At 44.5% G+C, this 72,089-nt stretch overlaps 2 protein-coding genes across 2 annotated transcripts in view; both read right to left on the bottom strand.

Annotated features, from left to right (window-relative positions):
• Nucleotides 1-30,491: 30,491 nt before the first annotated feature.
• LOC143964001 (olfactory receptor 5G26-like) lies at nt 30,492-46,154 on the bottom strand. Its single transcript, XM_077473723.1, has 2 exons — nt 46,022-46,154; nt 30,492-31,778 (listed from the first exon to the last, which is right to left on the bottom strand). Exon 2 carries the CDS (start codon nt 31,696-31,698, stop codon nt 30,784-30,786), a length of 915 nt encoding a protein of 304 aa, XP_077329849.1. The 5' UTR covers nt 31,699-31,778; nt 46,022-46,154; the 3' UTR covers nt 30,492-30,783.
• Nucleotides 46,155-60,924: 14,770 nt separating this feature from the next.
• The window catches only part of LOC143964003 (olfactory receptor 5P52-like), a 21,994-nt gene continuing 10,829 nt past the window's right edge, over nt 60,925-72,089 (bottom strand). Inside the window, exon 2 of the mRNA XM_077473725.1 lies at nt 60,925-61,862. Within this exon, the coding sequence (XP_077329851.1) occupies nt 60,951-61,862 (912 nt within the window). The 3' untranslated portion in view covers nt 60,925-60,950. The remainder of the gene's footprint in view (nt 61,863-72,089) is intronic.

Genomic DNA, 72,089 nt, shown 5'->3' on the forward strand with positions numbered 1-72,089 from the left:
TTTTCTTAATGCTAACATGACCTGGTGCAAATAGCCTTAAAAAAAAAACATAGAAGTAAACCAGCGCAAAAAAAAAGTCGAATTGAGAGGTGCGCCTGTTCCACTTATGCAAATTAACCTATGCAGCTTGACATTTACTAAGATTTTGCCGACGCAGTGAACCAGAGCACTTGAACGGGCGCAAATGCCGCTTGCACATGCGCAGTGCATAAATTGACCTAGCGCAGTTACGAGTGTATTTGCAGGAGCGGCAAGCTTGCTCAGAGAAAGTTACTTTTCAGTTTTATTTTGGGCATATTTGTTACTTGGACAGTTATATCTATACTTCCTCATATCACCCCTATAATATTGGCACTTTCAGCTTCTTTTAATTCTGAATTGAACGTGCCGTGCACCAGGTCTATAGCTGTGCACCGATCGCAGCCACCCGTGGGCCGGCATGTTTATAGTAAATGGGGAATTGCTCTGTGTTACAGGCGCAAATGCTTTGTGAATATGAAAACGGCCATTGCGCGTAGGCATGCGCCGCAACTCATGGCGCAAAACTTTTGTAAATCTGATTGTAAATCCATTGTGTCTGAAGAGGGAGTAGCAACAGATCCTAAGTAATTGGAAGCCGTTACTTCTTGGCCCAGGCCTACAAATGTGACTGAACTCACGTCATTCCTAGGGTTCTGCTCATACTACAGGAGGTTCGTGGAAGGGTTTGCCAAAATAGCCCACCCATTCACTGAGCTTCTGAAGAACCAGGAAGAAGCTGGTGCAGACTCAGATCAGTCTGGGAAGCCAAAGGAAGGGCCCAGGAAGATGAAAGAATCCATACAGGGCCAGTGGACTCCAGAGTGTGAGGAAGCCTTCAGGCAGTTGAAGTGGAGCCTTACCACTGCTCCGGTCCTAGCCTATGCAGACCCGGCCAAACCGTATGAGTTACATGTGGATGCCAGCCGAGACGGGCTAGGAGGCGTGCTCTATCAGGAATATGATGGACATCTGTGGTCCATTGCCTATGTGAGCCAAAGTCTTCTTCCTGAAAGAAACTACTCTACTCACAAACATACTTGCTCACCCCCGCGAAGCTGGACGCCACTGGCCACAGGTGGCTGGCTGCTCTCTCTGCGTTTACCTTCAGTTTGAAGTACAGACCAGGAGTTGGTAACCGAGATGCAGATGCACTGTCAAGAAGGCTCCATGACTCCCAAAATCCCTCAGAAGACTGGACTCAACTTACCCCCGAAGGAGTAAGAGCTCTCTGTGAAGGGACAAGCCAGCAAGGGAAAGGTGGGGCCAGAGCTGAAGAAGTGGGAGTGACCTCAGTGGGGGTACCCATGTGTTATTTTAATGTCTCCCAGAATATGCAAGAGGGTCCTCCCAAGCTACCAAAAAAGGATCTCAGGAGAGACCAGGAGGAAGATTCACTCTGTGGGTTAGTGCTGAAGGCAATAGAGAACAAACAGCCTGATCTGCTGCAGAAGAGCCCCCAGGAAATAAGCCCGGCTACTACCGAAAGAGCGGGATCGGTTGCAGTTACAACAAAGGGTGGTCTACCGAAGGGGCCCCACTGAAGATCCCAAAGAGAAGTGGCAATTGCTTCTGCCGGAAAAGCACAGAGAGAGGGTGCTGATCGCTCTGCACGACCACCATGGTCATTTAGGAGCCGAGAGGACTCTTCAACTCATAAGGGACAGATTTTACTGGCCTCACATGAGGACCGAAGTGGAGAGCTATTGTCATTCCTGCCTCAGGTGCATACAACGGAAGACTTTGCCTCAGAGGGCTGCCCCAATGGGCCACTTAGAGAGCCAATGGATCTAGTCTGCATAGATTTTCTGTGCCTGGAACCCGACCTGAGTGGGCAAGGGTACATCTTAGTGGTTACAGATCATTTCACCCGCTATGCCCAGGCATTCCCTACTAGAGACCAGCAAGCAGCAACAGTAGCAAAGACTGTCGTGGAAAAGTTCTTTGTCCATTATTGTCTACCTCAACGGATACATTCGGACGAAGGAAGAGACTTCAGGAGCAGGCTGATAAAAAGACTGTTGGATCTATTAGACATACAAAAGTCCAGGACTACTCCCTACCACCCACAAGGGGACCCTCAACTGGAAAGGTTCAACAGAACCTTTTTGAACATGTTGGGGACTTTGACTGCAGAGCAAAAGCCCCATTGGAGTAGGCACATCACTGCATTGGTGCATGCCTATAACAGTACCAGGAATGACGCTACTGGATACTCACCTTATAGACTAATTTTCGAACGTGAAGCCAGGCTGCCAGTGGACTTAGCTTTTGGAACCTCCTTGGACCACACATCAGAGACCTCTCATCGAGGGTATGTGGACAGACTGCAGAGGAACCTGAAAATAGCTTATGAGCAACTTCAAATATCAGAGAAAATAGGAATAAGAGGAATTTTGATCTAAAAGTAAGAGTTCATGATCTCCAACCAGGTGAGCGCATCCTACTAAGGAATCTGGGCATCCCAGGCAAACATAAGTTGGCTGATCACTGGAGATCACAACCATATGTTGTGTGTAGGAAGCTCCCAGGGCTCCCAGTGTATGAAATCAAGCCAGAAGGAAACTCTGGGCCAGTGAAAACCTGGCTTCAAAATCATCTCTTACCCCTCACAGAAGCAGTCAGGATAAGTCCAGAAGAGGATCTCCCCTTCATGTCCACTGCTGTGTGCAAACCAGTAACTAGATCTCAGCCTGCCCCCTCTGGAGATGAGGATGAAGGAAAGGAGATGAGTTGGTTGTGGCCACCTGAGACAACAGACTAAAGTTGATGTTTCCCCAAAGACAGGAGAAGACATTAATAGGACTCTTAGAGCAGAGGCCCCAGAATTTGTGCCAATGACACAGCAAGTAGAAGATCAAAATACTCCTGCTTACTTCCCACCACCAGCATCTGAAGTGAGGAATGAGGATATTTGTTCAGGAATGGTGGATACACCAAAAAGGCAAAGAGAAAAGAGAGACATTCACCCCCCAAAGAGACTGACTTACGATACACTGGGTGAATGTTCTGAAGCAACTCAACATACTAGCAAAAGAAGCTCTGAAATGCCTGGTCCCTCTACTTCTGATTCGGTGAGGGACAACCCCAACTCACCCCTTGACACATCTGTACCGAACACTATGGTGTCAGCTGAGAGTGCACAGGACAGCTCCTCATTACAAGTGAACTGGTGGGAAGCTCCTCTGTCTGTACTGTGTAACCGTATAGAGACAAGAATACAGGATAGCGTTTAGAGTTTGAACTTCTTTGGGGACCAAAGAGACAAAGTAGGGGGAGTGTGTAGCGCTGATATCCTTGTCTTCTGATGTGTATTAGCATTATAATGAAAGTCTATGGACGGTTCAATAGCTTAGTATGTGGCGCCATCTAGCGGCCAAATACTGAAAGTGAACTTAAATTATATTTGTCTTTAAAGCATCAGTCTCTGCAGTTCTTGGGTCATCTACCTCTGGAAACTCCTAGAAGCGCATACGGTAAAGAAGGTAATGGTAAGCCCAATAAAATCAGCTGCTCCTTCGGGGGTCAGTGCTACAAATGTAATGTCTGATTTCGGCTCTATGGATGAAAATCATTGAGAAAAATGGCATGGGTAGCCCCCCTGCCCATTAACAGCCCCTTTGGGTCTTGTATGGATATTAAGGGGAACCCTTACCCAAATTAAAAAAAGGAAAGGTGTAGGGTCCCCAGGCCCTATATACTCAGAACAGCTGTATACAGGTGGTGCAAACAAGACAGGGACTGTGTAGGTTTGTCATTAAGTAGAATCTGTTTTTAATTTTGAACTGGTACATTTTTAACCACTTCCCGACCAGCGCACGACGATGTACGTCGGCAGAATGGCACGGGCAGGCATATTGGCGTACAGGTATGTCCAATATTCAATGCCGCCCTGCCATCGGGAGCACGCCACCGCCGGCGCGCTCCCGCGCTGGTCGGGACCCTCATGACCCGTGGACTCGATCGCTGCGATTGTCTCACGGAGCGGCCGAATGGAGGAAATGCAGTGTAAACAGCATTTTTCCATTCTGCCTAGCAACTAGTGACGCTGATCTCTGCTCCATGTGATTGGAGCAGAGATCAGTGTTCACTAAATGAAAGCCCAACCCCCCCACAGTTAGTAACACACCCCTAGGAACACTTAACCCCTACACTGCCACCCACTGGTTAACCCCTTCACTGCCAGTGTCATTTACACAGGAATCACTGCATTTATATAGCAGTGATTACTGTATAAATGACAATGGTCCCAAAAATGTGTCAAAAATGTCCGATGGGTCCCCCACAATGTCGCAGTCACAATAAAAATCGCTGATCGCCGCCATTACTAGTAAAAAAAATAATAAAAAACTATTAATAAAAATGCTATAAAACTATCCCTATTTTGTAAACGCTCTAACTTTTGCGCAAACCAATCAATAATCGCTCATTGCGATTTTTTTACCAAAAATATGTAGAAGAATACGTATCGGCCTAAACTGAGGGAAAAAAATGTTTTTTTTATATATTTTTGGGGGATATTTATTGTAACAAAAAGTAAAAAATAATGCGCTTTTTTCAAAATTGTCGCTCTATTTTTGTTTATAGCGCAAAAAATAAAAACCGCAGGGGTGATCAAATGCTACCAAAAGAAAGCTCTATTTGTGGGAAAAAAAGGACGTCAATTTTGTTTGGGAGCCACGTCGCAGGACCGCGCAATTGTCAGTTAACCACTTTCAGACCGGACCATTTTGCTGGTAAATGACCAGAGGTCTTTTTACAATTTGGCACTGCGCTGCTTTAACTGGTAATTGCGCGGTCATGCAATGTTGTACCCAAACAAAATTTGCGTCCTTTTCTTCCCACAAATAGAGCTTTCTTTTGATTGTATTTGATTGCCTCTGCGATTTTTATTTTTTGCGATATAAACGTAAAAAGACCGCAAATCTTGAAAAAAATGATATTTTCTACTTTTTGTTATTAGAAAAATCCAATAAACTCAATTTTAGTCATACATTTAGGCCAAAATGTATTCAGCCACATGTCTTTGGTAAAAAAAAAGTCAATAATTGTATATTTTTGGTTTGCGCAAAAGTTGTCACATCTACAAACTAAGGTACGTTTTCTGGAATTTACGCAGCTTTTAGTTTACGACTGCCTATCTCATTTCTTGAGGTGCTAAAATGGCAGGGCAGTACAAACCCCCCCCAAATGACCCCATTTTGGAAAGTAGACCCCCTAAGGAAATTGATAAGTGGCATGTTGAGCCCATTGAATATTTTATTTTTTTGCCTCAAGCGATTGAATAATGACAAAAAATTTTTTTTTTTTTTTTTTTTTTTACACAAAGTTGTCACTAAATGATATATTGCTCACACATGCTATGGGCATATGTGAAATGACACCCCAAAATAAATTCTGCTGCTTCTCTTGAGTACGGGGATACCACATATGTGGGACTTTTTGGGAGCCTAGCCGCGTACGGGGCCCCGAAAACCAAGCACCGCCTTCAGGCTTTCTAAGGGCGTAAATTTTTGATTTCACTTCCCACTACCTATTACAGTTTTGAAGGCCATAAAATGCCAAGATGGCACAAAACCCCCACAAATGACCCCATTTTAGAAAGTAGACACCCCAAGCTATTTGCTGAGAGGCATTTTGAGTCCATGGAATATTTTATATTTTGCCACAAGTTGCGGGAAAATTACAAACTTTAATTTTTTTTTATTTTTTTTTCACAAAGTTGTCACTAAATGATATATTGCTCACACATGCTATGGGCATATGTGAAATGACACCCCAAAATAAATTCTGCTGCTTCTCCTGAGTACGGGGATACCACATATGTGGGACTTTTTGGGAGCCTAGCCGCGTACGGGGCCCCGAAAATCAAGAACCGCCTTCAGGTTTTCTAAGGGCGTAAATATTTGACTTCACTCCTCACTACCTATTACAGTTTTGAAGGCCATAAAATGCCAAGATGGCACAAAACCCCCACAAATGACCCCATTTTAGAAAGTAGACACCCCAAGCTATTTGCTGAGAGGCATGTTGAGTCCATGGAATATTTTATATTTTGCCACAAGTTTCGGGAAAATTACAAACTTTTTTTTTTTTTTCACAAAGTTGTCACTAAATGATATATTGCTCACGCATGCCATGGGCATATGTGAAATGACACCCCAAAATAAATTCTGCTGCTTCTCCTGAGTACGGGGATACCACATATGTGGGACTTTTTGGGAGCCTAGCCGCGTACGGGGCCCCGAAAACCAAGCACCGCCTTCAGGCTTTCTAAGGGCGTTACAGTTTTGAAGGCCATAAAATGCCAAGATGGCACAAACCCCCCCCCAAATGACCCCATTTTGGAAAGTAGACACCCCTAAATTTAGGGGTACACTAGTGAGACTAGGTAATAAATGGCGGGTGCCCTGAAACTATAAAAAAATAACTAACCAACCAGCGTCACCTGTAACAGTTATATGGTGATCACTGGTGAAAGGGTTAACTAGGGGGCAATCAGGGGGCTTTATGCGGTAGTATATGGGGGTCCCTGGCGCTATAAAAAGCTGCGGCGAACCTAAATACCTACCTGCCTAACTAGCGTCACCTGTGACACTAATACAGCGATCAGAAAAACGATCGCTTATTAGGCTGGGTTCACACTGGAGCGATGCAGGAACGCCACGAATCCGCGGCGGGTTCCCGCATCACATGCCTCCCGGCGGCAGTTCACACTGCCCTATGCGAACTGCTGGGAGTGTCAGTGAAATGTTAATGACACCCCCAGATCAGTTCGCATATCGCAGTGCGATCTGAAAACTCGGATTGCATGGTGTGAACACCCATGCGATCTGATTCTGCTGCGGACCAAAAAAAGGGTCCCGTGCGAGTTTGCGGCGGGTGCGACACGAATTCAGCCATACTATCTGTATGGCTGAACTCTAATCGCACACAGAGATCGGATGTGATTTGCACTGCAGTGCGGTGCGAATCACATCCGTTCTCATAAACCGCTGCAATGTGAACCCAGCCTTAGTGACACTGGCGACGGGGGGTGATCACAGGGTTAAACCTTTATTGGGGGGGTTAGGGGGGTACATTAGAACTAAAGGGGGCTAACCCTAACTGCCCTAACAGTTATTACAGTCACAAATGACACCCGCCGGGTGATCAGGGGGTTAAACCTTTATTAGGTAATAAATGGCGGGTGCCCTGAAACTATAAAAAAATAACTAACCAACCAGCGTCACCTGTAACAGTTGTATGGTGATCACTGGTGAAAGGGTTAACTAGGGGGCAATCAGGGGGCTTTATGCGGTAGTATATGGGGGTCCCTGGTGCTATAAAAAGCTGCGGCGAACCTAAATACCTACCTGCCTAACTAGCGTCACCTGTGACACTAATACAGCGATCAGAAAAACGATCGCTTATTAGGCTGGGTTCACACTGGAGCGATGCGGGAACGCCACGAATTCGCGGCGGGTTCCCGCATCACATGCCTCCCGGCGGCAGTTCACACTGCCCTATGCGAACTGCTGGGAGTGTCAGTGAAATGTTAATGACACCCCCAGATCAGTTCGCATATCGCAGTGCGATCTGCAAACTCGGATCGCATGGTGTGAACACCCATGCGATCCGATTCTGCTGCGGGCCAAAAAAGGGTCCCGTGCGAATTTGCGGCGGGTGCGGCTGGTGCGATGCGAATTCAGCCATACTATCTGTATGGCTGAACTCGAATCGCACAGAGATCGGATGTGATTTGCACTGCAGTGCGGTGCGAATCACATTCGTTCTCATAAACCGCTGCAATGTGAACCCAGCCTTAGTGACACTGGCGACGGGGGGTGATCACGGGGTTAAACCTTTAGTGGGGGGGTTAGGGGGGTACATTAGAACTAAAGGGGCTAACCCTAACTGCCCTAACAGTTATTACAGTCACAAATGACACCAATGCAAAAAAAATAAAAAATAAAAATGACATTGGTGTCACTGTGACTGGGGGGCAGGGGTAATTGGGGGGGTGATCGGGGGGGTGTGAGTGTGCCTGGCATGTTCTACTGTGTAGTGTCGTGTTGGTGCAAATCACCGATCCTCTCTCCTCAGTGTCGGAACGAAAAATACCGACACGGAGGAGAGATTACATCACTTCCTCTCCTGTGTTTACATTACAGGAGAGGAAGTGATGTCACGGAGGATTTTCATTCGTCGGGAGCGATCGCGAGGGGTGGCCATGAATGAATGGCCGTCCCCTCATCCGGGATCGCTCCCGAACGAATACCGACCGCCGCAGGCACCGGGCGGGGGCTCGATCGGGCCCCCGACCCGCGGGAAGGCAAGGACGTACATGTAAGCCCTTATGCCTGCCCGTGCCATTCTGTCGACGTACATCGTCGTGCGGCGGTCGGGAAGTGGTTAAAGCGACGCAGTGCCGAATCACAAAAAGTGGTCTGGTCTTTGACCAGCAAAATGGTCCAGTCTGCAAGTGGTTAAAGTGTAGCTCCAGTCAAAAAATCTATTTTTTAGCTTTTTGGAAAAAAATATTTTTTGCCGTCTGTGCACCTCTTCAGAAGATTTCACCTCACTTTCTGTCCCAATGACAAATGTTTTTTTGAAAATTTGTGGTTTTTAGTAAAACAAGAATTGGGATAAAGCATCAGTGGAGAGGAGACACATTTTTCCCATATCAACTCTTACAGGAGAGAATTTTCGTTCATAGGGGTAGATTTCATCGCACTTCCTGTTGTCTCCTTCCATTTTCAAGTAGGAGACGTTTGCAAGTTGGATGTTTGAAAGTAAGGGCCTGCCCTATATGCTCTGCAGAAATTTGGGCCTAAGGTGTTGGTGTTGCCACAACACTGTAAGCCCTCAAAGTGACTCTTGGTGGGTGCTGGAACGCCCTGCTATGAACTATTATATCAATAATTGTAATTACATGCCATTGTTGAACAGTGGTAGAAAAATTTGGCCTTTGGTGGTGGTGGTGCCATAACACTGTAAGTCCTCACAGTTACTCTTGGTGGGTGCTGGAAAGGCCCTGCTGTGAAATATTATGTCAAGAATTGTAATTAACCACTTCAATACCAGGCACTTAAACACCTTCCTGCCCAGACCAATTTTCAGCTTTCAGCGCTGTCGCACTTTGAATGACAATTGCACGTTCATGCTACACTGTACCCAAATGAAAATTTCATCATTTTTTTCCCCACAAATAGAGCTTTCTTTTGGTGGTATTTGATCAACTCTACGGTTTTTATTTTTTGCTAAACAAATAAAAAAAGACCAGAATTTTTTAAAAAAACATTTTTTTTTTTGTTTCAGTTTCAAAACTTTGTAAATAAGTAAGTTTTCTCCTTCACTGATGGGCACTGATGGGGCTGCACTGACGGGCACTGATAGGGCAGCACTGATGGGCACCGATGAAGTGGCACCAATGAAGTGGCACTGATGAGGTGGCATTGATGGGCACTGATATGTGGCACTGATAGGCGGCACTAATGGGCACGATGGGTGGCACTGATGGGTGACACGGATGGACACTGATAGATGGTACAAATTGGCACTGATAGCTGGCATGGATGGGCATGGATAGGCGGCATGGATGGGCACTGATAGGCGGCACGGATGGGCACTGATAGGAGGCATGTATGGGCACTGATAGGCGGCATGGATTGGCACTGATAGGCGCATTGTATTGTATTATATTGTACTGATGGATGCCAACCAGTGCCAAATAATAATGCATGCCATTCAGTGATGCCCATTGTGGGCACTGATTGGCATCCATTGTGGGCACTGACTGGCATCCATTGTGGTCTAGGATGGCATACCTGGTGCTGGGCATCCCTGGTGGTCTGGTGGCATCCCTGGTGGTCCAGTGTGGGTATCCTCGGTGGGACTGCACTGATAATCAATCAGCACAGGCCCCCTCTGTCAGAGGAGCAGCCGATCGGCTCTCCTCTACTCGCGTCTGACAGACGAGAGTAAGGAAAAGCCGATCACCGCTCTTCCTATTTACACTGTGATCAGCCATGATTGGACATGGCTGATCACATGGTAAAGAGTCTCTGCGGACACTCTTTACTGAGATCGTAGTTGCGGTGTGTCAGACTGACACCCCGCAACAACGATCGCTGGGATGCGTGCCCCCGGGGGCGCGTAGCAGCTCAAAATCCTGATCACGTCATATGACGTCCGATCAGGATTTTGAAACCACTTTGCCGTCGTCATTTTGCTATAGGGCGGGCAGCAAGTGGTTAAATGCACCTGTTAAACAGGGGCAACATTTTTTTGCCTTAGGCACTGGTGCCACAACACTGCAACACCTCACAGAAACTCTAGTTGGAGAGCAGGTATGAGCCCTGCTGCAAAGTATTGCATCAAAAATTGTAATTACACGCCCCTGTTAAACAGGGGCTGAAAAATTGGGCCTTAGGCACTGGTGCAGGTGCCATGACATTGCAACCCCTCACAGATACTTTAGTTGGAGCGCAGGAATGAGCCCTGCTGCAAAGTATTGCATCAAAAATTGTAATTACAGGCCCCTGTTAAACATTGGGCCTTAGCCACTGGTGGCGGCGCTCAGAACAAAAAATGTTCTTCCAAGCTATCAGCAGGATCATTGAGGAGGAAGAGGATAGTCCGTCAGCATAACAGGTTAGTCAGTCAGCATCAGCATAGGCAGTCTTGAAGGGATCTGACATTTCAAAAAAAATTATTTGGTTACATCAGCTTTAGGTGCTTGGTAACTGGTGGTGATCCAAGACTGATTCATCTTTATGAAGGTCAGTCGATCAACCAAATCGGTGGACAATCACATCCTATGATCGGTTACAAAGCCTCCAGCAGCACTGAATGTGCATTCCGAAAAAGAACGCTGGAAGCAGGACAGGCCAGTAGCTCAATTGCATACTGTGCAAGCTCTGGCCAGTGATCCATACTCAAGACCCAGTAACCCAGAGGATTTTCGGTGGGAGAGGTGTCCAAGTCTGATCTTGCCCCTAGGTCTTCCTGCACCATGTAAATCAGACGCTGGCGATGGTTGCTGGAACCGATCATACCTTGGGGCTGCGGACTAAAAAATTGTCTGAAAGCATCGGTCAGAGGGACACCTTCTCCACCGCTCCTTCTGTGACTGACCTAAGCCTCAGCAACACATTGTCCAGGACTAGGAATTTGTAACCTCCTAGTCTCTTGGAAAGCCTTGCACAGACCTTTCTGCAAGGCCTCCCGAAGATGTCTCATCCTCTTCTCCCTCTGCGACGGCAAGATAAGGTCCGCAACCTTACCCTTGTCCCATGGATCAAGGAGAGTTGCCAACCAGTAATGATCCCTCTCCTTTATCCGCTGAATATGAGGATCCTTTCGTAGGCTTTGAAGGATCCTCTGGGTCACTAAGTACGACATGATCTGCAGCCACCTCGTCCCAGCCAAGTACAAGTCCAAGGGTTTCTTGGGACTGTAAATGATCCCTAAAAGACTGCTTCTCATGCTGAATGCCAGGCTCCACCTCCATGCTGACACAATCCTCCTCCTCTTACTGTGTGAGCGGCGGGACAGCAGGAACACTGTCTGGATAAAGGGGGCCTTGAGAGGCAAGGAAGTCCTCCTCTTCCTGACTCTGTTCCGCCTCAAGTGCCCTGTCCATTATTCCATGCAGCGTGTGCTCCAACAGGTGGACAAGAGGTACAGTGTCACTGATGCATGCACTGTCAATGCTCACCATCCTCGTGGCCTCCTCAAATGGTGACAGGACAGTGCATGCATCCCTGATCATGGCCCACTGGTGTGGGGAAAAAAAACGGAGCTCCTCTGACCCTGGGGCCATAGTCGCACAGGTACTCATTGATGGCCCTCTGCTGCGTGTGCAGCCACTACAGCCACTGCAGCATGGCCAAAGTTGAGTTCCACCTGGTGGATTAGGCGGTTCTTGGGCAGGTTCAATTCCTTTTGGAGGTCAGCCAGCTGAGCACTGGCATTATATGACCAGCGGAAATGCACTCATACTTTCCTGACCTGCCCAAGAAACAATGCACCACCAAGTTAAGGACGTGAGCCACACAGGGCACATTTGTCAGTTATCCCTGGGGAGAGGAGGTTTGTGCCATTGTCGCAAACCACCATTCCTGGCTTAAGCTGGCATGGCATCAACCACCTCTCAGCCTGCCCCTGCAGAGATGACAGGATCTCTGCCCCAGTGTGCCTCCTGTCCCCCAAGCACACCAGCGCAAGCACGGCATGGCATCTTTTTGCCTGCATACTTGTGTAGCCCCTTGAATGCCTACGGAGCACCGCTGGTTCCAAAGACAAAGCACAAGAAGAGGCCAAGGAGGCAGAAGAAGAGGAGGGGGTGGAGGAGAGAGGTGTGTCAAAATCACCAGTAGTAGCATTTTGGAGGAGTGGTGGTGGAACAACCTCCAACACTACTGCACCTTGTCCTGCATCCTTCCCAGCTGCCAGAAGAGTGACCCAATGCGCCGTGAAAGATAGGTAACATCCCTGACCGTGCCTGCTGGACCATTAGTCAGTGGTAATATGCACCTTACCACTGGCTGCCCTGTCCAATAAGGCATGGACATCGCCTTCCACATGCCGGTAGAAAGCTGGAATCGCTTCCGTGAGAAAAAGTGGCCTTTGGGAACCTGTCACTGAGGAACCGCACATTCCACAAATTCACGGAATGGGCAGAGTCTACCAACTGAAAAGGCAGCAGTTGAAGTGCTAGCAATTTAGCCAAGCTAGCATTAAACCGCTAGGCATGTGGATGGCTGGGAGTGAACTTCTTTCAATGGTCCAGCAGCTGGGGCAGGGAAATTTGCCTGATACAGTCAGACGTTATTGTACCACTAGCAGATTGCCCACAAGTACTTGGCTGTGACACACCTAATTCTACACCTTCATTCCTCTCAGTGCAGGTTTCAGAGAGGACTGAAGGTCTAGTGGGGTTGGAGATCCCAGCTGATGAGGAGCAAGGAGAGGTCCGCTTTGTTCTTTGGTGTGGGTCTTTTAGGTACACATGCCAACGAACTGCATGGCAAGTTGACATATGTCTGGTCAAGCATGTGGTGCCCAAGCGGCTGATGTTTTGGTCATGTGAGAAACGCTTGAGACATATGTTGCAAATAGCAATGGTGCGATCTGATGCACTCGTCCCACACCAACAAACTTTTGGAATAACACACAGAGGCAGTGCCCTGCACAGGCGGAGCTCTGCAGTGCGATTCAGTCGATATGCTGCCCTTAAGCTGGCAACTGGAGGGCATCAAGCCTCGTTGGAGATGTGCCTCCTCCTCCTCTCTCCTATCAGGCACCCACGTGGAGTCAGTGACCTCATCATCCCCTCCCTCCTCATCACTGGAGAAAACCTGGCAGTATGCTGCAGCTGGTGGAACATGACTGCCAGATTGCTGCCCTTCTTGGGCATCCCCTCTCTCTGGGCTCATGTTACTGCCTTCCCCTAGCTGGGTATCATCATCAGAGCCTTCAAAAAGCTGGGCATCCTCCTGGAGCATGTAACCAACACTGTGCTCAAACAATTCGGGGGACTCCTCAGGAGGACATGGTGGGGCTAGGGAAGGAGTGACTGATGCCATTGAGACGAGGGAAGAGGCTGTGTTGGCAGCTGCTTTGCCAGTACCCTGAGCCTGGGTGAGAGAGGATGAGGAGGATGAGGAGGGCTTGGTCATCCACTCTACCAAGTCTTTGGCATGTTGCAGCTCAACACGTCCAGCTGCTGAAAACAAGGACAAGCGTGTCCCATGGCCACGTGCTGATGAGGATACACTGCGTCCACGACCAGCACTGTTTCCTCTAGACACAGAGCCTGCTTGCCCTCTTATTGGCTCGTGAATGTCTGCCCCTCCTTGTTGGCCTTCCAGACATACTAATGGTCTGCAGGGAGATGTAGCTGCACAAAGCTGGAACTTATATACTGATTATACTGCAGCTAGCAAATGCAAATGACACAATACACTGACTGTAATTGCTGCAGCTGCCTGCCTGCGGTATAGGATCAGCAGAACACCAGCACTTGGGTTAGCTTTAGTTGCACACTGTGCAGATGGCACAATACACCGACTGTAATTACTGATGCGGCCTATATAGTGTGGGGCGTGTACTAACCCCCCTGAGCCATAATTGGACAAAGCCACCCAGGCTTTTGCCAATTACGGCTCTCCGTTTTTTCCGCGCTGTGATTGGCCAAAGCATGCGGATCATAGGGCATGCTTGGCCAATCATCAGCCAGCAATGCACTGCGATGCCGCAGTGAATTATGAGCTGTGACGTGCCACTCAAATTTGGCACGTATGGCCCATAATGTTCAGGAATTCCCAGAACGGTCAAACAGCCGATGTTCGAGTTGAACATGGGTTCGACTCGAACATGAAGCTCATCCCTACTGGTCCAAACTAGGTTATGTTATTGTGATCGACCATCTGATAAGAGAATATGAAAATACATAATTTAGATTGAGAAGAAAAACCATACACCATGTTCAGCTTCTCACAATTCTGATAGGGGGGGGAGCAAAACAAAAACAATAACATATAATCTGCCACTTTTTAGCACTCAATTTGGTATCCCAATCCTCTCATACTTCCCTCCAACAATAATAGATTCAGTGAAATTATAGCAGAAACCAGTAAGGCCGCGTACACACGCGGGGACTGTTCGCTCAACTTTGTCCGCTGAACAGTGTTTCGGCGGACAGTCCGCTCGTGTGTGGGCTTTCAGCGGACAGTTTCAGCGAACAGTCTGCTGAACAAAGTTTTTCGGAATTTCCGAAAAACTGTCCGCTGAAACTTTGTTTCAGCGAACAGTCCCCTCGTGTGTAGGCTTGTTCGTCAAACTAAGTTCCGCGCATGCTCAGAAAGGATTTACACGCCGAAGTTTGCATTGCAGTGTATAGGACGTCGTTTTCTAGTCCCGTCGTACATGCCGTTCACGTCATCGCGCACGGTTTCAGCGGACTGTTCGTTCGTCGTGTGTGGGCAAGTCCGTCCATGCTAATTTTGAGCGGACTGTCCGCTGAAACTGTTTGACGGACAAAGTTGAGCGAACAGTCCCCGCGTGTGTACGCGGCCTGACAGTTTGTGATAAATATTTTGTGGGGGGGGGGGCAGAAAGCTAATAACAAAGAGATGGCCCCTGCACCCACCTATAACTGGTCTTCACAGCAAGGAGCACATGGAAGGGTAAACGCATGAAAGACAAAACCAGAGGAATGTCGCAGCTCAACTCACCAACCAGTCTGCTTACCAACCAAATTAACCCGTTCAACAGTCTGCGTTAAAAACAGGGGTTTAGCTAGAACACATTTGCAAATGCATGTGTAAGCTCCAAGGCCTTTTCATGGCACCCTGTGTATTGCTTGCAGCCTTAACACTATTAAATTTATGAGCTTCTCCACAGTGGGAGTGTATTCTAATGGATAGATAAGGGGTAGGTGGGCCTGGAGGTAGCCCAGTCCTCCTTAAAGGCACAGAGGCACATTGGACACCCAGCACATAGCACAATGGCAGCAAAGGTGTCCAGTGTGGCCCCCGGACCAAATTTACACCAGTAACAAAGAGATGGCTCCTGCCCCCACCTATAACTGGCCTTCACACAAGGAGCACATGGAAGGGAAAACACATGAAAGATGGGGGCGGAGCCGGCAGCCGGAGTGCATGGTGGTGTGAGAGGAGAGCTCCGTCACAGCGGGAAGCATTAAGCGGCTCACAGCGAACCTGACAGCCTAAAATCAGTATCCTCGGGTAGGGGAACCTGCCAGGCACACACCGGTAGCCATGAGCAAACGGAAGGAACGAGAGGGGCCACGTAGGCTGACCGATTTCTTCCCTCCAGCGACGAACAGAGAGGCCCAAGATGGCCCCCGCGATGCACACAGTGCAGCGGCCTCCTCGGGACGCGCAGCCCACACAGAACAGCCGGACCTGGGTGAGTCATACCCCTCACTTCCCCCAATGCTCCCCTCCCCATCTGTGAGCCCGGTCAAACAAAAACGAAGGCTAGGGGAGGATGGGGACACCCAGGCTGATACAGAGTCAGAAGGGGATGGCATGGAGGAATCCTCCATATCTGCACAGTAGGGATGAGCCGAACACCCCCCGGTTCGGTTCGCACCAGAACTTTCGAACGGACCCCAAATTCGACGAACTTTAGAACCCCATTGAAGTCTATGGGACTCGAACGTTTGAAATTAAAAGTGCTAATTTTAACGGCTAATATGCAAGATACTGTCCTAAAAAGGGTTTGGGGACCTGGCTCCTGCCCCAGGGGACATGGGTCAATGCCTAAAATGTTGTTAAAAATGGCCGTTTTGGCAGGAGCACTGATTTTAATGACGATTAAAGTGAAAAAAAAAAGTGAAATATTCCTTTAAACATGGTGCCTGGGGGTGTCTGTAGTATGCCTGTGAAGTGCCACATGTTTCCCGTGTTTAGAACAGTCCCTGCACAAAATGACATTAAACGGAAATAACACTATTTAAAACTGCTTGCGGTTTTAATGTTATATCTGGTTCCTGCAATATGGTTGAAAATCATTGAGAAAAATGGCATGGGTAGCCCTCCCTGCCCATTACCAGCCTATTTGGGTCTTGTACGCATATTAAGGGGAACCCTGTACCCATATTAAAAAAAGGAAATGCGTGTGGCCCCCAGGCCCTATATACTCAGAACAGCAGTATACAGGCGGTGCAAACAAGACAGGGACTGTGTAGGTTTGTTGTGTTAAGTTGAATCTGTTTGTAATTTTCAACTGGTACATTTTTAAAGTGTAGCTCCAGTCAAAAAAACTATTTTTAAGCTTTTTGGAAAACATAGGGAAGGGTTATCACCCCTGTATAATTTGTTTTGTCGTCCATCTTTTTTCATCTCACTTGCTGTTGTCTCCTTCTGTTTGCAAGTAGGAGATGTTTGTAAATTGGATGTTTGAAAGTAGGGGCCTGCCCTATATGCTCTGCAGAAATGGCGGAACAAGGTGTTGGTTTTGCCACAACATTGTAAGCCCTCAAAGTGACTCTTGGTGGGCGCTGGAGCGCCCTGCTGTGAACGATTATATCAAGAATTGTAATTACATGCCATTGTTGAACAGTGGTAGAAAAATTGACCTTTGGTGGTTGTGGTGCTGGTGCCACAACACTATAAGTCCTCACCGTTACTCTGGGTGGGCACAGGAAGGGGCCCTCCTGTGAAATATTATATCAAGAATTGTAATTACATGTCCCTGTTAAACAGGGGCAGAAAAAAACCTCTCCCATATACTCTAGTTTTATTGCAGGAATTAGCCCTGCTGCAAAGCATTGCATCAAAAATTGTACTTAAACGCCCCTGTTAAACAGGGGCAGAAAAATTGGGCCTTAGGCACTGGTGCTGGTGCCACCACACTGCAACCTCTCCCATATACTCTACTTTTATTGCAGGAATTAGCCCTGCTGCAAAGCATTGCATCAAAAATTGTACTTAAACGCCCCTGTTAAACAGGGGCATAAAAATTGGGCCTTAGGCACTGGTGCTGGTGCCACCACACTGCAACCTCTTCCATATACTCTGCTTTTATTGCAGGAATTAGCCCTGCTGCAAAGCATTGCATCAAAAATTGTAATTAAACGCCCCTGTTAAACAGGGGCAGAAAAATTGGGCCTTAGGCACTGGTGATGGTGCCACCACACTGCAACCTCTCCCATATACTCTTGTTTGATTGCAGGAATTAGCCCTGCTGCAAAGCATTGCATCAAAAATTGTACTTAAACGCCCCTGTTAAACAGGGGCAGAAAAATTGGGCTGATGGCATCAACCAGAACCAGAAATGTTCTTCCAACATATCAGCGGAGGAGGAAGAGGATAGACAATCAACATAACAGGACAGTCACTCAGCATCAGCATAGGCAGTCTTGAAGGGATGTGATATTTAAAAAAAAATTATTCTGTTACATCAGCTTCAGGTGCTTGGTAGCTGTGGGTGATCCAAGACTGATTCATCTTGATGAAGGTCAGTCGATCAACTGATTCGGTGGACAGGCGCACCCTGTGATCGGTAACAAAGCCACCAGCAGCACTGAAGGTGCGTTCTGAAAGAACGCTGGATGCAGGACAGGCCAGTAGCTCAATTGCATACTGTGCAAGCTCTGGCCAGTGATCCATCCTCAAGACCCAGTAAGCCAGAGGATTTTCGGTGGGAAAGGTGTCCAAGTCTGACCTTGCCCCTAGGTATTCCTGCACCATGTAAATCAGACGCTGGCGATGGGTGCTGGAACCGATCATACCTTGGGGCTGCGGACTGAAAAATTGTCTGAAAGCATCAGTCAGACGGCCACCTTCTCCACCGCTCCTTCTGACCGATGCCTCAGCAACACGTTGTCCAGGACCAGGAGTTTGTAACCTCCCAGTCTCTGGGAACGCGTTGCACAGACCTTTCTGCAAGGCCTCCCGGAGATGTCTCATCCTCTGCTCCCTCTGCAATGGCAAGATAAAGTCGGCAACCTTACCCTTGTACCGTGGATCAAGGAGAGTGGCCAGCCAGTAATGGTCCCTCTCCTTGATCCGAAGAATACGAGGATCCTTCCGCAGGCTTTGCAGGATCAGGGAGGCCATGCAGCGTAGGTTAGCTGAGGCATTCGGTCCGGAGTCCTCTGGGTCACTAAGGACAACATGATCCACAGCTACCTCCTCCCAGCCACGTACAAGTCCACATGTTTCTTGGGACTGTAAATCATCCCTACAAGACTACTGCTGCTGCTGCTGATGCTGAGTGCCAGCCTCCACCTCCATGCTGACACAATCATCCTCCTCCTCCTCTTTCTCCTCCTCATCCTCTTCCTGTGTGATGGGTGGCACAGCAGGAACACTGTCTGGATAAAGGGGGCCTTGAGAGGCAAGGAAGTCCTCCTCTTCCTGCCTCTGTTCTGCCTCAAGTGCCCTGTCCATTATTCCACGCAGCGTATGCTCCAAGAGGCGGACAAGAGGTACAGTGTCACTGATGCATGCACTGTCACTGCTCACCATCCTTGTGGCCTCCTCAAACGGTGACAGGACAGTGCATGCATCCCTGATCATGCCCCACTGGCGTGGTGAGAAAAAACCGAGCTCCCCTGACCCTGTCCTGGTGCCGTAGTTGCACAGGTACTTATTGATGGCCCTCTGCTGCGTGTGCAGCCGCTGCAGCATGGCCAACGTTGAGTTCCATCTGGTGGGCATGTCACATATAAGGCAGTTCTTGGGCAGGTTCAACTCCTTTTGGAGCTCAGCCAGCCGAGCACAGGCATTAAATGATCGGCGGAAATGCACACAGACTTTCCTGGCCTGCTTCAGGACATCCTGTAAGCCGGGGTACCTGCCCAAGAACCGCTGCACCACCAGGTTAAGGACGTGAGCTACACAGGGCACATGGGTCAGTTGTCCCTGTCGGAGGGCGGAGAGGAGGTTGGTGCCATTGTCACAAACCACCATTCCTGGCTTAAGCTGGCGTGGCGTCAACCACCTCTCGGCCTGCCCCTGCAGAGCTGACAAAACATCGGCCCCAGTGTGGCTCCTGTCCCCCAAACAAACCAGCGCAAGCACGGCATGGCATCGTTTTGCCTGCGTACTTGCGTAGCCCCTGGAACGCCTACGAAGCACCGCTGGTTCTGAGGACAGAGCACTGGAAGAGGCCATGGAGGAAGAAGAAGAGGAGGGGGTGGAGGAGAGAGGTGTGTCACAACCAATAGTAGCATTTTGGAGGCGTGGTGGCGGAACAACCTCCAACACTACTGCACCTTGTCCTGCATCCTTGCCAGCTGCCAGAAGAGTGACCCAATGGGCCGTGAAAGACAGGTAACGTCCCTGTCCATGCCTGCTGGACCATGAGTCAGCGGTAATATGCACCTTACCACTGACCGCCCTGTCCAGCGAGGCAAGGACATTGCCTTCCACATGCCGGTAGAGAGCCGGAATCGCCTTCCGTGAGAAAAAGTGGCTTTTGGGGACCTGCCACTGAGGAACCGCACATTGTACAAACTCACGGAAGGGGGCCGAGTCTACCAACTGAAAAGGCAGCAGTTGAAGTGCTAGCAATTTAGCCAAGCTAGCATTCAACCGCTGGGCATGTAGATGGCTGGGAGTGAACTTCTTTCGCCGGTCCAGCAGCTGGGGCAGAGACATTTGCCTGCTATAATCGGACGTGGGTGTACCGCTAGCAGAGTTCCCGGAAGCACTTGGCTGTGACACACCTAATTCTACACCTTCATTCCTCTCAGAGCAGGTTTCAGAGAGGACTGAAGGTCTAGTGGGGTTGGAGATGCCAGCTGATGAGGAGCAAGGAGAGGTCCGCTTTGTTCTTTGGTGTGGGTCTTTGAGGTACGCTTGCCAACGAGCTGCATGGCAGGTCAACATATGTCTGGTCAAGCATGTGGTGCCCAAGCGGCTGATGTTTTGGCCACGCGAGATACGCTTGAGACATATGTTGCAAATAGCAGCGGTGCGATCTGATACACTCGTCTCAAAAAAGGCCCACACCAAAGAACTTTTAGAATAACGCGCAGAGGCAGCGCCCTGCACAGGCGGAGCTCTGCGGTGTGATTCAGTCGGTGTGCTGCCCCTAAGCTGGCCCCCGGAGGGCATCCTGCCTGGTTGGACATGTGCCTCCTCCTCCTCCTCCTCTCTCCTTCCAGGCACCCACGTGGAGTCAGTGCCCTCATCATCCCCTCCCTCTTCATCGCTGTAGCAAACCTGGCAGTATGCTGCAGCTTGTGGAACATGACTGTCAGATTGCTGTCCTTCTTGAGCATCCCCTCTCTCTGCGCTCACGCTACTGCCTTCCTCTAGCTGAGTGTCATCATCAGAGCCCACAAAACACTGGGCATCCTCCTGGAGCATGTACCCAACACTGTGCTCAAAGAGTTCAGGAGACTCCTCAGGAGGACGTGGTGGGTCTAGGGAAGGAGTCACTGATGATGACATTGAGAGGAGGGAAGACGATGCGTTGGCAGCTGCTTTGCTAGTACCCTGAGACTGGGTGAGAGAGGATGAGGAGGATGAAGAGGGCTTGGTCATCCACTCTACCAAGTCGTTGGCATGTTGCGGCTCAACATGTCCAGCTGCCGAAAAGAAGGACAAGCGTGTCCCATGGCCACGTGCTGATGACAATGCACCGCGTCCACGACCAGCACTGTTGTCTCTAGACACAGAGCCTGCTTGCCCTCTTTTATCGGCTCGCGCCTGGGAGCACACTGGGAGCCTTCTCCATATTTTCTGGAGCTGCGAACTTATAACCCTATACTGGAAAAACGTAGAATCCTTACTTAGGGAAATTACACAATCTAGATGTACCCTTGAACCTGGATTAGCACTACTCAGCCTTTCCATTGAACAATTCCCCCCATTATTGAGGAAAATTGTGGTTAATATTCTATATGCGGCCCGCATCTCATTGGCGAAACAATGGCGATCTCCCACACCACCTCCCTTAGAGGTGGTCATAGCCAGGGTGAACAATCAATTCCTTATGGAAAAGCTGCTAGCTTATAAAGAAGGAAGGGCTCCAGGCTTCCACAAACATTGGGAGGCCTGGGATTCTTCCAAATATGCCTCTCCGCATTTGTGACCTAGGTTTGTTATCTCGTTGCTGAACATATATATCTGACGAAAGTTGCCTTAAATTGTAAACCAATCTTTATATGGAGTCAGTACTTACCTATCGGGAGGTGACTGCGATACCAGAGCACTCTCTAGGGGGTGTGGTAGGCACAGTCTCCCCCACTCTGATCCAGGGGTAGTGCCAGGAGCTGCATACATAGCTCTGTTCTTTTTGGACTTACTTGTTTACTGTTTTCCCTATGCTTTGTGAACAGTTTTGCTATAATTGACTAAAATTTATTTAGATGTACGGGTGACTGTGGGAACGCCAGCACCTCTGAACTACCACCCTAGACCCTCATTAAGGTCAAGGGGAGCTACTTTTTCAATTTTTACTACAGATCGGAGCCTGATCACAGTGTGAACCCAATTGGGGTGGCGGGCTCTACCTCCCAGGAGGCCAAGTAACTATGTAATCTTAAGTAGCTCTAATGTGCAGTATTAGTTCCATGTCTAAACATATGCAGTTTGATGTAATACTTGTGTACTACAATGCTACACATTCTTGTTTATGATACTTGTAATATGTAAAACTTAATAAAAATCTTTTGGTTAAAAAAAAAAGAAAACACATGAAAGACAAAACCAGAGGAAATTCCTAGCTCAACCAGTCTGCTTATCAACCAAATTAACCTGCCCAACTAGAAGCAAAAAATGGGGTGAGTGGTAGACATGTACACACTCAAATATTTTGTTTCGGAATTTTGTTTTCGTCTGAAATACAAATTTATTTACTCCCGAAATTCGTTTTTGTTTATTTTGTTTCGTTAAAAAATGCATTCGTCTTAAGATCCGAAATAATTAAGGTCAAATCTGTCATTGAAGACGTATGGTATCTGTCGAATGTTCTAAGAAGAATCGATGAAGGAGCAGCTAAACTGTACGACCCCACAATCTTACATTTCTGGCTGAATGTCCCGCCTACAAGCTATAGTAGAATTCTAATGTTGTATGACACTAGTAATAATTATATTTATTAATTATTATTACTAGTCAATCAACATTAGAATTCTCCTATAGCCTATGGGTGGAGCATTTTTCCATAAATGTCCGCTCGCTGTGACTGTTTCATTGAATCTTCATGTCAAATCTTTTCTCTCTATGTTGAATAATCTTGTAATAATAGAGTTAGGTTAGGCACATTCAACATTTTTTTCTATTGTCTATTGTTTTTCTATTGTCTCTATAGTGTTGAATATTTTCACTCTATATAGTATATGGTTATCCATATATGCCATATATATCCATATATGCCATATATGCCATTTACCCCTGCAGGGGTAGTAGGAAATGGTGAGTGGGGACCCTTAAGGGGGAGCACAAGAGCCACCTGATCTGCTGAGCACCTTGGTCACTTTGAAAACTTCTGGCAATTTTTACAGCAATTTTGCACATCACCTGTGAGGGACTATTACATTATTATTATTATTTTTTTTTTTGCCAACACATCTATTCATTCATTTATTTTTTGTTTTATTATATAGATTTTTTTGATGTATTATTGGTTTCTATAATATATATATATATATATATATATATATATATATATATATATATATATATATATATATATATACATATTGGGATTTATCACCTATATCTACAGGTGTATCTGTATAATCATATTGAGTTATTACATATAGTGTTGCATCTCACAGATGGGACTCAGTTATTCTTTGGACATTTTGGATTAATTATTTAATCAATGTTTTGGTGTCTTTTATATTGCACTTTATCTATTAAGGTATCATATTCACTGCGGTATATGTGATTTTGAATCATTATTATTATCATGAATAGAGCACACTTAGTTTTTGGGTGGCACACTATTGTTAATTATAGAGATTGGGTATCCCTCTTAACTTTTGGGTAGCGCCACTCACCCCATTTTTTGCTTCTTTTTACTATTAGCTCCCTACGGGAGTGTATTAGGGAGGCTGCACACCCTTGTTTGATCCTAAGCATGGAGCCTGTCTAATTTTTTGCAACCTGACCAACTGTCTCCTCCATTAGGTCTGGAACGCGCCCGGCGCGCGTGCACGCGTGCGCGCGCGTGCACGAGGACCGCGGGATCCAGGGGGGGAAGGAGAACCCCAACGGAGCTGCGTTGGACCCCCAAACTACGTGGGACCCCTGTTTACCTTGATGTGGCAGGGACTGTAATGGAGACGTGAGTCAGCTGGAGAACCAGGCTTCACTGAGTGTGTGTACTGAAAGGCATGTAAGTATGCATCAGGCTGCTCTTACTCCCTCTAGTGGTGGAAACCAGGTAAGACATACAACTACTCAAAATGAAGAAATCCATTCATATAATTATATATATACAGGATTAACTTCCCTTACCTGTCCTCGCCGCAGGAATTGCTGAACCAGACAAATTCCAGCCTTCACCCATCACGGCGGGTATTGTTAACCAACCTTCAGGTTTATCTGGGGCTCTTTCTCGGAAGAACCTCCTACCTGGGCCATGTAGAAAGCTCTGCCAGAAACTTTCGTGCGCTCTGTATAAACAGTACACCAAGTCTGGTTTTCCCAGAGCCCAGTCTTCCAATGGAGAGGACTTACAGGCAAAACCTCGCTTCTTCGGCTGACGAGGCCCGGGTACCATACCATCTTGGGAGTCAAAATATCGGCCCGAGGTATGGATCCGGTTTGTTGTAGCCCTTAGGCCCTCGCAGGGACCTGCATAGAGCTAATGTTTTACGTGACCAACCACCATAGACACTGGCGAAAAAACTGAGGTGCCTCCCAGATGGGAGGGGTTATATAGGGGAGGAATTCTCCTTAATTAGGGTCAACCAGTGTCCAATCACCAGAGGTGCCTATATAACCCACTATGTAATGAAGCTCCTGTGTCCCGTGATGTATGATCAAGAAATAGGGGTTTTTAAATAAGGACAGCCCCCCGACAGACGATCATCGCAAGCATACCCCACCCCCCCCACCCCCTCACATAGGAGATGAACTGCTGGCGAGAAGGAGGCGATCGCCGCAAAAACACCCCAACGTCAGACGGGGGGAATGCAGAGATTGCTGTAAGCACTGGATGGGGCAGCAGCAGAAACTAACCTTTTCCGACAACTTTGTTCCGACCGTGTATATGCAACAGTTTCGGACAAAATCCGTTGGACAAAATCCAACGGATTTGGTTGTCAGAATGTCTGACCGTGTGCACAAGGGCTTAGATGGTACTTAACCCTGGATAGGCTATCAAAATTGAAAGACCACCAGTCCAACCTCTGTTGGAGGCAATGCAGGGAAAAGGGAAAACTTATACATACACTATGGGGCTGTACAAGACTTTAAGTCTATCTCATCATGTTAGACCTCTGAAGAGAGATCACTGCTTCCCAAGGGCCACAAGTGCCCCTAGAAGGCTATGAATAGGGCCCAAAACAAATATTCATATGTAATATCTCACATTTACTTGACTGAAACTTGAACACACATTTTTGTAATCTTATTTTATTTTATTTTTAAATATTACAAAAACAAGGAAAATTACATTCTCACGCACTGTATCCAAAAACAAATAGGTAAATCATATATTGTCCAGAAACAAAGAGAAATGTGAGTATAAGAAATTTGATATTTACTTACTATGCCATTTTCTTTTAAATTATGATTTAAACTAAATTTAAAAATAACATTACCCACTTCCTGACCAAGCCTTTTCTGGCACTTTTTGTCTACATGTTTGCATCAATATTTTTTGCTAGAAAATGACTTAGAACCCCCTAACATATACATATATATATGTATATATATATATATATATATATATATATATATATATATATATATATATATATATATATATATATATATATTTATATATATTATATATATTTTAAAGCTCTAGAGAATACATTGATGGTTGTTGCAATTTATTTTAAGTCACATGGTATTTGTGCAGCAGTTTTTTAAATGCATTTTTTGGGGGAAATAATACACAATACTACATAATGAAATTTTTGTAAAATATAAAAGATGAGGTTACTTTGAGTAAATAGATTTCAGATATGTCACGCTTCAAAATTGCGCATGTCCGTCCAGTGGCGACAAACGGCGTAAATTTTACTATCCGTAGGCGACACTTTGAGAGCCTTTACAGGTTACCACTTTAGAATTACATAGCAGGTCTAGGGCTGGAATTACTGCCCATGACCTAATTGCCACAAAACATCACATGTATTGGCCGATCGCTGTTAGCGAGCGAGCCCAGGGGAGTGGGGGCACTTTCATTTTTGTTTTTAATTATTAATTTATTTGATTTTATTTATTTTTACACTATTGCGTTCATTTATTTTTTATTTTTTTATATATACTTTTTATTGCTGTCACAAGGAATGTACACTACTTTGTGACAGCTATAGACATGTGGCAGGTACTCTTTATGGGGGCATCCCTCCTCTGCCCTTAAAAGCATTCAAACCACAAAGATCTGTGTTTTTCTAACGCTTTTGATTTTTTAAAAATTAGCCCCTCAAATCCGGGTATACCGGAAGTTATGTCAGGTCACTGTATCTGGTTATCATAGTTGAGAGCTGATCAAATCCGATCTGGGCTTTGTTTGGCTCTCTGACCAGCCAGCGTGGACTGGTGGGATGGGAGAGCACAAAAAAGCTGTGGAGGGTGGCATGCTTGTAAAAGCAATCCAACGACTAGTCAGATATGTCGCTGGTATAGAACTGGCTAAACTTGACAGGAAAAATATATCCATTCATTAAAATAAAAAAAAACAATCTCATGTACCATCAAGATTTAGCATTCACATTTCAATACATTTGCACTGTATCATAATAATACATACATACATGATAAAGAATAATTATTATTATTAACGTCCCCGGAGCCACTGGCCACATGCATCGGCTCCGGTGACATGTGAGCCTGCTATAGCTGTTAAAGGGACCGATGTACAGCTATGTGCATCCCGGAGTATGTGCAGTCATCCTTTGGGATGCAAAGTCATATTGGAATAAGAAGGGACCATCCCCAAACTGTCCGACAAAATTGGGAGAATGAAATTGTCCAAAACGTCTTGTCAAAAATATCTTGGTATGCTGACTTCACAAATGCGCTTCTGGAAGAATGGTCAAACATTCCCATAGACACACTCCTAAACCTTGTGGACAGCCTTCCCAGAAGAGGTGAAGCTGTTATAGCTGCAAAGGGTGGGCCAACTCAATATTGAACCCTACGGACTAAGACTGGGATGCCAATAAAGTTCATGTGCGTGTAAAGGCAGGTGTCCCAATATGTTTGGAAGTATAGTGCATCGGTGCCGGCAACTTGAGTCATCTCCTTGCCTTTCAGCGGCAGCTGTACAGACTTCACATGAGATGTATCACACAGCCTCTGAGGATCGAGTTTTCCTACATTGTGAACATAATACTTACTGTGTGCTATCCTAGTAAAGATGTTACTGCACTATGTGGCTCTTATGTCTTTCTATATAACAAAACACTAAAGCAGGAAAACTCTAAAATCTAAATGTAAATGTTTAATGTCTCATTCCTTTGGCATTTGTTGAGCGGAGTTGCAAATTGCAGTACAATGAGGAAATTCACCTGGGTAGATTGGGTGGTGAAGGAGGTTGTGAAGCATATAGAATTCTACATTTCTTATACTTCTACAGTCCTTCATCATTATGGAAACATATGTTTTAATTTATATCCAAACAATTGTTACATACTCCATCTCGATTCCGTGCACATTTTTAGAGATGATGTCTGGATGTAATAGTCTACCTTTGAAATCCCCGGCAAACAATGCCAGATCAGCCATCATATTTTTTTGGGGGAAATAATATGCCACTTACAGTGAATTATTAGTCTCTGTTATTTGCTGAGTTGATCTAAAAAACCTTTTTATACATTTACTTCTCCTCTGTGTGATTTATGTTTTGCATTGCTAATTAAAGTGGTTGTAAACCCTTTAAAAAAAACTTTGACCTACAGGTAAGCCTAGATTAAGGCTTACCTGTAGGTCCAAGAAATGTCTCCTAAACCTATATGGTTTAGGGGATATTTACCCAAAGACAGGAACCGCTGTCTATGGCGCATGCGCCGTATACATCGGTGCGCAGGCGCACTGGGCAGGCCGCAGATCGCAGCGATATGCCGCGAGTGTCAGCTCCCGTGCGCATAAGTGGGAGTGACGTCATCGCTGCTCCGGCGAATCACAGCACAGGAGAAGCGAGATCCACCAAGAAGATGGACACTCGGAACTACAGGGGACATCGGTGACTTCGCTGGCTCCTGTGTCAGGTAAGTGACACATAATGGACTACTATGCGATGCATAGTAGTCCATTATGCTTTACCTTTGCAGGGAATCAAAGAGGAAGTAAACCCATGAGGGTTTACTTCCTCTTTAATCTCATAGCTAAGAATCTTTTAGGAATATTTTCTTTTTAGGCTGCATTTCTCATGACACACACCCTTTATTAATCATAAAGTAGTTCTAAAGGCAGAAGTTTTTTGTTTTGTTTTTTACCTTAATGCATTCTAGGAAACCTTCTATGTGCAGCCCTCCCCTTATACTTACCTGAGCCTGATGTTGATCCAGCATTGCTGGTCTTTCTGTCTCCTCCCTGTCACAGGCAGCAACAGGAACCATTGGCTCCCTCTGCTGTCAATCACAGCCAGTGAGGAGGGGGCAGGGCCAAACAGCACTGTGTTTATCAATGAACAACCAGAGTGCAGCTTGGGAGCAAGCCTGCATGAGTGCCGCCCCCCCCCCCCCCCATAGCAAGCAGATTACTATGGGGCACTAAGCAGGGAAAAAGAGCCAGGAGCGCTGATGGTGGAGGGAGGGGGGAGAGAAGAGGAGGATAGGGGCAGCTCTCTGCAAAACTATTGTACAGAGCAGGTAAATAGAACATGTTTGTTATTTTAAAAAAACATGTTTACCTTTATAATCACTTTAAATTGAATGCATTAGATAATTCCATGTTCATTGTTACAGCTTTTATCCACTCACCTATTTTCCTCAATTGCCTCAATTGCCTATTTATATTTCTTCAATAGATATTGGTTGAAGGATTTTTTTGCTATTGGTTATGAGTTTGTTAGTACCATCAAAACCGTCTCTGAAGGTTCTCATTTATGCAGGCCATGGTAAAACTAGTAGTAGTTGGTCATAATCAACTGGACTTGTTCTGTGATGTTTGAAGGTTTCCAAGCCACTAGTGTTTCCAAGCGACTTTGTCAGCTCTCATAAGTTCTAGAAACATACCCCACTGGAGGGAGATACACCTCATCCAATCATCATGGAATGTGTGAAGGCAGAGGTTGATTGTCTAAAATGATGAGTTGTGAAAATTGTGGAACCACCCTGTCTAGTCACATAATACCATCCTATAATCTCATAATGTGGTTTTAACTACCCCATTGATTTCACCACACAAGACTATTGCTGAAGAAAGAGCATGTTGAAGCTCATTTAAAGTTTGCTGTACAACATTAAGACAAGCCTGTGAAAAAATGGGAGAATATAGTCTGGTCAGATGAGATCAAAATTGAACTCTTTGGATGTCATAATATACACCATGTTTGGAGGTCAAATGGCACATCACCCTAATAACACCCCCCATACCAACAGTGAGGTTTAGAGTTGGGAACATCATGGTGGAGATGTTTTTCAGGATATGGTACTGGCAAACTTCATATCATTGAAGGAAGGATGAATGGAAAAATGTACCAAGATGCTCCTGATAAAAATCTGCTGCCATCTACCAGGATGATGAGGATGAAAAGAGGGAGGACATTTCAGCAACACAATGATCCCAAACACAAAGCCAAGGAAACTCTCAATTGTTTTAAAAGAAAAAAAATAAAGCTGCTAGAATGGCCCAGCCAATCACCTGACTTGAGTCCAATAGACAATCTATGGAAAAAACTAAAGATCATAGTTCATAGAAGAGGCCCACAGAACCTTGTCAGATAGAGCTTAGATTTTTGGACCACAAACTGTAAAATCACTGCACAGGGTGTGTCTGAGACTGCAATACATCACATTGGCGACCTGTGATTCACTGCTATTGGCTATATATTGAGGTACCTTTCTACAACCCTGAAGGGTACAATGCTCATTTTGCCAAACATGAGAATGTGTGGCAAATGTTTCTGGTGAGTCTGAACCCAACGGGGAAGCGATGGCACATTTATCACATGGTGAGGTGTGGAGATATTTAAGCTTTAGTTGATCATCATGGACCAATTACTGGAAGATATCTTATTCATTTATGAGACACATGGACTTTATTTATTAATTTGGACTCTATTTTACACTTTCTCACATGGTAATAATTTACTTTACTCTGTTTGATTGATTTTTTTTATACCGTTTATGCATAGGTTATGATAAGTAGACTTGGAAAATTTTGTTTAGTTTCAGTTTGTTGTCATTCGTAAAATACATAATTTTGTTCTGTTATATTCGTTATGTTACGTTAATAAGTTTTCAGATAATTCGTTATTATTCGAAGAGTGTCTAATTCATTCGTTCGTATTCGTTGAAATTCGCTATTTATGTATGTATAGACATTCGTGATAATGATTCGTAGTTTGGAAAGTCGTTTGTTTATTGAATCTTTTAACACACACAATGGCAACGTCTCTTCTCCTCGGATCAAATACAATACAACACCCTTCTAACTCAGTTCTCAGGAATGCACTTTGCCTGTAATCCATCCTCTGGCACAAAATTTATTAACTAATTGGACTATAAGATTTACTTTGAGCTGACCTTTTGTTTCATTAGATCTTTAAAGAATTACCGAATCATGTCAAATTCATTAGAATTCATTCGTTATATTTCTTTCGTATTTGTTATTTTTTTTCCGAATGTCCGAAAGATGCAAAATTCGGCCGAATTTCGATTCGTTAAGAAACGAATTGCACAAGCCTAATGATAAGCTTAGATTGCTCTCTTCTCTAGTGCCACTGTTTATCATATATATTTTGGTGAACTTTTCTTATATATTTATAATCTATGGAAATAACTAAAGATCAGCGTTCATAGAAGAGGTCCACAGAACCGTCAAGATTTGAAGACTGTGTGAAAGAATGTGCCAAAATCACACCTGAGCAAAGCATGCGACTAGTTTCTCCATACAGGAGGCTTTTTAATATTTACTTTTCTATCAGATTTACTTTTTTTTTACATTATGATTTTATTTTCTTAATAGCCTTTTTAAAGTCCTTGTTCCTGAAGGTGTATATGATCGGATTAAGCAGTGGAGTTATTACAGTGTAAAAGAGAGAGAGGACCTTGTTCAGAATATCTAGTTGACCTTTTGTTGGAATCAAATACACAGCAATTAGCGTCCCGTAAAAAATGCACACTGCGGTCAAGTGAGAGCTGCAGGTGGTGAAGGCTTTTTTTCTTCCTGTAATTGATTTTATTTTGAGTATGGTTATAACAATATAGATATATGAAACAACAATTAATATAAAAGGTGTTACAACACAGATGAAACCTACTACATATGTCTGATTATGGATCCATGAAGTATCGGAGCAGGAAAGCTCAAGTATGGGTTCATAGTCACAGAAGAAGTGATGAATGATGTTTGGTCCACAGTAGTATAGATTGCACAAAGAAATGGAGTCAACCAATGTCATTGTAAAACCCAGCAACCAAATGATAATCACTGATTTAATGCAAATTGATTGGTTCATTATAGAGTTGTAATGTAGGGGCTTACAGATGGCCAAATACCGGTCATAGGACATCACAGTCAGTAGAAAACACTCTGAGGCCTCAGCATGGGCAAAGAAGAAGAACTGGATGATACAACCAGCAAGAGACATGGTACATCCATCATGTAAGATGATATAAAGAAGGTTGGGAAGAATATCTGTAGACAGACTGATATCAAGCAATGATAGTTGGGTGATGAAGAGGTACATGGGAGACTGAAGTGTTTTACTCAGATGAAATAAAACCACAATAAAAAGATTTCCAGAAATAGTAATACAATATATGAAAAACAGCACCAAGAAAAATAGAATTGTTATGCTTTCTATTTTTGGAAAACCTGTTAGTACAATATAGGTTACATTATTGTGATAGCCCATCTGGTAAGAGAATATAAAAATACACAATAATTTTGGTTCTAACCAGGTAAAAAATTCTCCACGTTCAACTCCTCACAATTCTGGTGGATGGCAAAACAAAAACAACATTTAATCTGACATCTATTCATTCAATTTTGTTAAGATACTTTTTCAATATGTTACTATCCAGCTTTTAACCTTTCTACATAATTTTGTGTTATCAGCAAAACATAGTCACATTGCTCTGTATTAGATTTTTCAGGTAATTAACACACACAAAAAAACAACAACTAGGCTTAATATTTTTTGATGTACACCTCTCAACCATATTGTCCAGCATTCTGAAAGGCCACCTGATAAGTGAATATAAAGTTATTAATAATTTAGCTTGGAACAAGATATTCATCCATGATAGTCAGCCTCACACAACTAAAGTGGTTTTGGTCCAGTGTAACCCAACCAAAAAAAAAAAAAAAAAAAGAAAAAGAAAATGTTCACCTGCCACTTGATTATCCAAATTCCATTTTTATAACGTTTTATGAAGTTTTAAGCATTATTCCTTATGGTGGCCATACACTAAGGCCGCGTACACACGGGCGGACTGTTCGCCCAACCTTGTCCGCTGAACAGTGTTTGGGCGGACAGTCCGCTCGTGTGTGGGCTTTCAGCGGACAGTTTCAGCGGACAGTTTGACGGACAAAGTCTTTCGGAAATTCCGAAAAACTGTCCGCTGAAACTGTGTTTGAGCGAACAGTCCGCCCGTGTGTAGGCTACTTTCGAAATGAGCAAACTGTTCCCGCTCGGAGGAAAGTCTGCTCCTTTCGAGCGCGTGTGAAGGTAGGCGGGGCCCGCGACGGAGACGTCACGGGCTCCGCCGCCTGGAATGGGCTTAAAGGGGAACCCTAACGCCGAAAAAAATCGGCGTGGGGGTTCCCCCAAAGTCCACAACAGACCCTTGTCCGAGCACGCTACCCGGCCGGCCAGGAAAGGGGGGCGAGCGAGCGCGCCCCCCCTCCTGAGCCGTACCAGGCCGCGTGCCCTCAACATGGGGGGGTGCCTTGGGGAAGGGGGGGCCGCGCGGCCCCCCCACCCCAAAGCACCTTGTCCCCATGTTGATGAGGACAAGGGCCTCTTCCCGACAACCCTGGCCGTTGGTTGTCGGGGTCTGCGGGCGGGGGGCTTATCGGAATCCGGGAGCCCCCTTTAAGAAGGGGGCCCCCGGATACCGGCCCCCCACCCTATGTGAATGAGTATGGGGTACAATGTACCCCTACCCATTCACCTGTGAAATAAAGTACAAAAAAAAACACAACACAGGGAAAAAATATTTTATTGCACAGCTCCGGGGGTCTTCCGTCTTCGGGGGTCTTCTCGCCGGACTCCTCCGCTATCTTCGTGTAGCTCTCTTGCTAGCGGAGGAGTCCGGCTTTCTTCCTCCCCGCCGCCGGCCTCTTCTCCCGACTTCGGGGGTCTTGTCCCCCTCTTCGGTTCTTCTGCCGGGCCACCGCGCCTTCTTGTAGCTCTTTTGCAGGCGGTGGCCCGGTCTTCTGTCGCCGCTGCCTTCCGTTCTTCTGTCGCCGCCTTCGGTTCTTCTGCCGGGCCACCGCGCCTTCTTGTAGCTCTTTTACAGGCGGTGGCCCGGTCTTCTGTCGCCGCTGTCGCTGTCGCCGTCGCCGCCTTCCGTTCTTCTTCTTCTTCTTGTTCTTCTTCTTCTTCTCCAGGAGATGTTGACACGTCGCTCTCTCCGGCCGGAATGCCAGAGCCGCGCTGTGCGGTCACTTATATAGTGACAATGGGGCGGGGTCACATGGTATATGTCACATGGGTTGGTCACATGGTGACCCCGCCCCCTTACGATGTCATAGTCCCCATGTGACATCAACCCATGTGACCAACCCATGTGACATAGAAGAACCGAAGAGGGGGACAAGACCCCCGAAGTTGGGAGAAGAGGCCGGCGGCGGGGAGGAAGAAAGCCGGACTCCTCCGCTAGCAAAAGAGCTACACGAAGATAGCGGAGGAGTCCGGCGAGAAGACCCCCGAAGACGGAAGACCCCCGGAGCTGTGCAATAAAATATTTTTTCCCTGTGTTGTGTTTTTTTTTGTACTTTATTTCACAGGTGAATGGGTAGGGGTACATTGTACCCCATACTCATTCACATAGGGTGGGGGGCCGGTATCCGGGGGCCCCCTTCTTAAAGGGGGCTCCCGGATTCCGATAAGCCCCCCGCCCGCAGACCCCGACAACCAACGGCCAGGGTTGTCGGGAAGAGGCCCTTGTCCTCATCAACATGGGGACAAGGTGCTTTGGGGTGGGGGGGCCGCGCGGCCCCCCCTTCCCCAAGGCACCCCCCCATGTTGAGGGCACGCGGCCTGGTACGGCTCAGGAGGGGGGGCGCGCTCGCTCGCCCCCCTTTCCTGGCCGGCCGGGTAGCGTGCTCGGACAAGGGTCTGTTGTGGACTTTGGGGGGACCCCACGCCGATTTTTTTCGGCGTTGGGGTTCCCCTTTAAGTCCATTCCAGGCGGCGGAGCCCGCGACGTCTCCTTCGCGGGCCCCGCCTACCTGTACACGCGCTCGAAATGGGCGGATTTGCCTCCGCCTTACGTGGGCGAGTCCGTTCATTTCAAAAGTTGAGCGAACTGTTTGGCAAACAGTTCGCTGAAACAGTCCGCTCAAAAAGTGCCGTGTGTGGCCATGTCCGTCCATGCTAATTTTGAGCGGACTGTTTGCCGAAACTGTTTGACGAACAAAGTTGGGCGAACAGTCCGCCCGTGTGTACGCGGCCTGACAGAAAAATAATTTGAAATTTGCTCATTTCAAAAGTTTGATTGTTTTTTGTACAATTAATGGGTGTTAATTGAAGATAGTTTCAGACTGTCAAGACCCAAAAAAGTCTGAAATGAAAAGTTTGAATTTTTTTTTTTTACCAATGAACAAGAAATCTAAAAATGCATGTGTTTCTCGGGCCAGCAAAAATCAATGTGTGTGAAATGCACATGGCCAGAGAGAACTAACCTGAAGTTCAAAGTTTGTGTGAACAAACCTTCATCCAGAGACAGCAACAATCCACAAACATCAACACTACAGTACGACTGAAGGCATGTACTGTGATTTTTTGGTTTACATAATACAATATTTTAATAAACATTATTAGAAAGAGCAAACACCAATGTAAACAAATACAGATTTTATCATAATGTAATGTAATTTTTGTGTATATATATATATATATATATATATATATATATATATATATATATATATAAAAGCAAGCACCACATTATAACATTTCATATAAATTGCACAAATAGTGTAGCTCCTAAATTACTAATATATGCTTAGATTTTTTTTTTTGTAAATGCAATCTTTAAAAATACCTGAATTTCAATTAATATTAACCTATTTCATTCTCCGTATGGCAGAGCTCTAATAGTCAAAGAAGAAACAGCACTAGGAACCAGTCAGGCATATTGCAGTCTAAGGCCGCGTACACACGGGCGGACTGTCTGACGGACTTGGTCCGCTGAAACGTGTTTCAGCGGACAGTCCGCTCGTGTGTGGGCTTCAGCGGACTTTTTCAGCGGACAGTCTGGCGGACTAAGTCTTTCGGAATTTCCGTAATACAGTCCGTCCAACTTTGGTTTCAGCGGACAGTCCGCTCGTGAGTAGGCAAGTTGGACGGACTAAGTATGGCGCATGCTCAGAAAGGATTTACCGTATATACTCGAGTATAAGCCGAGATTTTCAGCCTCTTTTTTGAGGCTGAAAGTGCCCCCCTCGGCTTATACTCGAGTCATCGCTGTCTGCCCGCTCGATCAGCGTGTCGAGCAGACAGACAGCGGCCATTCTATAATTCAAAAGCCGCGCCTCCGGCTCCGCCTTCGCCTGTGATAGGCGGAACACTGAATTTCCCAGCAGCCTGTGTTCCGCCTATCACGGACATCGTATCATCCTCGTACTACGGACGAGGATGATACGATGTACGTGATAGGCGGAACACAGGCTGCTGGGAAATTCAGTGTTCCGCCTATCACAGGCGAAGGCGGCGGCGCAGCTTTTGAATTTTACAATGGCCGCCGAGGCGCCGACGAAGAGGGCACGGGACGGAGGCAAGGCAAGGCACGGCACGGGACGGGACGGGACGGAGGCAAGGCACGGCGGCAAGGCACGGAGGCAAGGAGGCAAGGCACGGGACGGAGGCTCGGGACAAAGGCTCGGGACACAGGTAGGCTGGACACACACACACACACACACACACACACACACACACACACACACACGGATGGATACACACACACACAGGGATGGATGGATGGATGGAGACACACACACACAGGGATGGATGGATGGATGGATGGAGACACACACACACAGGGATGGATGGATGGATGGACACACACACACACAGGGATGGATGGACGGACACACAGGGATGGACGGACACACAGGGATGGACGGACACACAGGGATGGACGGACACACACACAGGGATGGACAGGCATGTCTCACCCTCGGCTTATACACGAGTCAATAAGTTTGCCAGTTTTTTTGGGGGTAAATTGGGGGCCTCGGCTTATATTCGGGTCGGCCTATACTCGAGTATATACGGTACACGGCCGAAGGTTGCATTGCAGTGTATTGGACGTCGTATTTCTAGTCCCGTCGTACGTGCTGTACACGTCATCGTGCAAGCTTTCAGCGAACTGTCTGTTCGTCGTGTGTGGTCAAGTCTGTTCATTCAAAAGTAGGACGGACTGTCTGTCGGATTGTCTGACGGACTTAGTTGGACGGACAGTCCTCTCGTGTGTACGCGGCCTAAGGAGCATGCTGATGGTAGGATAGAAGAGTGACATAAAATAAATGCTTCAGTCTGCTGCTTTTACTTTCACTGTCCAGTCACCAAGTAGATGAGGAGAGAAGACTTAAAAAAAGATTATACTGCAGCAGAAAATAATCAGGTCCTCTTCTATACCTGGTAGAACTCTGCTGTGTGGCAGAGTTGTTTAAATCCCAGCACTAGGGGCACACAATAAAAAATATTTGGCCGGTAAAATAACTCCCATATATGTATTTCATCTGTGTATTTAGCTGTTTGCTTGGAGTTTACCTTTACTTTAATAAGATCAGCAAACTTTCCTTGTAATTCCTTAATGCTGTTTTGGTGTCATCTGACATTTGTTGCCCTACTTTTTGCCCTATTTAAACAAAAACATAGCATAGCATTAAAACCTGGTTTCACATTCGTGTTGGTCCCCAAGCCTTACTCAATAGAAGCAATTGTTTGCATACACTGGACTGATGGTTGCCAACAAGTCTGAAACAGCTTGGAAAAAATGGCTCTATAACATTGGGCTGTGTCTCTGCTGTACACTAATGGGTCTGGATGGCCAGAAGAGCAGAAATAAATGAATGACATGGATCCACCTTTTCTGTTGAAGTAAGATATAATAACTTTTTTTGTTTGTTTAATATGTGTTTATATCATACATGTGAATATTTTCTGTTCTATGATGGATTTACTGTGAATTATAGAACCAACAAATTGGAGGGATACAATATAAAAGAATATTGACATGTTTTTTATCTAGTTGACATTTATTGGTTGCCTAAGCTTTCCTACTGTAGTGATGACCTCCTAATGAGTAGTTGAGTTTAATAGGCCCTCCCTGCCTTTCTCCTAGTGCACTGGCTGTCTACTGCTCCAAATCCCTCACCGACCCACCAGCGGTAACCAAATGGCTGAAATCTACTCTATCAATCATTACTTAAATCAACTGGCTCAAAGTCAAAGAGAGAGAAGGTGTGGTTTACAGTATACCTAAAACATAGCAACGATGAATTCCCTCTGCTTGGAAATGGCTCTAGAACAGATTCCTTCACAGTCAACAGGCCTGGGAGGTAAAGGGCTTTTGTACTCCTCATCAACCCAAGGCAGTAGACCTTGGAAACTATGGCAATATCACGTATACTAGCATCCTCTCCAGAACAAGCCTGGAGAAAAAGACCCTTCTAGAAGGGCTCTTCATATATTTCTTTCCTATACCTATCTGTCTCGTGATTGGCAATACACCTCCTAGGTCAGGGTGAAATAAATATTCATAACCCCTAATATTGCATCTTTTGCTCTATCTGCTGGAGAACACCCCATAACAGCACACAAAAGCAAACAATGCCCTACGCTTAGAGGAAATACAAAGAATGAAGAAACTAATAACGATCAATTATTAGTTTTGTCTTTCTCTGAATCAACTGTGGTTGAAGGATTGTGTATATGGGATTGTATGATCCTTCTTTTTAATTGATTGAACCAGATGGACTTGTGTCTTTTTTCAACCTCACTATGTAACTATATTCCAGTGCAAAATGTGGTGGATTAGGTATCTTAATGCCACAACCCCCCCCCCCCCCCCCCGGTTTAAGTGAAGCAGAAAGCTACAAAGGGTTGTGGGGATGAGAAGGGCCCCACAACCCTTTGGTGGACATCCTAGCTGTCCACCAAACATACATTTGATGTAAATCAGCTAAATACAGTCCCATGTGCATTAAAAGAAATGTTTTTGGGGGCATGGCCAACACTTGAGCTGCATGGATGGTCTCCTCTGAGCTCTGCACACTGATCTTGGAACAGCAACTCCTCACAGCTCATCGGGACCTTATTTCCAGCTGAAATTGCTATCGACAGCTCCCCACACCCTTTACTAACATGGCAATAAAAAAAAAGAAAGAGGACAAGTACCACCTGAAAAAGATCATGCCCTTCCTCTTCCAGTTGGCCTCGGGAACCGGCCAAGATGACGCTACGGCTGCAGCACCTGACTCTCCCCACACAGCTCCCGGAAGCACTCTTCTCAGCAGATGAGACACAGGAGCAGGGGACATGGAGCTCTCTGGAGCTTCCCTGAATCTACCCTCATCGCCCCCCAGCGCAAAACACACAACGGCAGCCCAGCCAAGGCTAGAATGTGACTGGATACAGCCTCAGTGAGGCATACTACTTCAACCATTAGTCCTGGCAGTAGTGTTCCTGATCCCTTTGCCACATTCCCTACAAATGGGCACCCTATATTGGATACCACTTTTAAAGAGATGTTAACCATATCAAGAAATTCATTACAAGGCAACATGTTATCTATTCTGCAGCAATTCCTTTCTGACATCCTCTCTCACTAACAGAGTTTCTCCTATTGAAAATCAAATTTTACTGCAACTATATGTGACTTGGTAGATGCACATGAGGATAATCTAGAGAAGCAGGCATAGATCAAATGGATATTGGCAGACCTGTCAGAAAGGTCACACCGTATTAACATAAAAATCAGGGCTTTTGTGGAAACAGTGCAAAACCATGAACTGTTCGGCTATGCTACAGGACTAATCAAAACATTGCTACCTCAAAATTGTAATATATCTAGTAATAGATCGCATCCACCACCTGTCATTGCCATCTTTTCTACCTGATACTATCCCAAGAGACGTGATCCTGCACATACACTTTTACCACACTAAAGAACAACTAATTTAGAAATCTAGACATCCTTCAATCATGCAGGGAGATCAATTCAGTCACCAAAGCATTCAGAAACCATACCAATGTCTATCAATGGATTAACCCAGCAAAACTGCTGATCACCTACAAAAATGTAAAGTACATAGTGTCTACCTTGGCAGACAGCATCCAACGTCTTCATTCTTGGGGTACAATCCCTGAAGCTCCAGACCCGCCTCAGAAAAATCGCAGATCTCATATTTCGCCTCCGAATAACCAACTTCCTCAGTGCACTCTATCAACACAAATGCTAAATGAGGTTCTTGGCCCATAACTGTCTTTATATCATGGATGATATTTTGGTATTTTCTCGGTTTTTGTATAACACTTTTGCATAGCACTCAATTGTAGAATCAGTATTCCAACTGCTTGGTTCATTGTTTGTTCTATTTGAGTTTTTCTGGTCACACAGTGTTTCTTTTGGTTGACTTGATTGTTTTCTTAGTCCTTTGCACGCTCATACACATCTATGGCTTACCTTCATACTGAATACCTAATTGTTGTTAATCCCATTCTACGCATATTCAACTTCAAGTTCTTTCTGACGTATCGGAAGTAGCCCATCCAATCTGACTAACATGCATACCATTCTTTTATCACTTATCTCTTCAACTACAACTGCACCAGTATCCTACCCCTAAATATGGCTATTAAATTCCTCAGCATAAATGCTAACAGCCTCAATCACCCAGAAAAGTGGACCTCCCTTTGAAAATTAGCTATTGAGTTCCAGTGTGATGTCCTATGTGTGCAGGAGACACAATTTAAAGCCCTCTGTATGCCACTCTGCTCTCCTCTCATAGCCAGTTACCATAAATCTTTACAGCTATTGCTGCCCCCAAAGAGGGGGGGGGTACTAGTAGTGATGAAATCTACTCTCTCATTTCAATTGCATCACAGTACTCTAAATCCAGCTGGACGTTTTATCATCCTTGTGTGCTCTCTCAACAACTATGTATTTACACTAGTCAACGTACTGTATATGCACCCAGTTTCGACCTACTCTGTTTATTGCACAGAGAAAAAGAGAAAAATAGATGCTGTTCAAAAATAGGCTCTTCTTTGATGCAGAGATTTTAAATAAACTCGATCAACAATGTGGACACTTCTGTTCATCCAGATGTCCTAATCTCTCCCTAAACTCTTTCATGAAGGAGAACCAACTACAAGATGTTTGGAGATGTCAACACGCTACAGAGCAAGATTATACCTTCTTTCCCCCCTGTCAAAACTCATATTCTAGAATCGACTTGTTAACTGACCAATAGGCCCTCCAAAAAATATCCACTTCCCACATTCATTCGATCACATGGTCGGTCCACTCTCCTGTGAGCAGGACTTTCATAGACTCTCCTCATTACTCACCTACCTTCCCATGGCGTATGAACACCCACGTTCTACAAGCCTCCCCTTAATGTACCGTTTTAATTAATCATCTGGAAGTATTCTCTTTCTCACTAGCAAAGACTCTGTTTCCAAACTTACTAAGGTATGGGCAGCACACAAGGCCTATATGTGTGGCATCCTTATTCAACACGATTCCAGGGCCAAGAGAAAGAGATTACAGATCATTGACAGTCTTTGAAAAGAAATCCAGGATCTTGATTTAAAGAATAAAAAGCAAGCAACAGAACATCTGAAAACAGACTAGACGACCTCCGTTTAGAATGTCAGTCTCCATTGTTAGACAAATGTGAGTACAATCATAAGCGTTTTAAACCTTGTATGCCGACAGCAACAAAGCAGGCAATTTTTTATCCAAACATATTAAAGGCCTATGTACTATAACGGCCATCCCTTACCTGTACCATGCATTTATTAAGGAAAAGCTGATCAACCCCCAGGATATAGCAAAAGCGTTTAGCGAATACTATAACTCCATACACAATCTGAAAGATGATCCCCAATACCAAGTAACCCACTCCCTCTATCATAGTGTCTTTTCTGCAATCCATTCAACTACCTAATCTAACTGATTCACGATAAACAGATCCTACAGTCCCCATTCACAACCCAAGAGATAGATAAAGCTATTAAATCTCTCTCCAATAACAAAGCACCTAGTGATGGCTTTGTTGCTGAATACTACAAACAATTTGCACCCATTCTAGTGGAACGTCTTGCTTCACTGTTCAATCCTGCAGCTTTAATAATTACCTTACCAAAGCCTGGAAAAAAAAACAATTACCCCCCAGAACTTTTGTCCTATATTAAATCACAACCTAAAACTCTATGCAAAGGTTATAGCAAATAGGATAATAAATATACTACCCTCTCTTATTCACCCAGATCATCGGGATTCACTAAGGGGAGGCAAACAGCGGACACCACAAGATGCTTAAGCAATATTGTCCATCTTGCCAATTGCCAGAAAATGCCTTCTATGCTCCTGTGCTTGGACGCAGAGAAGGCATTTGATAGGGTTTACTGGTCCTATTTAGAGCAAACACTGTGGAAATTAAAATTTTAAGACCATATCCAATCCAGAATCATGAGACTTTATACTAAACCATTATCCCAAATCGACTGTTCTGTGATGCTTTCTACACCCTTACCCACATCAAATGGTATATGTCAGGAGTGTCCCTTATATCCTCTTATTATTAACCTTCTTATGAAACTTTGGCTCAAACATCTCTGGGTTCACAATTTGTTGCCGAGAACACAAAATTAATATGTTAATTAATGCCGATTATGATGTAATTTTTATGTTAACCACACTAAACCTCTTCCCTAAATAAGGTACAATCAATATAAGGGAGTTTAGTTTGATTTTATACTATAAGGTGAACATTTCCTAATCTTACATACCAGGCCTCAATATACCTTCAGATATCCAATCCAGCCTCACTGATTACCTTCCCTATGCTTGGGCACAACACTTCATACTTAAGAGTGAATATTACAGCTAATTCCAAATTCCTACTTTAGAAAAAATGTCTTTCTTTCTTACAGTCCTTACAATCAGATTTATCACATAGCTCAAAATTTACTTTCTCCTGGCTGGGCAGACTAGCTGCCTTCAGGATGCTTAAACTCACACAATTATTGTACCTTTACAGTTCCCTACCTATCCCAATGCCTGCATCTTATTTCAGGAAATTTGAGGCATCATTAGGCCAATTTATCTGGCAAAGTAAACATACAAGTTGTCCCCACATCAAGCTTATCAAACACAATTCATTAGGAGGGTTGGGTTATGCTGACCTCAGGGATTACTATTATGCCTCATTACTGGTACAACTCAAACCATGGCTTCTGCCCCACTCACTTAATATATGGTGGGATTTAGAAGCCCTCCAACTCCTTGATCGAAATCTTTACAACTGGCTTATTAGCACCCTCCGGATAAACAATAAAGACAAACTTCCATCACCCACTATACTCTCTTTCAGCATTGCCCCATCTGGTTTTCAAAACACCATGGGTACCTCTCCATTCCAATTACTGCTCCCTTTATCCATCATCAATATAATACCTCCCACACTGGAAAAAAGACCTGTCCCCTAACCCATCGGAAATGATTACCACCACCCACCAACATTTTCTATGGGAGAAACCTCTCACCCTACAGCACAAAACACTCCATTCCTTTGACCTTATATGGAAACCTTGGTCCCTTCGGTACCCCTCTTAGGTTCTCAGTACTTCAAACCTAACTAATGTAACCAAATGACTCCAATGTATGCCTAAACCTGACAAATACACCCTTCTCTGATAAATAACCGCTAGTGCCTTGTACCCCTCTTTATATTCTTATTGGTATTCCCTTTTTTTTGTATTTCCTTTACTTGGAACATTTTATAGTATTAGTAAAAATGTACTTGTTGTCATTATGTTTATATTTACACAATTTCCTATCTTGGGATTACTATTAAAGCAGCTATGGCCGCATGCTATTGATGTAGTACTTGTTTCCTTTTAAAAATCAAATAAATATATATATATATATATATATATATATATATATATATATATATATATATATATATATATATATATATATATATATATATATATATATTTTAAATATATTTATTTAATTTTTAAAAGGAAACAAGTACTACATCAATAGCATGCGGCCATAGCTGCTTTAATATATATATATATATATATATATATATATATATATATATATATATATATATGTATAAAACATAACTCCAAACATCAATACTCAATCTTGGGAAGGAAAAGGCATTACACAAGTGTCAGACTTATACGACTCTGGGGTCTTTAAGCACTTTCCAACACCTCAAAAGGAATTCGATCAACCTTCTAATTACTATTTCCAGTACATCAGCACCACTCATTGCCTTATACATTCCCCTAATATATTCTGACACATACCCAAGCTAGCATGGAAATTCTGGACAGATGAACACTCTCACATGAAAGGCATATCTCTCTTTTATCAGTTTTTACAAGACAAACTAACTTTCACCAAATTCAACTCCCAGATTAAATGGGGACGTCAACTAGGAAACTCATATGCAGAAGCTCAAGGGTTGGATGCACTCAAGGGTTCTAAATCTGCTAATCTTTGGGAACTGTCTTACAAAATTACCTTCCACTGGTACAGAACACCCTTCATACTACATGCGGTAGACTCTTCTTTATCACCTCTTTGCTGGAGAGGCTGCAAATCCCATGGCATTCTCATGCACATATTTGGTCCTGCAAAATCTGATAATTGGTCTGCCATCATTCGATTAATCCAGAAAGTTATGCACATTCAAATGAATCCCTTGCCTGAACTAGCCATCTTGAAACTTCACTCACTCAGATGTATAGTTATTAATATACTTTTATCATCTAGACTAGTCATCACTCACAACTAACTCTCTTATACCTGTCCTTCATACTCTGAAATAGTTGCCCTCACTCAGTCGTATAGCACATATGAATGCATGTTTGCTTAAAGCAAAGGCCACCTATGTGCAGCCCAAGAGAAATGGTTCTCTTGGTCTACTTGATATGCTAAGGAGTACGCTACCAAAAACGAGTACGCCATACATAAGAGAAGTTAATTCTTTCTTGATCTTGATGAAAACCCTTCCAATACCATTGTTCTGTTTTCCTAATGAAATTGTTTCTCATGGATATGCTGCTTGAACTTATATTTGAAGTGTAAGAGCATTGATGGCAACAGTCTATGTTTTCTTTTCTTTTCATTTGTTATTTGACACCTACCATCCTGTATTGAATTAATATTCATGCAAATTTCAATAAAAAAATATTTTGAAATGGAAAAAAAATAAAGTGTATGCAAATCTTACTGATCATTTTCTTAAGAAAGCCCAAAGAAGCAAAGCCTGCCCCCTGCCAGCATACTGTAGACAAGGAACCTTGCTCTCTACTTCAAATCTATGCTCTCCCTGTAGAGGTCTGATACAACCCCTGTCAGTCAGAACTAGTATGTTTTAGCCAGCAAGAATCATGAGTTTTGTTGAATGAGGCACTATAGGTCATGTTAGATCTCTGCAGAGAGTCTACTGTATCTACACAGAGACCTGGTGTCCTCTTCAGCATGCTAGCAGGAGGCTTTTCTATATAGTCTGTGGCTTCTTTATAAAGGAAGCCAACCAACACTTGAAACAGCCATTTTTTTATACGCCTGGGAAGCATTTAGCTGATTTAAAAAGAAATTGCAGTTGGAAAATAATAAATGTAAAATATTCATGTGCAATATTTCATATCCTAGAACCTCTGGGGGAATCTAGGATGGACAAGGACATGGGGGTTCTAGTAGATGACAGGCTCAGCAATGGCATGCAATGTCAGGCTGCCTCTAACAAAGCAAAAAGAATATTGACATGCATTAAAAAGGGGATTCATTCCAGAGATAAAATGATAATTCTCCCGCTCTACAAGACTCTGGTCCAGCCGTACCTGGAGTATGCTGTCCAGTTCTGTGCACCAGTCCTCAGGAAGAATGTACTAAGTACAAAGAAGGGCAACAAAGCTAATAAAGGGTCTGGAGGATATTAGTTATGAGGAAAGGTTGCGAGCACTGAACTTATTCTGTCTGGAGAAGAGACGCTTAAAAGGGGATATGATTTCAATATACAAATATCATACTTGTGACCCCACAATAGGGATAAAACTTTTCCGCAGAAGGGAGTTTAACAAGATTCGTGGCCACTCATTAAAATTAGAAGAAAAAAGGTTTAACTTTAAACTACGCAGAGGGTTCTTTACTGTAAGAGCAGCAAGGACGTGGAATTCCCTTCCACAGGTGGTGGACTCAGCAGGGGACATCGATAGTTTCAAGAAACTATTATATAAGCACCTGAACAACTGCAACATACAGGGATATTCAATGTAATACTGACATATAATCACACACATAGGTTATACTTGATGGACTTGTGTCTTTTTTCGACCTCACCTACTATGTAACTATATTTACTTCGCTAAAACTTGATACACACATAAATACAAAACACATGAAATTTCCCTCAAAGGGACGACAAAAAAACAGCAGATAGTCATGAAGTTAGATGATTAGACAATGGCAAGTAAATTGCAGGTACAAAATGTAAAGAATATTATAACAATACACGGAACCAGGAAAACTCAAATTCCAAATGTATAATATAATCTGTTTTTTTGTTTTTTTTTAATAATTGGAAAAGATATGGTTAAATTTGGTGGTGGAGAGAAACTCTAAAACATATAGAATGTTATACATCTTATACTTCTACAGTTGTTCATCTGTAAGAAAACACAAAACAATAAGTCAATGCTTTGTCTATGTTTTCATTATTATTCAAACAGTTATTACATACTGTACCTCATTTCCATGCGCATTTTTAGAGATGACATCTGGATGTAATAGTTTACTTCGAAAATCTCATAGCAAACAATGTCAGATCAGCCATCTTATAGTTTAATGAAAATAATATACCACTTAGAGTAAATTATTAGTATCTGTTATTTACTGAGTTGATCTGAAACTCTTTTATACATTTACTCCTCCTTGGTTGGCTGTTTTTTGCATGGCTAATTAATCTGCTAGTTAATAACCTTTTAGGAATACTTTTTTAGACTGTATTTCTCCTGACAGAAACCCTTTAGTAATTTAGGAACTCCATGTTTATTGTTACAGCTTCTATCCATTCACCTATTTTACACATTTTCCTCTGCACATTTTAAATAAAAGTTATTTATAAACTACAAAGACCCTATTATTTGTTTATTGTATCATATTTTTATTTTTATATTTATTATATACTGTAGATATGGAATGTAGGATTTTTGCTATGGATTATAAGATTGTTAGTACCATCAACATTGTCTGAGAAGGTTCTTATCAATCCAAGCCATAGCACAGCTATTAGTATTTTGTTACTTTCAAGTGGACTTGTTTCTCTAATGTTGTAGATTTTTTTGTAGATTACCCAAGACTAGAAGACTAGGGATGAGCCAAACACCCCCCCCCCCCAGGTTCAGTTCGCACCAGAACTTTCGAATGGACCGAAAATTTGTGCAAACTTTAAAACCCCATTGAAGTCTATGGGACTCGAACGTTCAAAATAAAAAGTGCTACTTTTAATGGTTAATATGCACGATATTGTCCTAAAAAGGGTTTGGGGACCTGTCTCCTTCCCCAGGGGACATGTATCAATGCCTAAAACGTTTTTAAAAACGGCCTTTTTTTCGGGAGCACTGATTTTAATGACAATTAAAGTGATATATTCCTTTAAATATCGTGCCTGGGGGGTGTCTATAATATGCCTGTGAAGTGGCACGTGTTTCCCATGTTTATAACAGTCCCTGCACAAAATTACATTTAACGGAAAAAAAGTAATTTAAAACTGCTTGCAGTTTTAATGTAATATCTGGTTCCGGCAATATGGATGAAAATCATTGAGAAAAATGACATGGGTAGCCCCTTCTGCCCATTATCAGCTTCTTTGGGTCATGTACAGATATTAAGGGGAACCCCGTACCCAAATTAAAAAAAAGAAAGGTGTGGGGCCCCCAGGCCCTATATACTCAGAACAGCAGTATGCAGGCGGTGCAAACAAGACAGGGACTCTGAAGGTTTGTTGTGTTAAGTAGAATCTGTTTGTAATTTTGAACTGGTACATTTTGAAAGTGTAGCTCCAGTCAAAAATTCTATTTTTAAGCTTTTTCGAAAACATGGGAAGGGTTATCAACCCTGTATAATTTTTTTGCCGTCCGTCTTTTTTCATCTCACTTCCTGTTGTCTCCTTCCGTTTGCAAGTAGGAGTCATTTGTAAGTTGGATGTTTGAAGTAGGGGCCTGCCTTATATGCTCTGCAGAAATGGGGGCCTAAGTTGTTGGTGTTGCCACAACACTGTAGACAAATGGTCCCCACAGGCAGGAGTGCAGATGCAGCAGAAGGGATGGCGGCACCCTCAAGGCTGAAGAGAAAGCAGGTACAGGCAGGCTGGGTCATACACAACGGGCACGTCAGGTACAGGGGGTGAAGCAGAAGCGGAATAGGATTACAGGCCGGGTCATCAACAGGCTGGCAGTGGAGTGGCAGAAGGAGCAGGCAGGTGTGGAGTGGGGTTGGATGCAGGCAGGAAACAGGAACGCCAGGAAGCAAGCCAGGTCACAACAGAAACAGAAGGCAGGTAAGTAATTGCAGGTTACACAGGGAACACTGTAGAACAGACAGCAATGAGTCTGGAAACTGGCTGAGTTTAAATAGCCTGTTTGGGCGGCAAAATCTGTCACATGGTGCATGCACACCAATGGCATCCTGACAGGGGCAGAGGTAACATGTCATCTTCTTCTGCAGCCATCTTGGATGCTGGCATGCCCTTCCTGCCATGAAGAGGTAACAGGTCATCTTCTTCGCAGCCATCTTGGGTGCTGGCATGCCCTTCCTGACACCAACACTGTGCTCAAACAGTTCGGGGGACTCCTCAGGAGGACATGGTGGGTCTAGGGAATGAGTGACTGATGATGACATTAAGACGGGGGAAGAGAATGCGTTGGCAGCTGCTTTGCTAGTACACTGAGCCTGGGTGAGAGAGGATGAGAAGGATGAAGAGGGCTTGGTCATCCACTCTACCAAGTCTTCGGCGTGATGCGGCTCAACACAGTGGTGTAGCGGTTAGCACTCTCACCTAGCAGTAAGAAAGGTCGCTGGTTTGAATCCCAGCCACGACACTACCTGCCTGGAGTTTGTATGTTCTCCTAGTACCTGCATGGGTTTCCTCTGGGTACTCAAGTTTCCTCCCACACTCCAAAGACATGCAGGTAGGTTAATTGGCTTCTGTCCAAAATTGGCCCTAGTATATAAATGGGGACCTTGAATTGTGGGCTCCTTGAGGGTAGGGACCGATGTGAGTGTGTAATGTACAGTGATGGGGACAATTGTAGACACTCAGATTGAACTGGATGGACTGGTGTCTTTATTCAACCTTACTAACTATGTAACTAACACGTTCAGCTACCGAAAATAAGGACAAGCATTTCCCATGGCCACGAGCTGATGACGATGCACCGCATCCACGACCAGCACTGTTGTCTCTAGACACAGATCCTGCTTGCCCTCTTTTATTGGCTTGTGACTGTCTGCCTCTCCTTGGTGGCCTTCCAGACATAGTAATGGCCTGCAGGGAGATGGGAAAACAAGCAATTGGGTAGTGTATATTGTGCTGGAGGCACACAACACCCACTAACTCCTGCAGATGGCTGTATTAGAGAACACCAGCAATTAACTAACAACTAACTAACAACTAACATTAACTAGCAATTAACCCACTAACACCTGCAGATGGCTGTATTAGAGAACAACAGCAATAAAGAGTAGATACAAGTGTATACTGTGCTGTGCTGGAGACACACAACACCCACTAACTCCTGCAGATAGCTGTATTAGAGAACAACAGCAATAAAGGGTAGATATAGGTGTATACTGAGCTGGAGACACACAACACCCACTAACTCCTGCAGATGGCTGTATTAGAGAACACCAGCAATTAAGGGTAGCTACAGGTGTATACTGTGCTGTGCTGGAGGCACACAAAACCCACTAATAGGGAGGAGCTTGGTGTTCGAGTCGAACGCATGTTCGACTCGAACACCGGCTGTTCGCCCATCCGGCAAAGCCAGAACTCTGTGGGCCGTTCGCTCCAAATTCGCGTGGTGCTCACGGCCCACAATGCACTGCACCATCGCAGTGCAATACTGGCTCATGATTGGCCAAGCATGCACTGTGACCTCGTATACTTGGCCAAACACAGCGCCGGCAGCGAGGAGAGCCACGATTGGCCACAGGCAGGATGCTTGTGGCCAATTATAGCTCAGGCTGTGTAGTACACGCCCCAAACTATATAAGGCCGCCAGCGCGGCGGCCTTGTGTAGTGTTCCGGCGTCTGCAGTGGGTTAGTGGGTATTGTCTGTATGCCTTCACCGCAGAATACACCTGTATATACCCTTTATTTCTGTCCTCTAATTGAGCCATCTGCCATCTGCAGGAGTTAGTGGGTGACTGGGTATTGTCTGTGTGCCAGCACCGCAGAATTCACCTGTATCTACCCTTTATTGCTGTTCTCTAATTTAGCCATCTGCCCTCTGCAGGAGTTAGTTGGTGTTGTGTGCCTCCAGCGCAGTATAAACCTGTAGCTACCTATATTGCTCTTCTCTAATTGAGCCAACTGCAAGAGTTAGTGGGTGTTGTGTGCCTCCAGCGCAGTATATACCTGTAGCTACCTATATTGATGTTCTCTAATTGAGCCATCTACAGGAGTTAGTTGGTGTTGTGTGCCTCCAGCACAGCACAGTATACACCGGTATCTATATTTTATTGCTGTTGTTCTCTAATACAACCATCTGCAGGAGTTAGTGAGTGTTGTATGCCTCCAGAACAGTTTACACCTGTATCTACCCTTTATTGCTGGTGTTCTATAATAAAGGCATCTGCAGGAGTTAGTGGGTGTTGAGTGCCTCCAGCACAGCACAGTATACACCTATATCTACCATTTGTTGCTGGTGTGCTATAATAAAGGCATCTATAGGAGTTAGTGGGTGTTGTGTGCCTCCAGCACAGCACAGTATTCACCTGTATCTAGCTTTATTGCTTTTGTTCTTTCATACAGGCATCTGCAGTAGTTAGTGGGTGTTGTGTGCCTCCAGCACAGCACAATGTACACCTGTATCTACCCTTTATTGCTGGTGTTCTATAATAAAGGCATCTGCAGGAGTTAGTGATGTTGTGTGCCTCCAGCACAATATACACTACCCAATTGCTGGTTTTCCCATCTCCCTGCAGGCCATTACCATGTCTGGAAGGCCAACAAGGAGAGGCAGACAGGCACGAGCCAATAAAGAGGGCAAGCGGGCTCTGTGTCTAAAGACAACTGTGTTGGTCGTAGACGCGGTGCATCATCATCAGCACCTGGCCATGGGACACACTTGTCCCTCTTCATCCTCCTCATCCTCTCTAACCCAGGCTCAGGGTACTAGCAAAGCAGCTGCCCATGCATCATCTTCCCTCGTCTCAATGTCATCATCAGTGACTCCTTCCCTAGACCCACCACGTCCTCCTGAAGAGTCCCCGAACTGTTTGAGCACAGTGTTGGGTATATGCTCCAGGAGGATGCCCAGTGTTTTGTAGGCTCTGATGATGATACCCAGCTAGAGGAAGGCAGTAGTGTGAGTGCAGTGAGAGGGGATGCTCAAGAAGGACAGCAATCTGGCAGTCATGTTCCACCAGCTGTAGCATACTGCCAGGTTTGCTTCAGTGATGAAGAGGGAGGGGATGATGAGGTCGCTGACTCCATGTGGGTGCCTGATAGGAGAGAGGAGGAGGAGGCACATCTCCAATGAGGCAGGATGCCGTCCGGGTTCCAGCTTAGGGGCAGCACACCGACTGAATCACACCACAGAGCTCCGCCTGTGCATGGCGCTGCCTCTGCGCGTTATTCCAAAAGCTCTTTGGTGTGGGCCTTTTTTGAGACAAGTGCATCAGATCGCACCCCTGCTATTTGAAACATATGTCTCAAGCGTATTTCGCGTGGACAAAACATCAGCCGCTTGGGCACCGCATGCTTGACCAGACATACAGTATGTTGACCTGCCATGCAGCTCGTTGGCAAGCGTACCTTAAAGACCCACACCAAATAACAAAGCGGACCTCTCATTGCTCCTCATCAGCTGGGATCTCCAACCCCACTAGACCTTCAGTCCTCTCTGAAACCTGCACTGAGAGGAATAAAGAATGTGGAATTAGGTGTGTCACAGCCAAGTACTTGCGGGCAACCTGCTATCAGTACACCCACGTCCGATTGTAGCAGGCAAATTTCTCTGCCCCAGCTGCTGGACCATCGAAAGAAGTTCACTCCCAGCCATCCACATGCCCAGCGGTTGAATGCTAGCTTGGCTAAATTTATAGCACTTCAACTGCTGCCTTTTCAGTTGGTAGACTCGGGCCCCCTTCCGTGAGTTTGTGCAATGTGCGGTTTCTCAGTGGCAGGTCCCCAAACGCCACTTTTTCTCATGGAAGGCGATTCCAGCTCTCTACTGGCATGTGGAAGGAAATGTCCTTGCCTCACTGGACAGGGCGATCAGCGGTAAGGTGCATATTACCGCTGACTCATGGTTTAGCAGACATGGACAGGGATGTTACATATCTTTCACGGCCCATTGGGTAACTCTTCTAGCAGCTGGGAAGGATGCAGAACAAGGTGCATTAGTGTTGGAGGTTGTTCCGCCACCACGCCTCCAAAATTCTACTATTGGTTGTTACACACCTCTCTCCTCCACCCCCTCCTCTTCTTCTTCCTCTATGGCCTCTTCCAGTGCTCTGTCCTCGGAACCAGCAGTGCTCTGTAGGCGTTCAAGGGGCTACGCAAGTACGCAGGCAAAAATATGGTTTGTTTGGGGGACAAGAGTCCCACTGGGGCAGATATTTTGTTAACTGAATTTTTTTTTTTTTAAATGTCACATCCCTTCAAGACTGCCTATGCTAATGCTGAGTGACTGTCCTGTTATGTTGACTGACTATCCTCTTCCTCCTCAATGATCCTGCTGATAGCTTGGAAGAACCTTTTTGGTTCTGGGTGATGCCACCAGCCCAATTTTTCAACCCCTGTTTAACATGGGCGTGTAATTACAATTTTTATTGCAATGCTTTGCAGCAGGGCTCATTCTTGCACTCCAACTAGAGTATATGGGAGAGGTTGCAGTGTCGTAGCACCAGCACCAGTGCCTAAGGCCAAATTTTTCAGCCCCTGTTTAACAGGGGAATGTAATTACAATTCTTTACATAATATTTAACAGCAGGGCCCATTCCTGCGCCCACCGAGAGTAACTACGAGGACTTATAGTGTTGTGGCACCATCACCACAACCACCAAAGGCCCAATTTTTCTACCACTGTTCAACAATGGCATGTAATTACAATTGTTGATATAATCGTTCATAGCAGGGCACTCCAGCACCCACCAAGAGTCACTTTGAGGGCTTACAGTGTTGTGGCAACACCTTAGGCCCTCATTTCTGAAGAGTATATAGGGTAGGCTCCTACTTTCAAACATCCAACTTACAAACGTCTCCTACTTGCAAATGGAAGGAGACAACAGGAAGTGAGATGAAATATACCCCTAGGAAGGGAAATTCTCTCCTGTAAGAGTTGATATGGGAAAAACCTGTCTCCTCTCCACTGATGCTTTATCCCAATCCTTGTTTTACTAAAAACCCTAAATTTTCAAAAAACATTGGTCATTGGGACAGAAAGTGAGGTGAAATCTTCTGAAGAGGTGCACTGACAGAAAGAAAAATGTTACAGGGGTGATAACCCTTCCCTATGTTTTCCAAAAAGCTTAAAAATAGATTTTTTTGACTGGAGCTACACTTTAAAAATGTACCAGTTGAAAATTACAAACAGATTATACTTAACACAACAAACCTACACAGTACCTGTCTTGTTTGCACCGCCTGTATACTGTTCTTAGTATATAGGGCCTGGGGGCCCCATGCCTTTCCTTTTTTTTAATTTGGGTATGGGGTTCCCCTTAATATTCATACAAGATCCAAAGGGGCTGGTAATGGGTGGGGGGAGGGGGGTACATTTTTCTCAATGATTTTTATCCATATTGCCGGAACCAGACATTACATTAAAACCGCAGTTTTAAATGACTTTTTTTCAGTTAGAAATGTCATTTTGTGCAGGGACTGTTCTAAACATGGGAAGCACGTGCCACTTCACAGGCATACTATAGACACCCTCAGGCACGATATTTAAAGGAATATTTCACTTTTTTTTTACTTTAAGCGTCATTAAAATCAGTGCTCTCGAAAAAATGGCCGTATTTAAAACTTGAATTTGCATTGATACATGTTCCCAAACCCTTTTTAGGACAATAACTTGCATATTAGCCCTTAAAATTAGCGCTTTTGATTTTGAACGTTCGAGTTCCATAGACTTTAATGGGGTTCTAAAGTTTGCGGAAATTTTCGGTCCGTTCGCAGGTTCTGGTGCTAACTGAACAGGGGGGTGTTCGGCTCATCCCTAGCAATGACAGAGGTCAAACATTTTCTGTAAGTCTTCACAAGGTTGTCACACACTGTTGCAGATCTCCTCTAGAGCAGTGATGTTTTGGGGCTGTCGCTGGGCAACACGGACTTCCTTTTTTGTTTACAAACGTTTTTATTTCATGTAAAGGCTAAATAATAAAAAAAATGTCAATAAAGTCATATCATATGTAACATGGTACATTACATAACTGATATAGAAGTGATGACATATGAGGCTAACATAAAGAACAATCCGAAGCATATAGCAAAATTGCCATAGGAAGGGTACATGCAAGGATTTCTAGACCTTCAAGATTTTATCTTCACTCTGAGCTACCATTAGTCCTGTGCCAATAGTATGTGCCTATGGGATTTCCAGGGCTCCCATTTGTGATCGAACAGATACATTCTATCCTGTAGGGTATATAAGATCCTCTCCACTATCATCACATCTATTCTGTTAAGTATGGAGGAAAGTACAGGGGATTTTCAATGAAGAGAAATGGCCCACAAAGTAGCAATACACATAGTATGTATAAGGCATTCTTCCCTACAGAGAGTCCCTGGGATTGACGCCCCCAGTAAACACATTGGGATCGTGAGCTGCAGAGGAGTACCGGTTACTGCCGAGGCCACGGCAGTCACTTTTCCCCAAATCGGGCCAGCAGCGCACAATCCCCAAAAATGTGTCTAAACGTACCTGGCTGTTGGCAGCCCCTGAAGCATAAACCATATGTTCCTGGGAACATTACTTGAAGTCTGGAAGGAGTTTAATACCCCCTGGCCATTACCTTATAGGCTGTTTCTCCGACTGCCAATGATTTAGTAGCCTTATGTATATTTGCCTGCATGGTATCCCAGTCCTTCGGAGCAAATTGTTCATCACAGTCATATTCCCATTTATTTCTATATGGAGGGTCAGCCAAAAAGTAGGAATCTAATGCCATTTTGTAAAGAATGGAAATAAGGCCCTTGCCTTTAGGGGCATCACAACAAATGTTTTCATAGGCCCTGGGGGGGGGGGGAGGGTAAGGTTAAAATGTGTTGTATAAAAATGCTTTATTAGTATGAAGTGAGTGTTCCCGTAGTGGGATTTGTTTCTGTGTACAAAGCTGTTCGAATGTGATAAATGTATCTCCAGACTGAAGATCCGCTGAAGTGATTAGGGAATTGGATTTCCACCAATGCGAAGCTGTCTGGGTGCTTAAATGCAGTAACGAATAGTGGATCCCTAAGAAAGGAGGAACCTGGGGAGGGCAGTGAAATTAGGTTTAGTTTGTTTTTGTATCAGTGCCAGAGGATGAGAGACTGGAAAACAATGGAGTTGAGGAGGGAAAGCTTGTGTGTAAAGCTGGAGGGTGACCATAGCATGGACATGGGGCTATAGGGCCTAACGGATATGGTTTCAAATTTGACCCAAGGTACCTTTTGAGTCTGGAATATTCCACTGCACTATCTGGAGAAAGAGTGTTGCCAGGAAGTAAAACCAAAGGTTGGGGAGACCTAGGCCTCCCGTAGTCTGGAGTTTATAGAGAATGTGTTTGGAGAATCTGGGCTGTTTATTTTGCCAAATGAATCTATTGATATCTTGTTGTAGCTTGTCAATACAGTATTTAGGGATATTGATAGGGAGGGATCAGAAAAGAAATAAGAGTTTTGGTGATAGAGTCATTTTGACTGCCATGACTCTTCCCAAGAATGATATACGGTATGAAATTTTAAGTAAGTTCCACAGTCTGGATAAACAAGATGGGTAATTAGCCTTATAAATAGATGAGAAATGTGGTGTGATGTAGATGCAGAGGTAAGGGATTTTGTCAGTCGACCAATGGAATCGAAAAGAACTACGGAGTATCTCACACTGGGCAGAGGGAAGATTAATTGGAAGCATGGTGGACTTAGACAAGTTCACCGTGAGTCCAGAGATAGAGGCAAATTTAATTAAAATGGTAACCAGGTTGGGCAGAGAAATATGGGGTTGAGTCATAAAGATCATGACGTCATCTGCATACATGCACAGCTTAAAAGGAGACGATTCAAGGGAATAGCCAGATATGTCTCGGTGTCGTTTGATGGCAATTGCAAGGGATTCCAATGCAAGGGCAAATAGTAATGGAGACAGAGGGCATCCCTGTCGGGTACTTCTGACCAGTGTGAAAAAGTCAGAGTTACACCCAGGCAATTCGATTCTTGTTTTGGGTTGATAATATAGGGCCCGTATAGCATGTGAAAATTCATCTTTAATGCCTATTTGTTGGAGGACAGAAAACAAATAAGGCCAGAGGACACTATCAAAGGCTTTATTGAGGTCAAGACTCAATAATAGGGCCTGCTTCAATCTATCTGCTAGGGCACGACTGAACATTTTTTTTTTCTTAATTTTTTTTAAAATTTTAATTTCTCTTTATTTGTTTTTTGTTCTGTCGTACAAAATTTCATAATACAAAACCAGCATATAGGCATAAAACAATAGGATTTGCTAACTAATTATCTTCAATACTTTCTACTTTCTACTATCAGTTTTCGCGCTTGAAATAGGCAGCATATAACTGCAAGTGTAGTATTCCTCTGTTCCCCCGGAGTTCTCCTATATCCTAATATACAGGTTTTAGGGTCCAAGTCCAACTTAGTCCCAAAAGTCTTATTTATAGTTTCAACTATTCCTTCCCAGTACCGAAACAGCTTTGGACACCTCCACATCATGTGTATGAGATCTCCAAAGCCTTGACATCTAGGACAATTAGCGTCCATCCTCCTTCCAAACGAGAACAACCTCTTAGGAGTGAAATAAGCCCTATATACCAACATCAAGTGTGATACTTTTTGTGATGGAGAAACTGATATCAATGGTCCCAATTCCAGTATTCTCCTCCACTGTTCCTCTGTGATTCCTCCCATGTCCTCTTCCCATTTCTTCTTTTGCTTAGCTAAGCCAGATTCCGTATCGGGGCCCTTACATAATAATTCATATATAGTTGATATAAATCCCCTAGACTTATCTATTTTAAATATCTTCTGGGGTAAGGATGTCTTGTCCCTCTCAGGTATCTGTGGGTCAAACTGTGCTACCAAAGCGTGCCGGAGCTGTAAATATCGATAAAATGTCTGCTGCGGTATATTATATTCCCTTTTTAGATCCATGAATGTTTTCAAAGTTCTACCATCGTATAATTGGCTCAAACTAGTTATACCCATCTTCTCCCATGTGTTAATTTTTCCGATTGACAATATTTCCTGCAGGTTTTTATTATCCCACAGGGGAGTATATTCTGACCATCCTGTACATCCGATCAGCTTTTTTGCCATTTTCCATACTTTGCTCATCATGTTTATTATGGGGTCCTTGCGCTGGAAAGAACTTGCCTCCAGCACATCCACCAGAGTTTCATGTGGGGCTTCTATCAACATTGCTCTACCATTTAAATTACCCTCCCCCTCCTGATCTCCACCCACTAGGTGCTACAACTGCGCTGCTAAATAGTAATTCCTGGGGCAGGGACTGAACATTTTTAGATCATTATTAATGACTGATATTAGTCTGGAATTTTGTGGGAGGGAATGATCTTTAAGGGATTTTGGTAACAGAGACATATTGGCTAGAGTCAGCTCATTCAGAAAATGTTCTCCATTGAGAATTTTGTTAAACATGGTAGTTAAATGTGGGATCAAAACAGGGGCATAATGTTTGTAATAACTGACCGTGAACCCATCTGGTCCTGGGGTGACTGTTTTTTAAGGGATTGAATTACCCCAAGGACTTCCTCTTCTGTAACCGGTGCATTGAGGGATTCTATTTGTGAGGATGTTAAGGAAGGTATCGGTGAAGAGGATAATCAGTCTTGTGAAGCTTGAGATGGGAAGGCAGGGCTGATGGGAAAGTAAGTTACAATGTAATTTTTCAAACACTGTTAGGACTTCTTGTGGGTGTGAAACCATATGACTGGAGTCATTGCAAAGTTTATATAGATGGGGGGGGGGGGGTGTATAGACTGATTAAGCTTACAGGCAAACATAGCGGAAGCTGAATTGCTATGAAGAAGGGATTTGGCCTTAGACCAACGAAGATCTTTCTCAGTTTTGGAAGACAAAAGGGTATCTAATTCAAGCCGTTTTTGAGCTTCCAATCGTGAATTAGACATTGTCAGATTCCCTATTTGGATTTTATATAAATTGTCTAGTTCTCTAGTCAATATGTATATTTGTTGCCATCATTCTTTGTTTTTTCTAGAGGCTATACTAATGAGCTGGCCCCTTATCACTGTCTTATGGGCTACCCATAAAGAGCGGGGGGATATTTCGGGAGATTTGTTTAAGGTAAAGTATTCCTGAATGAAGGTGGAAATTTCTTGTCATGTGATAGGGTCTGCTAGTAGGGAATCATTCAGATGCCAAGAATAGGGGGTGTCCGCTAGGCCTATAAGGGTAGTAGTTAGGGTCACTATATTATGATCAGACCATGGACATACAATAATATCCGAGTTTGTGGAGTTGGCCAGAATGATAGGTGTGCAAAAGATATAATCCAATCTAGCAAAAAAGTTAAGGGGGTGTGAGTAAAAGGTATAGTCCCTAGCTCCAGTGTTATGTGAGCGCCATGCATATGCTAATTGAAAAGATTGTAATGATTTCAACATAGATGTGGGAAAGGCCACTGAGGTATGGGAGGCTGTGCTTCTGTCTAATTGAGGGTGAGCTACAAGTTTAACATACATGTGTGAAGAAGAATATTATTCTAGGATTTTAAAAATCGTGGCAAAGAAGGTGGCCTATGCTACATTAGGTGTGTACACATTAGCAAGAGTTATTTCACGCCCAGCTAAAATCCCTTTGATAATTAAAAAAGGACTATCGGGGTCTCCATATACTTGTTGTACCTCTAAGGGAAATATGTTATGCAACAGTATAGCTACTCCTCTGGATTTTGCATTATATAGGGTAAAATAAGCTTGTTTGTATGATGTATGGAAGAAGGTAGGATGTTTATTAGAGGCAAAGTGGGTTTCCTGTAGCAATATAATTTTGTCTCCCAGTGTTTTATAGGTTGTAAATGCTTTTTTCTGCTTGGGGAGAATTAAATCCCTGCACATTGTGTGTAACACAAGTAATTACCATTTATAAAATTGGGTCTGTTTAAGCTCACCTGAAAGCAATAGTTATAAACTTTGTGCACCACCATAATTCTCCAGCACAAGGGGGAGGCCAGATGGGAGATATTTCTCAGAGTGTATAGTATTAAGTACCCTGTAGAGTATGCTCTAAACGGTATGCTATGGAAACTGCAGAAAGGAAACCTGAAACAGTAGGTTTTCAAACAAAGGAAACATATCAAGAATAACCAACATAACTATAATGAATTGGTAAAATATTGGGTCAGGGTGCATTTAGCATAAACCTGAAACTAGGTAATTTGTCATGTGAGAGTCAGAAACTCTGCTCCCTCCAGAAGTCACATTGTGAGCTTGAATAGAGCCCACAATATGAGTGGAGTGGGGTGGCATGGTAGCGACATCTGCCGAACTAGCCAACAATATTTAAACATCATGTACATGTGTGCATGCCCCCATTCTGTATGCCCAGAGACAGAAAGCCAACAATGGCAGTCTGTGTCTGCGACTGAAGCCTAGAGGTGAGTTTTTCCAGAGAATATGTATGTATTTACTCCACATAGGTGTATATAAGGAGATATGTCCACTGGAATAGCAAAAAAAGAGAATAAATAAATAAATAAATAAAAAAGGGGTATTTTTGAATCAATATTCCTGGTTAGATGTATGGATAGTCCAGAGTCAGCAACACAGACTTTCAACTCCCTCCAAAGGTTTTCTATGGGGTTGAGATGTGGAGACTGGCTAGGCCACTCCAGGACCTTGAAATGCTTCTTATGCAGCCACTCCTTCATTGCCAGGGCAGTGTCTTTGGGATCAATGTCATGCTGAATCAATGCTCATGGGAGGAGGTTTGCACTCAAAATCTCATGATAAATGGCCCCATTCATTCTTTCATGTGCACGGATTACTTGTCCTGTTCCCATTGCAGAGAAATAGCCCCAAAGCATGATGTTGCCACCCCATGCTTCACAGTAGGTATTGTGTTCTTTGGTTGCAACTCAGCATTCTCTCTCCTCCAAACACAACGAGTTGTGTTTCTACCAAACAGTTCTATTTTGGCTTCATCTGATCATTTGACATTCTCCCAATCTTCTTCTGGATCATCCAAGTTCTCTCTAGCAAACCTCAGATGGGCCTGGACATGTACTGGCTTAAGCAGGGGGACACGTCTGGCACTGCAGTATCTGAGTCCCTGGTGGAGTAGTGTGTTACTGATGGTAGCCTTTGTTACATTGGTCCCAGCTCTCTGCAGGTCATTCACTAGGTCCCCCCATGTGGTTCTGGGATTTTTGCTCCAGATCGAGGGAGATTATCAGTGGCCTTGTATGTCTTCCATTTTCTAATTATTGCTCCCACAGTTGATTTCTGCACACCAAGCTGCTTGCCTATTGCAGATTCAGTCTTTCCAGCCTGGTGCAGGTCTACAATTATGTTTCTGGTGTCCTTCGACAGCTCTTTGGTCTTCACCATAGTGGAGTTTGGAGTGTGACTGTTTGTGGACAGGTGTCTTTTATACTAATAACAAGTTCAAACAGGTGCCATTAATACGTGTAATGCATGGAGGACAGAGGAGCCTCTTAAAGAAGAAGATACAGGTCTGTGAGAGCCAGAAATCTTGCTTGTTTGTAGGTGACCAAATACTTATTTTCCACCATAATTTGAAAATAAATTCTTTCAAAAATCAGACAATGTGATTGTCTGGGTTTGTTTTCACATTTTGTCTCTTATAGTTGAGGTATACCTATGATGACAATTCCAGGCCTCTCTCATCTTTTTAAGTGGGAGAACTTGCACAATTGGTGGCTGACTAATTACTTTTCTCCCCACTGTATGTGTGTATATATATACACATGAATTGTATTGGTGATTTTACATGTACCATAATTACCATTAGGTATCTTGTTATCGACATATTTAATTTTTATACCTATTAAAATCTTTTATTAATATCTATGTGCTTCATTCAAAATCCCACTTTCCCATCCCCGCTTCTACATACAGTATATGGTATATATAAATCCAGCAAAAAGACCACTGATTGCTTGATTAGTAAAAATATTTTTTTATTATTTACTTTTCTTTAGCATTTTCATTTAAAATTTATGATACAACATTTTTATTTTATTTTATCAATAGCTTTTTTAAAGTCCTTGTTCCTGAACGTGTATATGATTGGATTAAGCAGTGGAGTAATTACAGTATAAAAGAGAGAGAGGCTCTTGTTCAGAATATCTAGTCGACCTTTCATTGGAATCAAATACACAGCAATTAGCGCCCCATAAAAAATGCACACAGCGGTCAAGTGAGAGCTGCAGGTGGTGAAGGCTTTCTTTCTTCCTGTAACTGATTTAATTTTGAGGATGGTTATAACAATATAGATATAAGATATGACAATTATCGTAAAAGGTATTATCATACAAACTAAACCTACTAGATAGGTCTGAATATGGATCCATGAAATATCAGAGCAGGAAAGCTCAAGTATAGGTTGAAAGTCACAGAAGAAGTCATGAATAATGTTTGGTCCGCAGTAGTATAGAGTGCACAAAGACATGGATTGAATAAACGTAATTGTGAAACCCATTAACCAAATGACAATCACTGCTTTAATGCAAATTGATTGGTTTATTATAGAGTTGTAATGTAGGGGTTTACAGATGGCCAAATACCGGTCATAGGACATCACAGTCAGTAGAAAACACTCTGAGGCTTCAGCATGTACAAAGAAGAAGAACTGGGTGATACATCCAGCAAGAGACATGGTACATCCATCATGTAAGATGATATATAGAAGGTTGGGAAGAATATCTGTAGACAGAATGATATCAAGCAATGATAGTTGGGTGATGAAGAGGTACATGGGAGACTGAAGTGTTTTACTCAGATGATATAAAATCACAATACAAAGATTTCCAGAAATAGTAACACAATATATGAAAAACAGCACCAAGAAAAATAGAATTTTGATGTATTTTAGATTCGGAAAACCTGGTATCACAATATAGGTGATGTTATTGTGATAGCCCCCCTGGTGAGAGAGTATGAAAATACATAATTTAGGTTAAAATAAGAAATGAGATTGTAACCTCTAACGATCAGGGCTCTCTGATTCCACTTGTATTGAATTGTATTGTAACTGTACTGTCTACCTTCCTTTTGTAAGGAACTGTTGGTGGTATATAAATCCTGTGTAAGTCCTTGTACACACGGTCGGACATTCCGACAACCAAATCCGTCTGATTTTGTCCGGAACTGTTGCATACACACGGTCGGACAAAGTTGTCGGAAAATCCGATTGTTCAGAACGTAATGACGTTATTTAGTTATGACGGGACTACATTCACGCTAGTAGCCAATAGCTTTGATGTAGGAATTTGATCTGAGCATGGCACTTTGTCCAATTGGAATTCTCTACATATGATCGGAGTATGTCCGATCGGAGAATTTTTTGGGAAAATTTTACCAACAAGTTGGAAAACTTGGTCCGTCGGATACTCCGATGGAAACAGTCCGATGGAGATCACACACAGTCGGAATATCTGACAAAACGGAACGATCGGACACATTCCGTCAGAATCTCCGACCGTGTGTACAAAGGCTAATACTATTAAAAATAATGTTCAATTTGTCAGATTTCTGGTGGAGGGCAAAACAAAAACAACAGATATAAACTGCCATTTATCCATTATTATTATTTTTTTTAATATCATTTTACAATATTTTACTATCCAGCTAATTTTTAAACATTTTACTTTTTTATGTACTATCAGTGTAACATGTTCTCATTGCACTGTATTTTATTTTCCTTACAATTCATGCAAAAATTAAAAGCAACCAGACCCAATAGTTTATGTTGTTGTACTGTACATCTCTATGTCCCTTGGTCTAGCATTTTTATTCTGATTCTAAATTAACAGGTAATATAGAAAAAGTTATGTTTGGGGGGGGGGGGGGGCAGGGCTGGCTCAAGAGTGTATAGCCACTTGATTCAAGAGTTTTGGTGAGGTTTAGCACTGCACAGTGGCATAGCTGCATAATAAACCATGGGCTCTGTCAGCACCATCCCAATGGCTGCAGCGATGTCCAAGGGCACATCCACCTGCCAGGAGGCAGGATCAGCAAAGCTTAAAAGGCTTACTGATTTCTTTTCAGGTGCAAGCAAGATCAAGGCGGGGAAGAGGAGGATGGCATGGAACATGCCCCCTCCTTATGCACTACTCTGCACCAGCATCCCTGAGGGAGGACAAGGTCTCCCCAAAATGACAAGCTGCTTCCCCTTCTGCATCATCCCTCTCTAAATGACTGGTGAGTAAAAAGCAGCTTGCTTTTATAGAGGATGACCCCCCCTGTAGCCTCAAAAATGACAGCTACTAACTCACTGGCTCAGTTCCCTGCCTCAGACCAGCCTGTCTCGGAGCATACTATAAAAAGTGATCTACAGCCTGATGTTTGTAGAAACGTATCTAAGTTGCAGACACATATTGACCAGGCAGAGGAGAGGGTTGATAATATTGAGAGGAAAATGGGAGACTTTGTTGAAGCACATAATGATTTAGTGTATAGATTTCAAGAGCACACTATTAACATAGTGGCTAAAAAATAAAAATGTGGACCTTGAGGACAAAACAAGGAGGAACAAAACTGTTAGGGCTAAGCTCAGCTCTTCATTCTCAGAGCAGTCCGCTCAGCTGTTGGTTAATTGCCAGCTCCAATCTTTTCCACAGTGACTCACCTGATGATGATATCCTGTTTGACAGTCCTGCTGGTTACTTAAGCTGTTCAGTTCAGTTCCTCTCTGCCTGTCAAAACATCCAGAGATTCTCTCCTGTGTACCTGTTGAAGACTTGCTTGGCTGATGTCCCATCTGGTTCCTGATCCTGCTTGCTGTTCCACTACGCTGATTCTCCGGTTTCCTGATTCCTGGCCTGTCCTAAAATGGTGGTCATTGCAATACTTTTTTTCACACCGTATTTGCGCAGCGGTCTTACAAGCGCACTTTTTATTTGGAAAAAATCCACTTTTCCAACAGGAAAATTAGCCCAATTTTTTTTATTTTGTGAAAGATAATGTTACGCCGAGTAAATTGATACCCAACATGCCATGCTTCAAAATTGGGCCCGCTCGTGGAATGACGTCAAACTTTTACCCTCAAAAATCTCCATAAGAGACATTTAAAAAATTCTACAGGTTGCACGTTTTGCGTTACAGAGGAGGTCTAGGGCTAGAATTATTGCTCTCACTCATGTGTGGTTTGACCACCATTTTCATATGCGGGCGCTACTCACGTATGAGTTCGCTTCTGTGTGCGAGCTCGTCGGGACGTGGTGTTTTTTCTTATTTATTTTACTTGATTTTATTTATTTTTACACTTTAAAATAAAAAAATGGATCACTTTTATTCCTAATACAAGGAATGTAAACATCCCTTGTAATAGAAAAAAGCATCACAGGTCCTCTTAAATATGAGATCTGGGGTCAAAAAGTCCCCAGATCTCATATTCGGACTTAAATGCAATAAAAAAAAATGTAATTTGAAAAAAATTACATTGAAAAAATTTACCTTTAAGAGGTATGGGCGGAAGTGATGTTTTGACGTCGCTTCCACCCCCCTATGGTATAGAGACAAGTGGGCGCCATCTTAGCTTTACTCGACTCCATACCCAGCGCGGGAGAGCGGCGGGAGGGGGTGGCACCTCTCCCGCCACCAATAACGGTGATCTCACAATGAACCCGCCGTAGAAACCACCGTTATCGCACACAGGACCACCTCCTGTAAAGAGGGATTTCTCGGTTGTGGCAGCAGCTGCTGCCATTACCGAGATATCCCTTTTCAAAGTACAAACGTATATGTACAGGAGGCGGTCCTTACGTAGTTAAACAAGTGTGATTTTAACTGCACTTCTGTCTCGATCTCATCTTGCTGCTTGAAAAATAGGAAAACTTCCAGACCCCTTTTCAACATTCCAAATCCATGTAGATGTCGGGAGCAACCTTACAACAGCGCAAAAGCTTTGCCTACATAATCAGTCAACTGTGTGACAAGTGGGGCTTTCCAATAGGAATTAGCCAAACACCCCCCGGTTTGGTTCGCATCCAGGACATGCGAACAGACCAAAAGTTTGCGCAAACATTCTCACACCATTAAAGTCTATGGGACTCGAATGTGAGAAATCAAAAGTTCAAATTTTAAAGGCTTATATGCAAGTTATTATGAAAAAATAAAAGTTAAATATTCCTTTAAATATTGTTCCTGGCAGGTTTCTATAGTATGCCTGTAAAGTGGCCCATCTTTCCCATGTTTAGAACAGTCCCTGCACAAAATTACATTTCTAAAGGTATACAAGTGATTAAAAACTGCTTGCGCTACAAACTCATGCACGCTAGCCCCATGGAGTCCAAAACCCAAGAAACAAATTTTAAAGTTCTGTCTCGCTGGTACAGAGTGTCGGCAGACTTAGCACGTATCTACCCCTCGGTATCGGACCGGTGCTGGAGGGGATGTGGCCAATTGGGCACCCTCCTTCATATCTGGTGGGATTGCCCACGAATCAAGCCATTTTGGGAGGACATCCGATCCCGCATAAAGGCAGTCTTGCATCTTGATGTACCACTGTCTCCGGCCACCTATCTTTTGCACATTCCTCCGATCCCGATTGGTAGATACAAAAAGAGCCCTCTGCCGCATCTGTTGAACGCGGCCAGACGTCTTATACCGACTTACTGGAAACAAACTAGGACTCCCACAGTGGAAGACTGGGTTAAAAAAGTGAATGACATCAGAGAAGCGGAATATTGGGTGGCAACCTGTAGGGGTACACGGGCTAAGTGTGACAGCATATGGCAATCATGGACAGTCTACATGTCCGAAACTATATACGCTACCTCCAGTCTGGACTTGGCTCTACTGGAGCTAGCGGAACCCTCTTTGAGATCCCGCACACACAATGATGTTCCCACCTAGTGGCTGTTTTTCACCTTCTTGCCCCATGGACGGAGAGACGACTTTGCTGCTGAGACTCGTCTGGTGCTGGACCGCTGCACTTCGCAGGGATGTCAAGTAGGCTCCACCCTCCTCCCTTACCCTATTTCCCAATACCCTCTCTACCCCTTCTTGTCTCTCTCTCACCCTTCCTACTGTTCTTTTTTACCTTCTTTCTCTGTATTCCACACTATAAGATGTTGCCTTTTATTGACCTACGTGGTATTGAGCTGTGGTGGTGCGTTAGGCTTCCTGTGGGCTGGCTGGCCCTGCGGCCACTCTGTTTGGCTGACGGGGGGAATCCCTCTGTCCGGAGAGGTCCATGCTGGGACGTCCCTCCTGGGCGGGGGGGTTGCTGTGGGCCTGTCCTACCCCCGGGGACGCTCGGGAGAGGTTGCTGGAGGTGATTGTGCCCCCCTCTCCTGGGCGGCCGCTGGGGGTGGTCCCATGCCTCCCCGGCCTTCTGTATGGCGGGAGGTGGGGGACTGGGCACCGGCCCGTCCTCTCCTTTCCGCTCAGAGGCACCTTGGAGCGGGGCCCTAGCCCATGGAGGCCGGAATTGATGTGTGTGAGCTGGAAGACACTCAAGACGTTCATCACCAACCGTTTGCCTAACTCATGTGTCTGGTTTGAGCTGCCAACTCTTGGCCACTGGGTCAGTTCTTATGGGTGTCACTGTTTCCTACAGTTTATTTGTTCTTTGTTTGGTCCTGACACACCTGTCTAATGTATACTTAAGTGTGTTTTCCTGTCAAACTATCTCAAAATAAAGATTTTACAAAAAAAAAACTGCTTGCGGCTGTAATGTAATGTTGGGTCCTGGCAATATGGATGAAAATGATTGAGAACAACGGCATGGGTAACCCCCCAGCCCATTACCAGGCCCTTTGGGTCTTGTATGGATATTAAAGGGAACCCTGCACCAAAATTAAAAAAAGAAAAGGCGTGGGGCCCCCAGGCCCTATATACTCTGAACAGCAGTATGCAGGTGGTCCCTGGGTTACAAACAAGATAGGGACTGTAGGTTTGTTCTTAAGTTGAATCTGTTTGTAATTTGGAACAGGTACATTTTTTAGGTGTAGTTCCAGGCCAAAAAAAATCTATTTTTAAGCTTTTTGGATAACATAGGGAAGGGTTATTATTGCCTCTGTAACATTTGTTTTGCTGTCTGTGCCCCTGTTCAGAAGACTTCACCTCACTTTCTGTTCCAGTAACAATTGGATTTTGAAAATTTGGGTTTTTTAGGGAAAAAAGGATTGGTGATAAAGCATCAGTGGAGACACCTTTTTCCCATATTAACACCGGTGCTGGTGCCCAGAACCAAAAATGTTCTTAGAAGCTATCAACATGAACATTGAGGAGGAATAGGATAGTCACTCAGCATCAGCATAGGCAGTCTTAGCCCTTATACACACGGTCGGACATTCTGACAACCAAATCCGTCTGATTTTTTCATCGGATTTTGTCCGAAACTGTTGCATACACACGGTCGGACAAAGTTGATGGAAAATCCGATCGTTCAGAACGTGATGCCATTAGTTTGTTACGACGGAACTACGTTCACCCTAGTAGCCAATATCTTTGGTGTAAGAATTTGACCTGAGCATGCGTGGCACTTTGTCCGATCGGAATTCTCTACACATGACTGGACAAAGTCCAATCGGATCATGTTGTCAGAAAATTTTACCGACAATTTGGAAAACTTAGTCCGTCGGATACTCCGAAGGAAACAGTCCAATGGAGACCACACACAGTCGGATTATCCAACAAAACGGTCTGATCGGACACATTCCGTTGGAATCTCCAACCATGTGTACAAGGGCTTAAAGGGATACTGTCTGGATAAAGGGGGCCTTGAGAGGTAAGGAAGTCCTCCTCTTCCTCCCTCTGTTCTGCCTCAAGTTCCCTGTCCATTATTCCACATAGTGTGTGCTCCAACAGGAAGACAAGAGGGACAGTATCACTGATGCATGCACTGCCATTGCTCACCATCCTCATGGCCTCCTCAAATGGTGACAAGACAGCGCATGCATCCTTGATCATTAGCCACTGGAATGTCAAAAAAGCTGGGCAGGTTGCATTCCTTTTAAAGGTCAGCCAGCCGAGCACTGGCATTATATAACCTGTGGAAATGCCCACAGACTTTTCTGGCCTGCTTTAGGAGATCCTGTAACCACTGCACCACCAAATTAAGGATGTGAGGCAAACAATCGGATAGGTATTCTTAATCGTGACACGATTGAGACCCCTATAATCTATACAAGGTCTCAGTTCACAGCTCTTCTTTTTCACAAAGAAGAAACCAGCACCAGCAGGAGATGAGGATTTGCGGATGAAACCTTGAGAAAGTGCGTCAGCAACATACTCCTCCATGGCCTTATCCTCCAAAACCGACAAAGGGTAAACCCGGCCACGAGGAGGTATGGCACCAGGTTGAAGGTCAATTGCGCAATCATATGGCCGGTGTGGAGGCAAACTACCGGCTTGACCTTTATCAAAGACATCGCCAAAACCACGGTACTCCTCCGGCAGGGAGGGGAGTGAAGCGGATCACAGGACCTTGGATACCTTCAGGAAGCATGTCTCACTGCATTGTGGTGACCAGGAGAGAACCTCAGCACGGAGTCAATCAAAAGAGGGGTTGTGCCTCTGTAACCAAGCATGGTGAAGAGCCCCTACGAATATGGACAACGTAACTGTCTCATGAGTCATACGGGCAGGCTGTAAAGGTGGTAAAGTGGACTGTCACGCAGCTGCAGCGGAATCGAGTGCTGCGAAACAAATGCAGCATCAATGAACAGGCCTGCAGCCCCCCAGAGTCGATTAGAGCCTGTATCTCGATGGATGACTCAGTCCAAGAAAGGGTGACCAAAACCAGGGGCTTATCCTTATGGATAACTGGGGATGAAACAACGCCACCTAAGGTCTATCCATAACAGGACCACAAGGTTCAGGCGTTCCCTGGATGGGTAGGACAAGACTTCAAAAAGTGACCTGCCTGGCCACAATAAAGGCACAATCTCTCCCTCCTCCTAAAGGCTCTCTCATCCGCAGAGAGACGTGTGAAGCCCAGGTGCATGGGTTCATCTTCACTGACCAACTCGGTACCAGGAGGCATGGGAGATGAGGGAGGCATGTGTGGGACTACAAAGCTCGGAGGCAAACATACAGGAGGCTTCCGCAAGTGGTCCTTAAGAGAAAGTCTTTCTCTGAGTCTGGAGTCAATGAGGATGGCAAACGAGATTAAGCTCTCCAGCTCAGTGGGTATATCTCAGGCTGCTATCTCATCCTTGATGGAATTCGAGAGACCATGAGAAAAAGCAGCCACGAGGGCCTCATTGTTCCAAGCAACCTCTGCTGCCAGAGTACGGAATTCAATGGCGTAGTCGGCAACAGTTCTCGTACTCTGTTTGATGGATATGAGGCACTTGGGAACAGAAGCGGAGTGTGCAGGAACGTCAAAAACCCTTTTAAAGGAGGCCACAAACTGAGGGTAACTCAAGACAACAGGTTTTTGCGTCTCCCATAGAGGGTTAGCCCAGGCCAAGGCTCTCTCAGAAAGCAAAGATATCATGAAACCTACTTTGCTTCTGTCCATGGGAAACGCCTGGGGCAGCATTTCGAAGTATATCTCAACCTGATTGAGAAACCCTCTGCATTGAACTGGATCATTCCCAAATTGCTGGGGAAGCGGAGCAGACCCAGACATACCTCTTATAGAGGTAATACTCGAGGTGGGTGCCTGCACAGAGACTGGCGTAGCAGGCCTGCGACTCAGGTTGTACAGGAGCAGCCACCGTGGGGGATTCCAGGTGAGCCGTGCGATTCAGGAGCGTTTGTAACACCAAGGCAAACTGATCCATGCGGTGATCTTGCTCATCCAATCTGGAAAAAATATTACCAACAAGTGGATTGACTGTATCTTCTGAATTCATGGCCTTCACGTACTGTTAGGAACCATGAAACGGACGGAGACAGAAGTACAATCAAATCACACTTGTTTATTAATAATAAAAATAAAAAGGTAAACAGAAAAAAGCGTAGTCAAGCATAGCCAGAGTCCAGTAGCCAGATTGGGTAGTCAGCCAGTCCAAAGTTCATAAACCAGATCGGGTAATCAGCCAGTCCAGATGTCAGGGATCCATGGAGAGCAGCTGCAAGCAGGATAAGAAGCCAGCAGGGATGTCAGCAAGCCAGTTTTGAAACAAACAGCAGGAGATGGTTCCTTGTGATTGCAATGAAGAAATGAGCTGGAAGGCTTTAAATAGGCAGGTCAGATAAGCATCATTGGGAACAGCTGGTAACTGTGGAGAGAGAAGAGAGCTGGCAATTAGCCGACAGCTGAGTGGCTAGCCCAGAGGAGGAAGGGCTTAAGGCAGCCCTGACAATTCTATACCTTCATTCCTCTCAGTGTAGATCTCTGTGCAGATCTCTGAGAGGGCTGAAGGTATAGTGGGGTTGGAGATCCCAGCTGATAAGGAGCAAGGAGTGGTCTGCCTTGTTATTTGGTGTGGGGTTTTTAAGTACTGTTGCCAACGGACTGCATGGGAGCTTGACATATGTCTGGTCAAGCATGTGGTGCCCAAGCGGCTGCTGTTATGGCCACACTTGATAAGCTTCAGACATATGTTGCAAACAGTAATGATGCGATCTGCTGCACACGTCTCAAAAAAAGCCCACAACAAAGAACTTTGAAAAAACAAGCCCCCTGGATGGCATCCTGCCTTGTTGGAGATGTTTCTCCTCCTCCTCCTCCTCCTCCTCTCTTTTTTCAGGCACCCACGTAGAGTCAGTGACCTTATCATCCCCTCCCTCCTCGCCACTGGAGCAAAGGACTGCCAGTTTCTTGTCCTTCTTGGGCACCCCCTCTCTCTGGGCTCATGTTACTGCCTTCATCCTCAACCTGGGTACCATTATCGGAGCCTTCAAAACATTGCACATCCTCCTGCAGCATGTACCCAACACTGTGGTCTAACAGTTCGGGGGGCTCCTCAGGACATGATGGTGGGGCTAGGGAAGGAGTGACTGATGCCATTGAGCTGATGGAATAGGCAGCTTTGGCAGCTGCATTGGCAGCCAAACTTGTCTTAGCCTGGGTGACGGAGGATGAGGACGGCTTTGTCAGCCACTCTACCAACTCTTCTGCATGTTGTGGCTCAACATGGCCAGCTGATGAAAAAAAGGACAAGGGTGCCCCACGGCCATGTGCTGAGGATGCACCATGCCCATGACCAGCACTGTTGGCTGTAGACACAGAACCTGCTTGCCTCTTTTAGTGGCCTATGAGCGTCTGCCTTTCCTTGGTGGCCTTCCAGACATGCTGTAAAATTGGATTAGCAAAACACCACCTGAAGTTTACTAGAAAAATGATACCATGAATGACCTGCAGTCAGGTATAGGCTTGGCTAGACTAGAATGCAGTGGATTTATATGTAGGAGACTGTATATATATCTTTAGGCACTGCAGATAACTGAATCACCTGCCTACCTGCCTGAAAGTGTAGTTGAAAACGTACACCAGGAATGGCCTATAGTCGGGTATAGGCTTGGCTAGACTAGAATGCAGTGGATATATATGTAGGAGACTATATATATATATATATATATATATATATATATATATATATATATATATTTATGCACTGCAGATCCCTGAATCACCTGTGTGATGAACCCCTGTCCTCAAACAGGTCCGCCGTCTATGCTTCCTCCGTCCAGAATCAGCCCTATCCAAGACCCTTTAGCCCACCCAGCCAACAGACAACACCAGTCTTGGAGTGGCAAACAACAAACTGGTTTATTATCACACATGGACACAGATATCTCACTTCAAAACACTTCCCTCCCACCCTTGGAAATCAGGGCGGGTTAAACTGTCCAATTACAATTGGCACACAGGTCAGGTGTGTTCAAACTTCCCCTCAGTAACCAGTCTTATCAGCAGGGGGGCTGCTGGAGGAATCCACCCTCCCTCTTTCCTCACAGCAAGACACTTTCACATCCCATAATAGTTGAGGCAGACAGCCACAATAGAACAATAGAACACAACCCCACCCCAAACGACCAGAGAAAATAGTTCATAAAAAATGAGACAATATACAATATACATATATACAAGATTGAGTCCGATTAGTACAGATCAGCCTGGATTTCTCATTCACCTCGCAAAGAGTATTGTTCCCTTAAAATCTAGGGCCCATAATCAGAAGGCCAGAGGCTAACATTCAATCCTCTCCAAAAGCCTCTGTCCTGGCTAGGTCTGTCACAACCTGCCTGC

Source organism: Lithobates pipiens, unplaced genomic scaffold (genome assembly GCF_037356315.1).
Source record: "Lithobates pipiens isolate NorthernLeopardFrog02 unplaced genomic scaffold, aLitPip1_a1.2 Scaffold_8, whole genome shotgun sequence".
Classification (NCBI taxonomy): Eukaryota; Metazoa; Chordata; class Amphibia; order Anura; family Ranidae; genus Lithobates; species Lithobates pipiens.

Coding starts and splice junctions, on each gene's coding strand:
- LOC143964001 (XM_077473723.1), bottom strand. CDS start 31,698: ATGGGCTATCACAATAATGTAACCTATATTGTACTAACAGGTTTTCCA.